This window comes from Dryobates pubescens, chromosome Z (genome assembly GCF_014839835.1).
Source record: "Dryobates pubescens isolate bDryPub1 chromosome Z, bDryPub1.pri, whole genome shotgun sequence".
NCBI classification, from domain to species: domain Eukaryota; kingdom Metazoa; phylum Chordata; class Aves; order Piciformes; family Picidae; genus Dryobates; species Dryobates pubescens.
Genome location: NC_071657.1, coordinates 74,239,950 through 74,312,038, shown reverse-complemented (window position 1 = coordinate 74,312,038; position 72,089 = coordinate 74,239,950).

The window sequence follows — 72,089 nt, the reverse complement described above, 5'->3', positions numbered from 1 at the left end:
TCATTGGATGTTTAATGAAAGACTCACGTCTAAGCACTTAGACCACATTTCTGCTTCATTCAGGGTCTGACTAACTTTTTTGGCTGAGTGTTTGCTGGTTTTGGAGCCACTGAAAAACATGCCCACCAAGCAGTTGGGTGTCTAGCTACTTCAGGCTGAACAGCTTGAAATGTCTAGTGCAAAAATATTGGACTAATTTATCCAGGAGATGGGGGTGATCCAAGCTGGGTTTTCTATGCTCAGTATTATAGATTCCTTTTCAATGTGGGACCTATTTTTGCATAACTTGGTTTATCCAGCTTTGTGAATCACAGGGTTCTGAGAAGACCCCTGGTCCTTGTGGAATTAAAAAGTAATTATGCCATTCCTCTGATGGGACAGGAAGAGACAGGACTGGTGATTCATTTCCTGTACTCTTCACTGTTTTTACTCTTTAGAGGCAAGGACAGAACCACTCCTTCACCTCTGTGCAAGGATCCATCACAGTCTAAGAAACATTCATCAGCAATCACCTCCTGAAGAAGTGGTCTCCAGGAGATTTCTCCCTTTGCAGGAAGCCCACATGTTCTCATTAAAGCATTAGATATGATACATCCTTTGGATTCCTTTTCCCAGTGAATCAAATTCAACATCTGTAAAGCCTTAAAGTGTTAGTTCACTAACCACATATAAGTGCAGACCAACACTATAGATAAATTTTTGATTGCTCATAAGGAATCGTAGAAAACCGAGCATTACATCAGAAATAGCCATGGGATTAATTATCCATGACTGTCCAAGTCTTACACCTCCTTAACTTAATGTATAGGTATATTTTCCAACAAATATCAGACTGCTTTGATTTCTAGCATTAGTTTTAGAAATTTCCAAACATAAGGTATGATTGTGCTGGAGACATAAAGAAGAGGAATTGAATAGGCCTTTAAGGAATTTGAAATTATTGGAATGATCCCTGTCTACAAGGATGAGAGAAAAATACAGCTTCTCTGCAGTGCAAGTTACATATTTAGTGGCTCCTCTGCACAGAAAGTATCATGTCAGAATACCTCATTTAGTGTAGGCTTTCGTGTCTAAGTAAGCCTTTTAGTTTAAGCAAAAGATCTGTAATCATCCTCTATATATTTGAAGGAATGCTGTGTTTTCATGTCAGAAAAAATCATGGCATGTTTTTTAAAAAAAAGAGACAAAAAACAAACAAAAAAACCCCTCAACTTAATCTTGAATTAAAGGAAAGCCTAAAACCTTTTTTCTTTTATTTTTTTTTTCCAAATTGAAATTCCACAATATTCCCTTTAAAAATAGGAAATAGTAGAAACCATTTGGTGTTTTTGAAAGGAAATATGTTCCTTAGGCTCGGTAGGCTCTGTGGTTTCCCACAGGATGACCTGGCAAGACACTGAAGAGCCTGGGATCTGGGAGGAACTGGAAACTTGGTGAATGTCCTTGGGATTCAAGAGCCAGAACTTCAGAGATCATTTTCAGACAGGCTCTTAGGGAGTGTATAAAAGCCATCAGTCTTCAAGATGAAGGGTTTGGTGGGTTGAAAGAAGTCCAGAATCTATTAACTCTCAGAACTGCACAGTTAAATTAACCACATTGCCAAGGAGGAAAAACAATGTGTTGATAGGGAATATGGGAGAAGGAAGATGTGATCAGTCTCCATAGATAGAAGTGGAGTAAGGTCATGAGGTAAAGTAGATCTGCTGAAGACAACAGAAGATTTTGGAGGAAGAGCAGGTCTGCTTAAGCCAAAAGATTTTGGCACATGTGTAAATAGGTGTGAGTATATAATTAATTAATTTTGGTGGCAGATGATTTCTAGCTATCAGAGCAGTGAAGATCTAAAAAGAGACTTCCAATTAGACACAGAGGGGCCAAAAAAAACTCCTCATAAGTTGCAGTGCTCTGGTTCAAAGCATTTAATGGAATTGTGTTGTGGCAGCAGAGTATGCACTTGATGAACTACAATGGTCTCAATGAACCTTGCCACCCAGTGTTCAACAAACTACTTCAGTTTCTCCAAATTAGCATTTTCCCACAATGTCATTGTTAGATTTCCAGTTTGCTGTACTTAATGCCAATAGGGAGGACGAGACTACATGGGGTGCTGACACCAGTTGTGGAGGTGGGTCAGTAGATGGTACTGTTTTTTACACTATAGGAGGAGAAACCAGTTGCAAAGTTAGTAACCTTGATGAAATCTTTCAGGTATGACAATGGTCTTTATAAAGACTTCTGTGTCCAGTCAGATGGAAAGTGGTAGGGCTGGAAATCTGAATACCATTGCAAGTGGGTGCATAGAAAAGGTAGATTTGTCAAAATTCTCCCTCAAAAAGGGCAAGCTTGAACCATTCCAAAAATTTCATCAGCATGACCTCTGTGTGCACAAATTGTGGTTCCTCTGCATCATGCAGTCTTGGAGACATGATGAAAACAGTCATGCCTTTCTGTCCAGGTGTTTTAGTTTGCTTCAAATGAAAATAGGTATGTCGGAAGTGGAAAGGAGGCATGGAGGCATTCTGACTTGGCTGGAGGTACAGCCTGGATGGAGACCGAGACTGAGAATTTGGAAAACACTCCACAAATCCCCACAATTTATATGTACCCAGTGGGAATTTTGCATTCATTTTAGTAGGACATAGATTTCACCCTGATATTTATGAAATTGCAATGTACTAAATCTCTTCCCTCACAGGGAGATTTAAAGGACAATCATGGTATCTCCAACCTTTCATTCAAAACATTGCATCATCAGTTGCATAATAACATTCCTTGAAAGGGTTTATAACTCCTGTGGAAAAAATAAGATCTTTCTTACTGATGCTTTACTGGCAAGAATATGTTTAATTTATTGAGTTTTCTTTGTCTTTGATAGTGTCAGGCAATGAAATTTATCTTATTTATTTGGCCATAATGTCAACTGGAATTTTTTACTATTAATTGAGGATTTCTAAGATGTCAAAGTCTTTCAGTTTGTGAACATAAGAAAATAACAATGACAACAAGAACCCAACAATAATAACAACATATAAGAGCCCCCCAAAGCCCAAACAACTCCTCCCTCAAAACCCTAACCACCAACCAACCAAAAAAAAAAACCAACCCAAACCAACAACAGCAAAAAAAAAAAAAGCAAAAAATCAAACCACCCAAAGACAAACCCCAAAATAAAAAAATTCATAAAACCCGTGAAAACAGAAAAAAAAAATCTCACTAAATTAATTTGAAAATAAAGCCTGGGTTTATTTATAATATAGGCCCAGATCTAATAATTATGTTCAAGCTTTCAGAGGAGGAAATCTTCCAATGCTGAGATGTTCTAGTTCATCCATCAAGCCCAGAGTGGATGTTTCTCTTGAAATTATAAGCCTAACAACATTGGAAATGCTGGAAGTGCCTTAACAATAACCCACCTAAATTGCTGTTACATTCTCTGAAGTGTATTTCATTATTTTAGAGCCTCTGTATGAGGGACAGTAGTGGAAAGAACTTTTCTATCATTTTATTTCCCTGTCCTCAATGCTTCATCCTTCTCTGGAGTGCTCTGAAAGGACTGGTCTTAAATGGAAAGGCGCAGCAGAGTGTCCCATTAATCTTTGTGTTGTCCATTATTTTTCTATTATGCCTTTTCTTCTCATCAGATTATTCTGAAATTTGACAAGCAACATTATTCAGGACTACCTGATGTTCTGTGGATATGCCTCTATTTGGAGTAACTCATACAAATTAAAGTTCCTCTGGGATTATGATCAAATATTCAATGATGATAAGCAGCATCTCCTGCTGGAATGGCTCCACTGCAACAAAGCCCAGCTATGATAGCAGAAATGCTGATTATTGCATATTATTTGTAAACTAATGAAAAGCTTATTTTACAGAAGAAAATCAAGATTGCGGTGTGGAATTGTTTACAACAAAGAGATATCTGTTTGTGTTGTGTAGACAATGCCCTACTTTACAAACATGAGCACTGACTGCAGCGTTAAACTTTTGCCCAAAAAGCAAAGTTGGGACAGCTCCAACTGAGTCAGTGAAACTGATTGTATGGAGTGAAATGAATGCTTAAATGTTTGTTGGACACAGAACTTGAATGAGATTTGTACTGGGATTGTTTAATTTTTATTACCTTCCTCATAGATGCTTTTTTGTTCTTTAGGCTCTTAATCTGACAATGACCACTGTGTAATATATCATGCAACAGTCGCATCTCTGATACAGAAAAAGTCTAAACAGCAGTGAAAAGCAGAGATTAGCATAAATGCTAGTATGGTGCTGTTTTGTCCCTGCACATGTCTTGATGACAGATGAAAAGCAAAGTGTTCCAATGATGAGAGCATTCAGGAACATGTCCATCTGTGTGTAGAGCAAAACAGAAAAAGTACAGAGAGTGCCCCTTAGGTGATGGTCTGTGGAAGTACATGACCACCTTGGCTGTTTACATAAATACTAGTGAATGGGAAGGACTTCAGCTCTTAATGACCAAAACCACCAAATAATTTGTAATCTGCTGAATGTGCAAGGTGAACAAGGAAAAACTCTGTTTACCATTAGATGCCTTTGGGTGTTTCTTTTTTTCTCATTTTGTCTGCCCCCTTTTATTCTTTATTCTAGCCTGGTAATATATGAGAAATCTGAAAATAAAACTATTTACAGAAAGAATACCTCAAGCCTGACCTGATGACACTTTCGTTTCTCTGAAGACAACATGAAAGTGCTATGCACTGTCCTAAATTAACTGATGTGTTGTTTGGGGCAACGCCACCCATTATTTGCTAAGAACTAGACATATCTGATGTTTCAGTAACCTAAAAGATGAAATAATAATATAATAATAATATGTTAGTCATGTTATGAAATCTTTTGTTGGTTTTGGTCTAGACCAAATCTTTAGCTGTAGCATGTGCAGTTGAGATGAGTAGGAATGATAGCTGTAGATTTGATGAATCCATTTTCTCTTTGTTTAGAAGAAATCCACACTCTTGGACACCTTAATGCAGATTTGAGTCCTTAGATTATACTTTGAAGACCTTAAATGTGCTATCTGTCAATGTGTGGTCACTGAGTCTTCCTGAGCGTAATGATGCCCATGGATCAGAATGCAACTGTCACATTTTTTTTTCCCAAATATTTACCTGGTGATTTTATTGGCAGAGGATGTTGTTTTCACTGTATTTAAACATTTTAAAAAGTATCCAGTGGGATGAAAGAGAGGATTATGATAGTTAACCATTCTGCTTTTACTGTCCCACAATTATTGGATATTGAATATTTTGATCTTTCATTTAGAAGTGGTTTTATTTTAATACAATGTTTAATGAGGGCTGAAATAATGAAAGTCATAACAAAAGGTTAAAAAAAAAAAACCAACAACAAAGCACTTTTAGTGGTCCCAAGTATTATTTGAAAATAAATGTTCCTGAAAGATCTCTTAGAAATCTTGTTGGTCAGCTAGGCTGATAGAGGGCTAGTTTCTGAAAGCAACGGTACAGGGGAGAATGATGTAGATGATGTTTTACTCCCATTCATAGAACAGGTCAAGTGACCTGAGCATGGCGGTAAGCATGGATGAAACAGTAAGCTGCAGAGGTCAGGAAGCCGCTGAGGTCAGGAACCATTTGTGTAGCCATAAAATGGATATGTTCCTGCAGGTGGCATAAAATATTGAGCTGATTTCTTTTGCCACTGCTTGAGATGGAGCCAATATGTTGCTACCGTTTCCTCTTCCATGCCACCAGTAATTCCAAGAGCAGCAGACCAAATCCTCCCACTGTCTTTTCTGTGTGTTTGACATCCTCAACAGAACAACCCTGCCCTGTGTTTGGCTTCTTATTTGACAGCGGCCAAATGCAGGACTCTGATGCTGAAGACCAACATGTTGACTCGGGGATCGTTCACCTTTAACCTTGTATCTCAGTCAAGCAGCTGTTCTTCCATGTTTAGCACACACCCAGAGCTCACATCCTTGGATTTAAAGCAAGATGCTTCATTCAGCTGTGCTGCTTCTGCACTGTTTGTGACTTTTGGGGAAAATTTTGCTTTGTGCTGGACTCAAAAGATTTTGAAATCACAGGGATATGAGTAAAATTGCAATTCCAAAGCCCAGCATTGTAGCAGTTTCAATTGCAAGTGTTAGGCTAGCCCTCTATGTCTTGATGGTTCTCACTTCTGATTCCAAACAATAACTCCAGATAGAAAAAAACACAGAATCACAGAATGTTAGAGTCTGGAAGGGACCTTGAGAGATCACCCGGGCCAACCCCCCTGGCAGAGCAGGGTCACCTATACCAGGTCACACAGGAACTCATCCAGGTGGGTCTTGAGTATCTCCAGAGAAGGAGACGCCACAACCTCCCAGGCAGCCTGCTCCAGTGTTCTGTTACCCTCATAGTGAAATAATTCTTCCTCTATTGAATAGCGATTTATCTGATTAGTTTCATGGTGGTCAATATTTTACTGTCCACTTAATTTTCATTTGTGATCTTTGCCAAATTGATTAGACAAACTACCACATATTCACACAGATAGCCTGCTATATGTATGTTAAAAAAACACAAACAGCCTGAAGATAATGTGCATGCATTTAGTACACAGAGAACTTTAAACTGACTTCTGGATGTTCTGCTATGCTGAATCAAACAGGGCAGTGAGATAAGCATCTCATTCAGTACCACTGTGATATATAATTTACAATAAGGTGTTTATCATTGCTCCTAGCCCTTTGCTGAGCCTCATGGTTGTTTCAATGTCCAAGCTTTTCTCATCTTCACATCTCCAAGTCTTGCTCTCCAATTTCCTGCTACTTTCTCCTTATCGATGTGAGAAGAGAAGCATCTGGCAGGGGAAAAAGAAAAAATCAAACAAACCAAATAAGAAGTGAGCTCGGTAGTCTAGCTATAATTCTTTGGAAATACATAAAAATGCCTTGGCAGCATGTGTATGTTATGTACCCTCAGATGATATGCCAGTTAGGTTAAGTCTTATTTTGCAGAGTAACAGTTGCAAAGGGCTGCTTATAATATGGAGCTGAAGTACCATTTGTGAGAATACCATGACTTGTACTTAAACAACTGGAAAGTTAGAGGAAACTTTCTGTGCTGCAGTTTCTACTTTGGTAGAATTGTGATTGGCTTATTCTTTATTGTTGCACACTATTATACTGAGAATCAATGCCCCCCCCCCCCCCCTTTTTTTTTTTTTTGGCTTGTTTGTTTTATTTTATTGTGGTTGGTTTTATTTTTTTTCTTTACCCGGTAAATTAAAGGTAAAGTTTTTGCTTGTTTGCAAACATCTTGATACACAATCTCAGATTTGAGAGATAACAGCCTTTAGATCCAAAACTGCTTAGACATCAGGATGAAAGGCACCTTCAGTACAAGATTTTTGAGATAATGCAGTCTGCATTTTTTTTTCCAGAGGATGAACTTGTATTTCCTGTTTCACAACACTATGGTTTGGAAACTGCCAGCTAGACAGACAGATTTATGTTGCTATTAGGTGTTTTAGTTTTTTGTGGCTTAATGGTATTCTTTTTATTTATTTTTTTTTCTTTAGGGAAGCTCTTTATTGTTTTCTCTTGCACTTCCCATAAATGTGTATACAAGTATTGAATCAAGGGGGAAAAAAAAATCAAGGACTTTAGGACATGTTTGGTTTTTGTTAGCTCCTTCTCTTTCTTCTCTCTTGTTATTTAAATAAAATGTAAAAACTTGCATAAGGAGGTATTCTTTCCCTAAGAACAAATACTACCCCCTTTCAAAGTGATAGAAAAAAGGTATGCAGAGCAAAATGCCTCCCCTCACTTGAGCTGCAAATTCCACTGCCATCAGACAGATTGTAGCCAAAATTAAATATGGATTTCTCTTTTCTGAAAAGCTTAAATATTTTACCATACTAGCTTGAAAAGAAAGATGCTTAAATGTCTCTCTCTGTTATGTTAACCACTTTTGAGTTTTTACCGGATTATACTCAAAGCAGAAAATGGTGGGTGTTTTTAACTCTACTTTCCATGACCTTAGTAAATTTTAGGTTGTCCTTATATACCACTGATGTGTGAGGATTGTACATTTGCTGGGAGAGCCTGTGCAGTCCCTGGAAGTCATGCCCACATCTCAGGACTATCAAATTAAATCTGTTTGTGAACTGAGAAAAAACAGTTAAGAATGTTAAAAATGCGTAAATTGCATAAGTCATGCTATGTAGTGGAAGAATAAAGTCTTTGCTTCTGTATTCACTGAACATGTCCATTTTTTTGGTTTACTTGTGCCACCTTGGAGGTCAGATTAGTACCTAGGAAGCATTAATGCAATGACAAAGCAGATCATATTCTGTAGATCACCCCATGCTACTTCAGCCTTTTGAACACAAACCCGTCTGTTTCTGGCTAATGTTAGGTTTGCAATTAGTGACACAAATGAGGACGCACAAGCACAACATCTGCAGGAGGAGGGCTTTATTATCTTTTTTTGGTGATCCTTCTGGATGCAGAAGAGGTAGGTGTTGGGGCAGAGGCAGGAGGAGGGGTGTGGTAGCATGTGGTGGCATTCCTGCAAACATCAAGCCACACCAAAGTAAACAGCCTGATTCCTAATCTAACTGGTGCTCCACCATCAGAACATTTGCCCAGCGCTGGATCTGCAGAGGAGCTTGCCAGTTTGGTTGGACTGCTCAGAAAGCTCTCATCCCTTGTTTCATTTTTCCGCACATCCCCCCCCCCCCACCCCCACCAGTTTTTCACCCTCTGCAGCAATATGATTAATATTCCAGGCAGCATTTCATAAAATCTTTTTTTGCAGCTTCTTTGTGCCTTATGACTGACATCTCTTCACTTCAAGGGTGATTTTCCTATTGGCAAGATGAGGACGTGCCACACCAAGTATCACCTTCAGGAACAAGCAATATAAGTACTATAATGAGATGGGTCTTTGCAGAGCCTGTAATTGGTGACAAGGCATGGCAGCTTCATATCAGACACAGATGTACAACACTGGGCTTATTAATGAGGCTGGAACATCACAGTCAAGAGCCTTCCAGTCACTACTAGACAGAAGAATGTAATATATTCTGCATGTTGTTGCTATGCCCAGTGCCTCAAATTTGCATCACAAAACCTTTAGGTAGGCCAATTCAAGCTAATCCAGGGTGGGATCCCGCTTCTTCTTAGATGGATTATCAGTGCCATGGCCTGCAATCCATCATTCTTGATCCCAGCTCTCATAGACAGCGGCAACAATCATCTCAACTTGCAGATATGCTCACCTTAATTGTGTTAGGTTAGTACTAAAGTCAGTATTGTATTAAAGTCAGATTGGAAAGAGGTGTAATATTTTCATTTATGAGGACCCAGAAACTGTCCATAGATCAAAAAATAAAATCTGCATCATGCTAAGAAATCTTCATAAGAAGTATAAGGGGAACTAATAATGAAATAATATGATTAACAAAGAATTCTGCAGATATCCCACAAAGATATCCACAAAGCAATAAGGAATCTGCTTGACAATTGGTTGCACGAGTTGTTCTCTTTGGAAGAAGGACATTGGTGATCATTAGGCTGGGTATTCTGTCCATATTTTGTGTGCTTTTAGTATTAGAGAAGCACATTCCTTTGGGAAACAACACAAACAACCAACAGCAAACCAACATGCAGATGAGTGGAATTTTGGTTAGACAAATAAGATTTTTTTCCTACTTTTAAATAATAATGGACAACTATTGAAATACTGTGGGTTTTGTTGTTGTTTGGGGGTTGGTTTTTTTTGGTTTCTGTTTTTTTTTTTTTTTTAATCCCTTGGGATGTTTTAAGGAGAAAAAACTCATGTAAAAAGGTGGATCCACCCTAATCATGCTAACATTGAGAGTTACATTGCTTTTCTTTTCCAGAAACAGCCTTCTGCATGTTACTGGCATAAGCAAACTTCTGTGTAAACTGTATTAGCATCATGAGATTTGGTTAGAAAAAATGGCAAAAGAAAGAAAGTCTGATTCCAAAAATACCTTTTGGTGTCAGTCATTAAAATCTTTGTTGAAGATCTGTCCCTGCCTCAATATAAACATTCAAAGAACAGGCTTCATAAGAAGTCTATCTCCAGAGTGTTGTCAGTTCAATTAAAAAAAAAAAGGTAAATATATGTTTTGATTGAAAACACTGGGATTTTTTGTTTTCTTTTGTCTTCAAGAACTAATGTTGCTGAAGTGACACCACTTATACCACAAGCAGGAGAGGAATGTGCTAGACAGCAAGCCACTGCAAGGAATTCCTAATAGTGATTAAATAACTCTACAGGTTTAGCCCCCAGATTTCTTTTCTTTTGCAGGCACTGACCTTTCAGTTACAGCTGATGCCAATGTCATTTGTTTGTGGACAGTTTCATGGAGGAAGTACCTGAATATCTTATTTTTCCTAAAAAGTAGATTCACTCAAAGAAGTAGATCTACCTTTCCTTCCAGTTTATCTTACGCCTTCCACTTTTCTTTAAGGCTTTTGTACATTAACGATTAAAGTAATGACCAGGGAACTCACAGAGCTTTGAGAGGCCATATGCATTATGGAAAATCCACATAATAAAATTCTCTTGGTTCTTCTGCAAGAAGCCAAAATTTTTTTTTTCTGTTATGATTTTAGGGTTTTGCTTTATTCTGATCATGGCTGTGTTTTTGCTGTCTAACTTCTTTAAAGATTTTAGCTAATGCATGGTCCTTATGCACTGTAAACTGATTTTAATCTCCCACTCATGGCAGAAGTGCATACTCAAGTGATCTAATGTTGCTTGGAATTTCTCATAAATTTTAGAGGAAAACCTGATTATTTTAAATTTAAGTTCTCATTAAATGATTTCTCAGTATTTTAATGAATTCCAATAGAACTGTATCACTATCCCTTACAGGGAATGACAAACTGTTCTCACATATCAGAAGCAGCAGAAATTTATCTGTTGAGTCTAAGGGACTTTGACCCAAAAATGTGGTTGTTTTTTTTTTTTTTTCAGGCCTGAACACACACTGCATGACTTTGAAGGAAATGTTTAAGGATTTGTAGTTTGTGTGTGAATGCTTGTTGAAGTAAAGAGGCTACATGTAGCCTTTTAATTGTGATCATCACTTTTACCTCTTTGAGCAGAGGTAAGACAATACTCAGGTACTAAGAAGAGGGGAAATGCAAGCTCATCATGTTGTAACAGATGCTGTAGCTAACACTTCACAAAATTTTAAGTTATTCATTACAGCATGGGGGTTTTTTTGCCTTTTTTATTATTCCTGGAGGTCTTTGAAGGTCGAGTTCTTCTCCATCGTGTCGTATGGATGCTATGTGAACAAAATGCAGATGCCTGCCAGCTCCACAAAGAAATGAGAAGAAAACTGTCAAGCCATCTGGTGTGAATACCTGCATGTAGTGTCACAGGACAGAGAAGAGCTACTGAGCCCCAAAGAGAGAAGCAGAAGGAAGAATTCCTTTGGGGAAAACTGATCCAGCTACTCCTCAGACCAACCTGTTAAACACTGCAGGAAAAAAAAAAAGCAGCAATGTAGCTATAAGATGAAATAACTGTGGCTTTTCTGGTGGGTTCTAAATTGACCCATTCTAATATTTTAACACTATGGCAAAAAAGTCTTGTAATGAGACTTTTAACTTCTTGGCAGACCAGAGTGGAACTTGATTATCAACAGCAATCTTAGCTTTGTTAAATAAGGGCCACATTTATGAACGTGTTCAGAACTGCGCAGTTTCCATGATGAAATCACTGGCCAGGTTTTCAAAGCCTATTAGCCCCCACTGTATGCCCAACAGGCTTAACTGTTTTCTGAAAACCTGGCAGCCATTGCTGCCCTTTAATTCTTCTGAAAATCAGTGCTATGATTAAACAGCCATCCATCTTTTCTCTTTCCATTCAGTTCTCATTTGGAGTGGATTTTATTATCGTCTTGATTTTGTTCTCTTTCTGGCATACCAATAAGAGAACTGAGGCTTTGTTTTAGAACAGGATAAAACAGCCGATGACTTTTAGCTTTTCTTAGTCTGCTAGCACACTGTTGTTCACCTATAAAGGGTGAATATTTTTCTTTGCTAAACAGCTACTTAATAACATGGGGCAATCCCCAAGTGTGATCTTGTGGTCTGTTTTGTAAGCATGATCCTTTGGATTTCATCTGAGGCTCACTGAAGGTCAGCAGGGCTCTTATGAGTATTCACTTTAAGTGTGCCAGGGAAAATCATGCAACCATGAGGGTGAAAAAAGCCAGCAATATAAGGAGTATACTAGTACAACTTTTATAGGTTGCAAGAATGCCTCCAGTGATGTATTCTGAATAGTTTATGTTTCGGGGTTTTTTTCTCGTTGTTTGTGCTATTCAGTAAACTTTCAATGGGACAACCAGACATTTTACTAGTCATGATTGTTCTTTTAGGTGCCACTTATTTCTCTTATCTGAGGGGTCAGGTATGTAGCATGAGAAACAACTGCAGTACCTCAACAGAAAATGTTACTGTCAATATGAATTTATTACTGACAGACTTGAAATGGAGAGGGTATTCAGTACCTTATTCATTGTAAATTTGATACTTGGAGGAGATTTAAAACAAAATACTGAACCAATTTTCCCCTCCAAGCTTGGTGTTTTTTAATTCTTTCTCTCTGTTCACTTTACAGTTGCACTCCTGGTCTTATGAACTCATGCAAAGGCTACCCACAGAGTATTTAACTCACTACAATTCTGTTAAAAGAAGATGTCTTCTTCATTCATTTGGATCACGACTTTCCTCTCTCAGCCACATCATCCATCAACTACCATTTAGTCTGGACTATCCTTTGCGTAAAGAACCCACTTCCCCAGCACTGAAGAAATGGACACAAAATCAAATTTTCTTTTTCTTATTTTTCCTATTTTTGCCCCCACACCTGTTTCTTCTGCGACAATAGAAAATACACCATCATAATCCACAGACAAGAGAGGAAGAACTGTATGAACCAGACTATTTTGCTCCTTTTCTTTTTTTGCTCCTGTTTGCTCCTTTTCTTTATTTCTGTTATAGATAAACAGGAACAAATTCAATAAAAAGATGCCACTTTCATAGCTTTGTAGTTCTGTTCATGTCAAATTATGTCTGTGCAATTCTACCCAGTGCCTGCAAAAGTCTAAAATACAAAATACATAGCTTTGGCAACTAAGAGAGGCAGAGACCTGCTGAAGAGAATCCAGCAGAGAGCCACGAGGATGATCCGGGAGCTTGAGCATCTCCCCTATGAAGAGAGACCGAGAGCTGTGAGGCAGTTTAGTCTTGAGAAGACTGAGTGGGGATCTGATCAATGTCTAAAATATCTGAGGGGTGGGTGTCAGGTACAGTGGGCCAAGCTCTGTTAGGCGGTGAGCACTAACAAGACAAGGAACAACAGGTGCAAGCCTGAGCACAGAAGATTTCACCTCAGTATGAGAAGAAACTTCTTTACAGTGAGGGTGATGGAGCACTGGAAGAGGCTGCCCAGAGAGGTTGTGGAGTGTCCTTCTCTGGAGATTTTCAAAACCCACCTAGGTGCATTCCTGTGGGTGGTTTCTACCTGTTTCCTGTCCTAGTAGCAGGAGCGACAGACCAAGTAGGACCTATCTCTCTCACTGTGGACTCTTCTGGCTTTCTCCATGCGACAGTGGAGATGTGATTGGCAAGAGAAAATGACCCTGATAACTGCCCTGAACTGAGGAAAGGGCTTTAACTGCTGGACAGCTGTGTAATGGGCTTAAATTTCTTGAAGGGAAAGGAATATGTTTCCTGGTAGCTATTCAATATTAAAACCAGAAAGTATTCAGGGGAGTGGGCTCCCAAACATTACAGGATCATTAGAATGATGAGATCATTTTACATGCAAGGCTGTCTTTTCCCAGTACTACTTTTTTATGTATGATGTATCCCCTTTAACGTCACCTAAGCCTTCTAGTCCTCCTCGGGAACTTAGCTATATAATATTCAACCTGCAGAATCTTCCTTTGAGGCAAGAAACTAGATATTACAATACTGAGACATTTGCATATGGGGGAGGGAATGGGTGATATCTTTTTGGTTGCTTTTGAAAAATAAAGCACAACCAAAAAGAAGCCTTATATCACATAGCCACTACTTGAAAGCAGATGAACCAAATCTTGTGAAATTCTCAGCTCTTGACAGTTATATTAGGTTCTGAGATTTGATATAGAGGGTCTTCTGTCAACAAATTTATCACATCCATCATGGAGTGTATCCAGGGGATTAGAACTTTGAAATAAAAGTTTTCCCACCCCCTAGCCTTCTTCTATGCAAAGACACATTCTTGTGCCTTTTAAGGAATACAAATAAGATCAAGATAAGCAGCAGGAGGCAAAGTCATGATGGAGCTTTGTCCATTTACATGAGATAAAATTCTAATATCAGTGTTTGGTCTGGCATTTACTGGAATTTAGGTGGAAGTTTCCCCATCTTTGAAAAAAAAAAAATCTCAGATAGCTATACAGCTGTAAAGCTTTTAGATAAATTACAAATAATGTAAAAAGAACTCAGGTTTCAAACTCTTATTGAATTGAGCAGGGGCTAATTAATGCTGGTTTCCTGGATACACTCTCGTTCCTTTAAATTCTTCTTTCTATTCCCAGTGCCTTAATCAAAATCTGTTGGCACTCAAAACAAAGGCGTCTGTGCAGACCTTCTGGTTCAGATGAACTATTTGTCCATGTAGTGGGCTGTCCACATGAACTATCTGTCCACATGGTGGACCTGGGTTACTGTCTGTCTTTGCCCTTGTTAAGTCCCACAACGTGCTTCTCAGAGTGGGAAAGGAAGCAGGTAGCAGGTAAGGAGATTTTGGAGAGATTCGTCTGCAAAAAAAGGAGGAGTGAACACAGAAGCAGCAGAGGGGAAATATACATAGAAAAAAACAAGCAAAAAAGAAATCTTATTTTCTATGCGTGCAGAAAAAAAATGGAAAAGAAAAAAAAAAGTATGAAAACTAATAAAATTCAGAGCTCTTCATAAGAATCAGCAATTGATAGCAATCTCCCTCAACTAATCAAAGCTCCTGAAGATATTTGCCTTTCCTGCTTAACTTCACTTACTGCTCCTCCCTTTTTTAATGCTCTGATTCTTCTTTTCTCTTGGAAACTTCAGATCCCTTTAGATAGCAGCTGTGTTGTGCTTTGTGGAGCAATGTTATTTTGCTTACTGTTCTTATCTCTTCTTGGATTTTGTGTAATGTGGAAAGTCTGCTGCGACACTTTTTTTCAGAAATGAACAACAGTGAGACCACTCAGCCCTAAAGAGCTTCAAGGTGAAGGTGGAGAGCCATTCTGCTCTGATTTCTCAGAGCACTCCGCAACAGGTATTGAAAGGCAGTTCTAAGGGCCCCCCAGAGTCTTCTCCAGGCTGAACAGCTACAGCTCCCTCAGCCTATCCTCACAGCAGAGGTGCTCTAGCCTCTGGATCATCCTTGTGGCCCTCCTCTGGATCTGCTCCAACAGCTCTGTGTCCTTATGATGGGGACACCAGAGTGGAGGCAGTGTTTGATGTGGGATGTCACAGAAGCAAAGTAAAGGGGCAGAATCAACTCCCTTGCCCTGCTGGCCACACTCCTTTTGATGCAGATTTCTGTGTTTGAGCACTGTCTTTTGATAACCACAAACCTGTTTAAAAGGCTATTTATTTCATTCCCATCTGCTAACAGATTTCTGCAAGAAGATCATGCGATGGGGGGGAAAAAAAGACAAATATGAGAGAAAAACAAAAGTTTGCTGGATACACACTAAAGAATAAAGAAAAATTCATATTTCATCCACATAGGAAAAGAGTTTTGACAAATGTTGAATAAAGACTGAGGTGTTCTTACTTGTTTCTAAACAAATGGGGGTGTGTGTGGAAATTTGCTGGTTTAAGGTCAGACTTTCTCATGACTAGTTGAAGACAAGCCCAGGCAACATTAATTTACCTTTTGTTACCCCTGACAGGATTACTGTTGGAAACCATCCTGTCTTTTCATTATGATTGGAAACCTACACTTGAGATTACTTAATTTTTTTCTGACACTGCAATGAGCATATCCAACCTTCCTCAAGTCTATTTTTATGATTTTAAAATCAACAAGGACTACACAGGGTAACCTACCACAGATTGCCATGACTTGGTGAGAAAGTCGTGTTGCTTTCTCTTACAAATGCCTATAAAATATTCTGAAATAAAATTTGGGGAAAAAAAAAAATAAAGGAGTCTAGGGGATTCACAAAGCGAAGACACACCTTCAAACATAATTTAGCAGTTGTAAAACAACCAACCAACCAAACAAACCCCGAGAAATCTGCCTTCCCTGTCTTCATACCTAGCCCCATCCTGAAGAAGAAACCTACAGATAATTTGAATTAATAAGTAAAGGATCTAGTAAATGAACAGAGGTAAGGTCCTACTGAATCTTGCCTCACATAGGCAAAGGAGGTTCAATCGGTCAAGCACACAGCTAGAGAAGGACACAGTTTAACCAGGCTTTGCACAGCTTAGTACTGTTTCTTAGATCTATCAGAAAAAAAAAAAAACCACCACAACCCTCTACAGGTATTTTTGTAGACTCTGCCACCCTATGAAGCTGATCTAAGTGCAGTGTTCTGGAGGACAGATTTACACTACAAACTTCACCTCATTACATGTGCCAAGGTATGGAGACCCCCCTCCGCCACAGCCTCTTGTGTTCGTGGCTGGCATTTAGGGGGCAGCTCCCAGCACTGACAAAAAAAGAGACTTTTTAAACCGTTGGTAGTAAAATTTCTTGTCAGTATATTCTGTATTTGGTCTGAAAGCTTCTTGTGTATTTGCTTATTGTGGCACAGTTATAGCAATAGAAACTTTGCAGGTTTGTGTTTAACATGGGGACTGTGGAGGTTTTGTGTTTTTTGAAATGTGCTGTAATGTTTTCATTCTGGTTGTACCAAAGAGTAGGATTTTCTTCTGACTTTTGTGGCAAGAAATAACCACCTTGAAGATTGCCTTTTGTTCCTTTAGCTTCCCATGTCATTGCTCTGTAATATCTTAACCTGCCCCTTCCATGCACAGTTCAGCACTGTTTAAGAGTCTTACTCCATGTAATTTGGGGGGAGAACACTAACTCAATCAGTTCCTGGCACCTAAGGAAGTTCACAGTTAATACTGGAAACTGTCTTTCTCTGATCTTCTTTCCTCCACTAGCTTCTATTTTAATCTCATGTGTTAGAGGAGCTACAGGCAAAATGTGGGCACTTGCAAGTTGTATGCTCAGGACCTGGAAGAAGAGGGAGAGCACAAAAAAGGAGTTTTACCAAGACCATAACCAGAGGTGACTCCTACCTTGGAATAGTGAACACAGAGCTGGAGAGGGGCATTAGGTGCTGGAGAGGGGCACCTTCTAGTGCCTGGAATGGAACAGCCCATCTAAGAGACCACCACACAGATCACATAATCACTCAATATCTTTGGCTGGAAGAAACCTTTAAGATTGTATAGACCAACCTTCAACCCAGCACTGTAAGGTCACCACTACACCACATCCCTAAGTACAAGGTCTTCACACTGTCTAAACACCTCCAGGGATTGTGTCTCCACGACTGCCCTGGGCAGACCATTCCAAGGGTTGATAACCCTTTCAGTGAAGAAATATTTTCTAACATCCAGCCTAAACCTCCCCTGGCTGGCACAGCTTGCATCCATTTCCTCTAGTCTTGTTGCATGCCACTAGGGAGAAGAAGCTCTAAGTACTGAAAAGCCACAAGGTCTCCCTGGAGGCTTCTCTTCTCCAGGCTGAACAACCCTGACTCTCTCAGCCTTTCTTTACAGAAGATGTGTTCCAGATGCCTGATCATTTTTGTTTATTAACAATAGTAATTAGCTATAGCTTATCTAAAATAAATCAGATGGGGGTTTGTCACTTTTTGTCTTCAAATGTTGCAAGCACAGTAATTCCCAAATGTATTTAATTGCAAAGATAAGAAACTCTTTTCGAGCTGAGCAAACACAGAGGAGAAGCATTGGTCAAGAATTCAGAATCATGTTATAGTTGTAAGAATCTGCCACTCAGCAAGGATCTACACTGTAGAAAGCTTTCCTTTCCTTCTCTGGTAATTTGCAAGGCACTGTGGTTTCCTAAATCAACATTTATGGCCCTGGGCTTAGAAATGAAGCTCTTTGAGAAATCTGGTTAACTATGGACACACTGCTGCTTATCCATCATCTATGATAGCTTCAGAATTGTCGCTACATGAATATTCTGAATATGAAGACACATATTTTATTATGCTTTGCAAAACAGATAATTACTACCATACTTAGGAATGAAAGGCGAAGGAACAGCTATTAATGGTGTAATGATTTACAGCCCAGCTTTGCTTCCAGACAAGAAGACTCCAAAATCGCATGACTATTCATTAAAACTTGCAAGTTCATTAAAGACATGGTAAGATTTCTGAAAGTCTCATTGAAAGCCAGCAACTCCTAAAGCCCAAATTTCAGTGGGAATTAGGTATATGGAGTACTTAGGCACTTTGGGAAATCCCACAAGGGCCTGTATAGAAAACAGATAAATACTTTGGGCAACAAAATGCTTTTAAACAAACAAAAGCCCGTGGCTCATAGCTGCTTAATGTCACTGTGGGTTTCCCAAGTTAAAACTGATTTTTTTTTCAGGCCAAGTATTTCTGGATTTAGTGCCTAGATGGGACCTGCCAGGTCTCTGAGAGGCTGAGGAGTCTACCTAGGTGACGACTATTTTGCAGCAAGTTAGAAAAACAATGAAAAACAAGTGAGAGATGGGAACAGAATTAGGAAGACCTATCCTGTCTAATAGTTTCTTACCTTTTGTTTTCTGTGTACATAATCCTCAAAAAGAGGACTTTAAGATCTTCCTTATATGGTTCAGGGACTGAGGATTTGAACACCATGAACAGAGGGGAAACAGGAAAAATGATGATATCACTGTGAGTTCTTCATTTAGAGACAAGATTCTTACAGCCAGACTCTGGTCTGAGGAGGAGGCAGCATCACCCATTGACTGCTGTGTCTTGGAAGAACAAATGATATTCAATTTTTCCAAACACAAATATGGATTCTCTTGGCCTTCTTTCTTTGGCTGGGTCTTGTGGCATTCCTTTAGTGTGCAGAGATTTCATACTGGTTTTTGAGTAGCTGAGTCTAGTTGAGAGGTGTCCCTGCCCATGGCAGGGAGGTTGGAGTAGATGATCTCTAAGGTCCCTTCTAGCCAAAGCCATTCTGTGCTTTCAGACAGAATAAGGCACCTTGCCACTATGGAATACCTCTTTCTGTATGGACATTTACTTCTGTCTTGTTTAAACAAATCCAGCTCTAAATATCTTAGGTGATGACTATAAAGGAAGGTGACGCAGGACTGACCAGCTGAAGTTTAAGATCTATAGTAGTCCCTATCCTCCTGTTGTGACAGCAGTGTTGTACAGTTGGATTTGAAGGTGATGTAGCATATCTGCCCAGCATTTTGGTTTGCCACAGTTGCACACTACCTCTCTAAGAGCTAGCCTAGAACATTTTGCACAGCACTCTGCTGTGGGTGTGCTCTGCGGTGTCTTGAGTGTTGTTGCACATGTAACCAATTGTATTAAGTATTTCAATTAGATGTTGCTTTAGCAAGATATGGAAGGTACTTGTTAAAAGAAAACTTTACCAGGTAAATATACATGTGTGTTTATTAATTTTGTAGGAAGAAATGGGAAAATGGGTGAGCTACAAATCAGGCTGTGCTTCTATCTAAATCAATTTTACTGGAGTCATGTAAACTTGAACTCAGAAGGTCTCCTCCAAACCCACCAACCTGGGGTTCTTGATGCAGCTCATGAGCCCTAGTTACATCTCTATTACTGCAGACCTAATCTGTGGTATACCATATTTTTAAATCCAGTGGCATGGGAGCTTTCCTTGGAGCTTCTGCAGGATCTCTCTCATCTTTGATGTTCTGTCATTCTTCCCCTGTTATTTTACATATGTGCTAGAGCAGAACTGGTAAGTCCAACACATTTATGCCATTAGCAGAGGGTTTGGTTTTTATGATGAGTGATACCATGTAATTTAATTGCTGGATTTCATAAGTAGGGTTAGTGATCTCTCCCTAATCCAGATCAGTAGAGATACCACAAGGATTCCTATCATATGGTGCACTTAATTATGATAAATAAGCAGGGATAAATTAAGCCTATAAAAGGCCCAGATGGATATTATATTTGCATCGTGAATGCATGCTATGATAAAAATATGGCAGTTGGAGGGCCCTTTGAAGCAGAGCTCTGGATCCACACTTAATCTGTATTGTAAAAAAGATGTGAACAGTAAATTCAGCAGTTCATGACAAGCATATTGGAAGATTTTGGCTTCAGCAAAGAACCTCATTTTAATTTGTGTAGAAGAGAATGGGGGCAGAAAGATCAAGCATGAGAGGTCTGATAGGTTTAGCTGGTGTGTAATTTTTTGGTCAATTGCAATTGAGGCATGGGTCTGAATAAGACCAGATACACTGTTAGCGTTCCAAAGTTCCAGGAAACCTACCTGATTTACAAGTGTATTTGTATTTGGACCAATTATGGAGTGTAGCCTCTACAATTGCTATGCAAGGTCAGGAAAGATGTGGTTCATGTTAACAATATGACTCCACTGGGAAACCAGTGGTTTTACTCACTTCTGCTCATGAATAAATTACATATTTTAAAAATTCATAGGAGACAACAAAATCATAGGAAAAATAGCTCTTGCATTTAGGAAGATAGCTTAGCAGTGGGAGCTGAACATAGCTAAACTTCTCTAAATCAAGTACAAAAATATCTTTTCACATCATTTTTATTTATATAGAAAAACAAAAATAGGCAGACAGTAAGAAGTCAAATTTAGCATTTACACAGCAACTCTGAGATAACAGAAGTTAGTTTCTTGTGCATTTAAGCCAATAGCATCCAATATTATGGGGAAAAAATGGAACAGAATGGGACAAATACTTCTGGCATGTATGGCTTTAAAGAACTAAATTATTTGAGCTTCATTTCTTTCTTAATTTTGCAATTTGCCTTGTAGTCCTGCGATATTAATTGCGTTCTGATATATTATCATCATTGCTATGTATCGTTGCCCTTACTGGGAAGATTATGTGCCTTTAGGTCACAAAAGATTAAATTATAATTTTGGAGGCTTGTTATATTTAAAAACATTTGGAGGCACCATCTCTGAGAGCGTTCAAGCAGCCTGTGGATCTGGCACTTAGGGACATGGTTTAGCATTGACGTTTCAGTGCTGCATTGAGAGTTGGACTGCATGATCTTTGAAATCTCTTAACCAGACACATTCTGTGATTGTACCATTTCCTAAATCAATGATTCGCCTTGCATTACCCCAGCCTCTTTTTCCCAGGACAGTTTGTGTTGACTTCAGCTTTTTCATCTGTTCTATAGATGGGGGAGAGAGTATATCTCTGCTCTACAGCCTAATGGATTTTGTGTGAAATCTGGTTCAATAACTACAGTGACTGATAGTGTGGTGAATTTTGAGACACAGAAGGATTGCAGAGAGTTTATACAAATGCAAAGTAAATTTTGAAATGTCACTGCAAGGTTTATTTGGCTTGTACAGCTCCAAGGGTTCTCATAGCAGAGTATGTTCTCAGGTTTTAAAAAAAAAAAAAAAAAAGTTAAAAAAAAAGAAAGACAGAAAGAAGGAAAGAAGGAAAGAAAGAAGAAAAAGAAAGAAAGAAAGAAGGAAAAGAAAGAAAGAAAGGAAGAAAGAAATAAAGGAAGAAAGAAAGAAAGAAAGGAAGGAAGAAAAAGAAAGAAAGAAGGAAAGAAGGAAGGAAAGAAAGAAAGAAAGAGAAAGAAAGAAAGAAAGAAAGCGAAAGAAAGAAAGAAAGAAAGAAAGAAAGAAAGAAAGAAAGAAAGAAAGAAAGAAAGAAAGAAAGAAAGAAAGAGAGAAAGAAAGAAAGAAAGAAAGAAAGAAAGAAAGAAAGAAAGAAAGAAAGAAAGAAAGAAAGAAAGAAAGAAAGAAAGAAAGAAAGAAAGAGAAAGCGTTAAAAAAACCAAAACAAACACCTTTTAATTCTTGTCTACTAAAAGAGAATCCAATAAAAACTGAGACCATGGGTAGGCTTGTGTTCTTGGAGTTAACTGGGGCTTGACTATGAAAATTTCATCAGATTAGATAAAGAGGTCAACAAGATAAGGGTCTATATAACCCTATATGGGATACTCACTTCAAAGACCCATATGCAAATTCTTTTCCCCATTTATGGTAAAATGGACAGACAAAGAATAGTCAGAGGGTTTGGGTTTTGTTTTGTTTTTTCTCTAGATATCTAGCACCTTGTTATCACAAGCTGTTTATTGGGATTTTTTTTATATATATATGGCAGTGTTTTTATTCAAAGAGTGTAGGAAAGGCTATACCATAACTTCCTATAATGCTATTTTTCTGCAGAAACAGAGTAGGAATTTGAGCCAAATGGTACTGATGAATGAGCAGCAAAAGTGACACCCAGACCCTCTGACAGGCAAGGTTACACTCTGGTCCTTGTTCAGCACTTCTTCATAAAAATTTAAGATGATTTTCAGTTTTGGATGATGGGCTGTTTGTCTTATATTTAAACTCTTTCTTATGCATCTTATGGTGCAGGTGGGATTCCAGCTGGCTCCTGTGTAATCTGAGAGGTGGCAAGTTTCTAAGGTTTTGAGGTTTACTACATTTAAGTCCACCTCATCTGCAAAATCAACCCTATGTATTTTGTGATGGTCAGTTTCTAAACTTGCAGAAACCATTCCTAAATTTATATCTACTGAGAATCCATCTCTACCACATCTATCTATACTGAGGGCTTATTTTGGTTTGTTTTCTCTCCATGAAATCTAAATTTTCCCACTGTCTCCTGATCTTGAAGAAAGAAGATGGGTCACTTGCTGCTCTCAAATTTAGGTGACATTTAACTAGTGATTTTATTGAGCAGCTCCTGCTGTTTTATCCAGATTTAAAAGAGATCTGAAGAGTTGTGGCTAATTTAAGGACTATAGCAGATGTATGTGCCACCTTTACATGTACATATGTTTTCTGACTGTTGGTCTATTTGGTTTTGGTTACTAATATTATTATTTCACGAGACCCTTCTTACTTAGGTGCTTTCATGATTTCAGCACCTAACAGCATGCTTTAACACAGCTAAAATCAGTGTGGCTTCATCAGTAAGTTTCCCGCTGATCTGGGTAGTGCAAAAATTATGATAAATTTTGCTGCAGTAGTGATCTCCAGACTGGAGTTTAGAGGCAAAACCTGAGCATGGCATTTGCTATATCTGTACCTGTTGGTTTAGGATGAGGAATCAGGCTGTTGATTCTGGGCAGCCACACCCAAGGGCAAATAGATAAGAACCCCATTCTTAGATGTTACATGTTTTTTAAGAGGACATGAAAGGATGTTTCAATGTTTGCTACTTTTAAGCACTGTAGATTGGTTCTGTTTCATGAATAAACTATATTTGGCTTGTACCTGAATTTTTCATTAATTGTTAGCGTATCTCAGCAAGCTGTTGAGAGTATTGCTTCCACCACTTCTGTATCTGTTCTGCAAAACAAGGTAAATAATTGATCTTTTTTTAATTCCTTACTCTCAAAAAAAAAAAAAAAAAAAAAAAAAAAGAAGATTGTGCAATGCTAACATGAGCAAACAAAAAATAACCAAACTTTTCAGAACTGGCATCACCAAAGAAAGAAATACAAACTCCTGCCTGCAGATCATGTCACTACACCAGGAATATCTCCTAGTAGATACAAAATGTACAAGGAAAAAAATTGTACTCTGGTCTTGCTTCTATCAGCTCAAATGAAACAGCTACACCAACAAAAGCACTTTCTTGCTCATAAAATCTTGTCTAGAGACGTTGCCAGAAAAGAAATATTATAAAAGAGAAGAAAGAAGGAGAAGGAGAAGGAGAAGGAGAAGGAGAAGGAGAAGGAGAAGGAGAAGGAGAAGGAGAAGGAGAAGGAGAAGGAGAAGGAGAAGGAGAAGGAGAAGGAGAAGGAGAAGGAGAAGGAGAAGGAGAAGGAGAAGGAGAAGGAGAAGGAGAAGGAGAAGGAGAAGGAGAAGGAGAAGGAGAAGGAGGAGAAGGAGAAGAAGAAGGAGAAGGTGAAGGAGGAGAAGGAGGAGAAGGAGGAGAAGAAGGAGAAGGAGAAGAAGGAAGAAGAAGAAGAAGAAGGAGAAGAAGAAGAAGAAGAAGAAGAAGAAGAAGAAGAAGAATAAGAAGAAGAAGAAGAAGAAGAATAATAATAAGAAGAAGAAGAAGAAGAATAAGAAGAAGAAGAAGAATAATAATAAAGAAGAAGAAGAAGAAATAAGAAGAAGAAAGAAGAAGAAGAAGAAGAAGAAGAAGAAGAAGAAGAAGAAGAAGAAGAAGACCCAACCAAAAAAAAAACCCAAAACAAGAATCACACTCTTAACTGATATGTCTATATGAGCAAAAGTTTGCAGCGACTCCGGGCTCTTATTTGTCGTAACTCCTTAGGAAGCCTGAGGTCTTATGCTGGAAGATAACCCAGAGAACTGTTAATGACTCCAATTAAGAGGTGTGAATATAATTTACACCTATCTGTTCCTTTTTAGCAAGAAGGACTACAGCCAGAAACACACAGCTCAGAATCCTACAGAAAGCATTTCAAACAGAAAAGGTTGAATTTATTTGAATTATACGACTCCTTCATCTGAAAAGGAAAAACATGAAGGGAAAAAAAAAAAGATATGTAGAATATTTTAGAGGGACAAAAATAATAGTTCTCCTGCTGTGTGTTCTCGCTTTGAAACAAATGGAAAATAACAAGACAATGATTAAATAAAGCTCCAGAATATTGAAAATATTCTTTAGAAAAAAAAATGTAAATACAAACAATATGTGATTTAGAAATGTGAGCCAACAACACTCTTAAAAAGTAGACTTACAGACTTTCCATTGATTGATAGCAGGCACTGACTACAGATTTTCAAATGAAGAAATTCTGCTTTAAGTTTTCACCTGCAAATGACAATATTTCTTTTCTATGGCCACTCATTTTCTTGCAGAGTAGAGGATAAGTACAAACGAATCATTTTTTCCGACATACTAGCATTTCTTCTAGGACCTTTTCAAAGTTCTTCTAATTAAACTTAGGGCTGTGTTGAGATTCCAATTACCCTTAATGCCAGTTGTCTAAATTTGAAGTATATTTCCCATAGATGTTACCTATCCCATGGATTGTGGTGTCTAGTCTGCATCACTCTGACCAGCATCTCATCACCTTTTCAGTCCTTCTGGCCCTCTCTTAACTTTTTGTGAAGCTCTATGAGGAGGCAGCAGTTCCCTTTCAGTTCATTCTTGGTGCAGAAGGTATCCAAGGGATGTTGATCCACAAGCAAGTTCCTGGGCACCGAGGAGACCAGAGTAAGTTAAGGATAGAATACAGTAGAATTAACCAGGTTGGAAGAGACCTTTGAGATCATTGAGTCCAACCTATCATCCAACACAATCTAATCAACTAAACCATGGCACCAAGCACCCTATCAAGTCGCCTCCTAAATACCTCCAGTGATGGTGACTCCACCACCTCCCGGCAGCCCATTCCAATGGCTAATCACTCTTTCTATGAAGAACTTCTTCCTAACATCCAGCCTAAACCTCCCCTGGTGCAGCCTGAGACTGTGTCCTCTTGTTCTGGTGCTGGTTGCCTGTGAGAAGAGACCAACCCCCACCTGGATACAACCTCCTTTCAGGTAGTTGTAGAGAGCAATAAGGTCTCCCCTGGGCTTCCTCTTCTCCAGGCTAAGCAACCCCAGCTCCCTCAGCCTCTCCTCATAGGGCTTGTGCTCCAAAGCCCTCCCCAGCTTTGTTGCCCTTCTCTGGACATGTTCCAACAAGTCAACATCTTGCCTAAACTGAGGGGCCCAGAACTAGACACAGGACTCAAGGTGCAGCCTAATCAGTGATGAGCTCATGTTCAGCCTACTATCAACCAGCACCCCCAGGTCCCTTTCTTCCTGGCTGCTCTCCTGCCACTCCAGCAGTGTTGCCTGCAAATTTACTGATGACGGTCTCAATCCCCTCATCGAGATCATCAATAAAGATATTGAATAGGTTGAGGTCCAGAACTGATTCCCGGAGGACACCACTAGTGACTGGCTGGATGTGGCACCATTCACCACCACTCTCTGATCTCAGCCCTCCAGCCAGTTCCTAACCCAGCACCAAGTGCTGCTGTCCAAGCCAGGGTCTGACAGCCTGGCCAGGAGTTTGCTGTGGGGAATGGTATCAAAGGTCTTGCTGAAGTCCAGGTAGACTACATCCACAGCCTTCCCCACATTCACCAAGTGTTCACCTGGTCACAGAAGGAGATCAGGTTGGTGAGGCAGGACCTGCTCTTCCTGAATCTGGCTGAGCCTGATCCCTTGGCCATCCTGCAAGTGCTGTGTGATTGCAAGTTATTACACAGCTCCTGTCTTAACAGATGTCTTCAGATTATTCCCCAATGCATCCCTGGCTGGTGCACTTTTATTAGGAGACAGGTTCCATATGTCAGCCAACTCAATCACTCTGAGGATGTTTCATGCTGAATATACCATCGAAGACTGGGGAACACAGGGAACTAACTAGGACATGAGAAATAACTGGGAAAAACAGGAATGTGGCTGTGGTCATTTACCAAGAAGCTTGTGTTTCTTTCTGGCTTCCTTGTTCTGATCGCTTAGTAAATGATTCTTAGGTTGGTGGCCAGTGCATCTTTTGGGTTTCGTAAGTATGCCATACTCAGAGATGATTCCTCTCAAAACAAAGGACACATCTCGTTTAAACACTTCACTGAAATTATATCAGTGCATATCTATTGAAACATTTTTATCAAGGAAAAACCCCAAATCAAACAACAACAACAATAACAGCAACAACAACAAGAACAACAATAATAATAACAACAACAATGGTACCAAATCAAACCACCACCAAGAAAAAAACCCAAAAGCAAGCAACCAGCCAACAATAAAATACACAAACCACAAACAAAAAATTACCCCAAAGAACCACTCTGTTTTGCTTTATAATAGATATATTTTAAATTCAGGTGAAAACATTACCAACTTGATATATAAGAAGCAAAATTACTTGGAAGAAGGATATTTTCCTGACACACTTCTTGGGGCAACACACTTGCAAACTGTTTGCCAGTGTGTAAGTGTGTGGAAGAAAGAAGTAAATGGCAGCAAGAACTGGTTCTATATCCACCCTTGCTTAGGGTGAAAGTCCATTAGAAGTGTTGTACAACAGTCCACTTGCCTTGCAGTCTGCTGTAATTCTCTATTTTGGAGAGTCTGTGTTACTGATGAAATATCTTTAAACAAACAAACAGTAATTTTTAAAGGCTGATTCTCAAGTACTTTGCTTTTGTATTTGAGGCAGAGACAGTCTTGACTCCATTTGTACTACCCTGTATTTAAATTCTCTACCCTCTTCTTTAAATTAAAGCAACCTGAAGGCTGCTCTAAACAATCTTTCCCTTTCCACAGCATTTGAGCTCCTGTAGCAGACTAGCTCTAAGCCTGATCTCATCTGCCCACTGGCAAGCCTGAGAAGAGGGCAGATAAAGCACTTATTCCCTAGCTCTGCAGGAGTTGCCCACACCAGTGTCAGTGAGGGATGAGTGTGTTTCTGCCCACAAACCTTGACATCTTGTAAGTGAGCCTTAAAAGCATTTTGGTGAAACTGAGATTCAGCAACATTGTTCATTAGAAAACACAATCATACCTCTTGTTTTTGTTATATATGAGTAAGAACATTTCCTATTTCCACTCAGGCTACCAAAGGAAATGACTCATAGTGGTATTATTTCTGTTTAGGAAGTCCCTATATAGTGTTTGTCACTGGCACATTGCTTTAAATGACTAGATTGGTAGTATCACTCTCATTTAAAAAAACCAACAACCAACAACAAACAAACAACAAACAACAAAACAAAACAAAACAAAAACCAAACCTGCAGCATGGGCATATCAAATTACTTATCCAAGGTCATGCAGTATTTTAGTGTGAGTACAGAGAGATTAATATTTCTTCTGCTTACAAGGCATTTAATATTTAAGGCTTGAGTGTGTCCTGTACCACATATCTGCAAAAGAAGCATAAGACAAAACGCTTCCACAGCAAGGAAGAGAATGCTTCCAGGAGAGCTCACCAGTGTTTAACAGACATGCTGTCACTGCCTTTTGTGGATGCAGTGAATTACCTCCTCATTTTCTGATGCTTGCTCAGTGATGGAACAGGGGAATGCATGGAGCTCCCAGCAAAGGAGTAGGCAGATCGCAGCTGCCATACCTTATGTTTTCTTGGGAATCCTGGGAAAATGGTACATGTGCTCCTCAGAGGACAGAGACCTCCAGTCTGCCCCTTCTATAACCACCTGAGATTTTGGGGAGAAACCTCTGTGACATTTTATGACTTGGATGGCTCTGATTTGGAGCCTACAATGTGTAGAAAACTGCTGTTCCAAAGAATTTTGTTTAAGATTTTTGTTTCCCCCCCAACATTTGTGTGAAGAGCTGGGCACTTGTGAAGAACAAACTTAAAAAAATCCACCTGATGAATAGAAAACCATGTAAGCAAAAACTCTTATCTTGTATAAATACCCTAACTGGAAAGGTACACAGTTGCATCTCTTCCTGTTCCTCTGGTACCATCACTCCTGTGTTCCCAGTTGCACATATTTCCTCACTTAAATATAAAAGAGTTTAAATGTTTGAGTGTAGTTTTTATTTTAGTTTTGTTGTTGTTGCTTTTTGGTTTAGTTTGGTTTTTAATGCAGACTGTTCTAAATATCTGCTGTTCAGGTTATATTATCGTCTGTCAATGAGGAAGGTGAGGTGGCATTTTCTCAGCCTGATAAAAGCCTACATTTCAGATGTTTTATTTAGGTCATGACTGTTCTAAACATGATTCCTTTAGCAAAAACCATGTCAAAACATCTTTCCATGTGCTCCATTTACATACTGAAATCAGCCTGGATGTTGTTTTATCCAGTCTGGATTCTTTTTATGTTTAGTGTATAGTACACACATGACCCCATGTCTGGCAAACTGGGGCATTTAAGCTGATTTTAACCACCTTTCTGCATGGGTCCTGTTGAAAACAGGTCTTTGTGAGAGTTTAGTCCCCAGACTGGAGCACTTTGTATAAAGAAGGGATAATGAAGATTCTGCAATGTGGGAGCTTGTAAAGAAACTAAAATAAATAAATAAAAGATTAAAAAGGAGCGATAATCTTCTGCAATATGTGAATGTTCTTTTGAATAGATATGGTTTAAGATAATTTTCTAGGTTTTTGCATTCATGGCTGAGTCCCTCTCTGATTTTCTTGTGTTGGAAATAATGCATTTTGGCAGAGTAGATGAGACTAGCAATTAGAAAGCAGTTTTCTTTTAGAAGGATGTCTGTCAGAGTGCAAAGCAGTAGAAAATAATAATGCTTGAAAATGTACAAATAAATAAAATGAAGACTACTCTCCCTTGGGTGTCATTCACACTGTGCTTTTCACTTAATAAAAAAATCTCTTAGCATGATTTTTTCCAGTCTAAGCAGTTGGTGTTAAGGTGTTGATGGTCATTAGCAGGATCTAGAGCCAGCCAATTAGATTTATTTTTGCACCAAATTAAGCCACAAGACTTTAGAGCCTGTGCTTAGCAGAGTCTGCTTCTGACAGGATTTTGGACAACCATGTTTCCTAACAAGTAGCAAAACACCAGAAAGAAAGGGTGTGGAAAGCCTTGGCCTGAGTGCAAGACAAGTACCTCCTAACCCTACAGAAATAGCCTGAAATGCTGATGGCATGGCAGATGAGTACGTGCCAACACAGTGAGACTCCAAGGCTGATGAGATGAGCTATTATTAATGGGATCTGAGTCAGGAGATTGATATGGACACTTTTTACATCAGAGGATTGCCAGAAGGGGTGTTGTTTTTCTTTTTCTGATGGAAGGAAACAGATGCCTGAGGTGCCTGGTCAGTGCTTTGGAGTCCTGCTAATCCTACAAGATCACAGAAGAGTTAAGGAGGGGAGGAAACTCTGGACATTGTTTAGTCCAATGCCCTTACTTCAGTGGGACCAGACAGAGCTGGTTGCCCTGGATTATGTGTAGCTGAATTTTGTCTCCAAAGAGGTCAGCCTGGGCCAATGTTTCACAGTAAAAAAGTTTTTCCTTTTGATGAAGGAATACTTCAGTGTGTGTCCACTGCTTCTTGTCATAGAATCACAGTATCACAGAATGTTTTAGGTTGGAAGGGACTATTCAATGTCATCTAGTCCAAATTTCCCTACAGTTAGCAGGGACATTTTCAACTAGAGCAGATTGCTCAGAGCCCCAAACAACCTGACATGGAATATTGGCAAGCCTGGGGCTTCTATTGCCTCTCTGGAAAACCTGTGACACTGTGAAAAGTTTCTCCCTTGTATCTAGCCTAAACCTTTCCTTTTCTTTAGTTTAAAATTGTCACCCCTTTTCCTGTCACAACAAGACCCTTTAAAAAAAGATTGTTCTCATCTTTCTTATTAACCAGCTTAAGTACTGGAGGGCTTTAATAAAGTGTCCCCAGAGCCTCCTCTTCTTGAGGCCAAATAACTCCAACTTCACTAGAGAAGTCCTGGTACTGGACTTCACTAAGAAAAATCAGTCCAACATTTTGCTAACTCTACACTGGACTCTCCCCAATAGGTCCATCTACCTAAGTACACCTCACTAGAGTTGAGCAGCTGAGAATGACCACTTCTCTTGACCTTGTTCTGCTTTATGGAATCCAAAATCCAATGACAAGAAAATACCCAATGGTATCTCCAGGCTGCATTGTTCAAAGCTTCAGCAAGGACTGATACAGACACAAAGAAAAGCATATTTCCTAGGTAGCCAAGCACAGCAGAGATGTCCTGCATCTATGTGAGAATGGATACTCTACACTGAAATAACATTTAATGACATATTTAACTGTCAATATAACTTTTTTTCCCCTTCTTCCCTCCCTTTCCCCAAATAATCACAAAAGTGTCCTGTGTTTCTGCTACATTGAAACACATGAAAGGAGTTCAAACTCTATTATAGTCCTTGTCTCATGACACTACTCACAAAAAATTACCATTTGAATACACCTACACCACTTTTGGGGTTGGACTCTACTGCACCCTATGCTGGAGTGAGGGGACTGATAGATCCTATTATGTCCTTATGTGAAGCAAAAGGTCAGCAAAGCATTTCTTCAGAGAAATGGAGTAAATTAGGACCTGAGAGTAGGAGATATGAATCTCAGCATTTCACAGAGTAACAGAATTGTTTTTATTGGAGGAGACCTTTAACATCATCAAGTCCAAACGTTCACCGAACATTGCTAGGTCACCATAAAAGTACTTTTGGGATGGAGCAACATGTGCCTTGTCACAGTTGTGCCTGAAGGCATGGTCTGGCTTTTATGAAAGACTGTTATCCCCTGATTCATAGGTTGTGGGAGAAATGATAGACTCTGCCCAGCTAGAAATGATGTTTTGCTAATCTGTCAAAACCAGGCAAGATGGAAAAATTAAACAACGGATGACTGTTACAGGAAGGGTTTTGTTTTGTTTGTTTGCTTATTTTTGTTTGTGTGGTTTTAGTTTATTGATGGTGATGGTACCATTTTGAGAATTTTGGATAATCCGTCTCAGACACCACATAATATCCTATTTAATTTTGTGAGATTATTACCTTCTGCAGTATACATGAGATTGCTTTAAGAAATTCATTGTTTTGTTGCTCACAAATATTCCATGGCATATAAACTCTAAGAAATATTTATAAAATTTTGGTAATATGAAATCTTCAGGACTGTGATTTATGCCTACTCAAATATAATTTACTTAACATATGGAAAGAAGCTTGGACCCATGGTGAAGGTTTGGAAAAAAAACAGCTCATTTTTTACCAGTAGAAAACCAATGACTCCTTAGAATTCTCTGTGGTGTGTGTTCTGCCAGAGGAATAATACCCATTTACCTCTACTTTCTTTAAGTAATTGAACGCATTATGTAGTTCTTCAGAAATATGGGAGAATGTCTTCCAGAGAGAGTGTGTCATCTTTGAGGACATCTCTGGAGGACATTTCATCTAATCCCAGTTAACACAGAAGAAGCTGTGAAGTTTCTGTTTCTGTTTCTGAAGTTTTGGATGATGGGTTGGACATTATGATCTTGAAGGTCTCTTCCAACCTGATCTATTCTATTCTATTCTATTCTATTCTATTCTATTCTATTCTATTCTATTCTATTCTATTCTATTCTATTCTATTCTAGTCCAGTCCAGTCCAGTCCAGTCCAGTCCAGTCTAGTCTAGTCTATTTTTTTCTCTCACTCTGGATAGGAACCTCAAATGTCTTCAGGATGTTTCTGGTGTTTCACCTGGCCACTGATGCCCAGAAAATTTGTTTGTGTGAAACACAACATACAAACTAATAGCAAAGATCTTAACATTTATTTTGGATGGTCTCTGATTCCTGTCACAATTATTAAGTAAAGATTCTAAACATTTCTTCTGGAACATTTCCTTTATAGCTCCTTGTTCATCTCACACTTCTTCACCTGTACATTCCAGATTTCTCTCAATCAGACTTCAGCTGAACACTGAATGTTTTAGATCCTGTGACTTCTACCACACTTAACTGGACTGTGCATCATGTTTGCAGAGCAAAGCATTTTTGCAGACTGCTTTCTGAATGATTTAACTTTCTTTGTAGGCCTGCCTCTGTGTAAGTGCATTATGGAGGAAAATTTGGTGACACAGCCAGGAACAGTGAATTGTGAGATTATAAATCCGGATAAAACCAGATACATGCCAAACATATGGGGGAAAAAAAAAATAATAAAAAAGAGAGAATTTTTAAGCCAATTGGGTCAGACCCACACCTACAGTTATAGCAACACTTCCAGAGCTGGATGGGATACCAGCAAATGTTCAATAAATGGGTAAAGATAATACAGCAGTATGGTCTTTTGGAAAACCCTAAGGCCAACCCCAACATTTCAGGAATTATTTAAGAGTTAAGCTTGTCAGTTTCTAGAGCTGTAAAAATGCTTAGCTGCCTTGTGCTTTCTGATGACCAAGATATTATCCATTTGGCATAGAAATCCATCAGGCTTTTCAGAGTAATGACCTGGAAGATTCTGTGATCCAAGAAGATGCGAGACAGAGAAATCATTGCCAAATTACAGATTGGGCATGCAGTTATGAGAACATTTTTACATCTTCTGAAAAGTCCTAAAGTGCTTGGATCTACATGCTGCTTCCTGCAGACGAACTCATAAAGCTTGGCAAAAAGAACACTGCAAAAAAATCTGATATTCCAGACTGAGTGTTTTGGAGACAAAGTCATGTTTGGTAACTAGTGCTCAGGGGGGTTTGACTCAGGAAATTATATTCCCTTTTTCCATTTTGTAAATCTCTCCTTTCCCTCCAGGTTGCAATGAAAAAAAACAACAAAACAAAACAAAATGAAAACCACAAACACCCCAAGAAAACCCAAAACAAAACAAAACAAAATATCATGACATTGACACTATAGACTGTTTCACATCAGATTTTAGATTTCCACCAAACACTCCCTTGTTAATTCTCTTTTTTGTTCTTGTAATATTTTCAGGTAGAGTTTTATAATCTCAGATTATAAAAATTAAGGGAACTATCCCATCAAGTCAAATCCCTTCTTTAATCTCTGATACCTTGATTTGTAAACCCCATATCTATCTTGCTTTGCTGCAGATTTTTTTGACATCAGTTGAAGTAACTTTCAGCTGGAAGCTTTATTCATTTTTTTCCTTCAGATAATTAGAAGAAGAGCTTTGAGAACATCATTTTGAAATAAATCCTTTATAATTTTAGTTGTGACCTTTCCTTAAAACTCTAAAAAACACATTCACAATCAAGAAAGCATGGTTTGGAGAATATTGTCATTATTGAGACTACGCGATCACAATCGCAAACTCGAAGAAAAATAAATAATTTGTAGCTTGTTTTCTTTCAAACAATAAATACTGAAGGATCATGATCTAAAAGTAGATGATGTTGTACTGAAATAGCATCATACTTTGCTGTCAGTGAGTCATGTGGTGAAGTCAATGCATGCTTCTCCCTGACATGATGTATTACTCCTGATTGCAAAAGCAGGAATATTATATACATTATCACTGGGTCTGTATTACCAATGTTATCATTTGGTCAGTCTGAAATTCATTTCACCACAAGTCAGTGTTCACAATCTCTGAAATCTGAACAGTGCTGTTATTTATTTGATTTATTTATTTTCTATTATTTATTTATTTGCTATTATGAATGTTACAGGGGTGAATCAAGCATAGCATTGCATTATGCTCATTCTCTGCACATATGCCCTTCATAATTAGAGTCTTGTAAATTCTTTCTGTAAAACACTGCATTATTTTAGAGACCACCATTCCTATTTCCAAAGTTCAGAAGTAGTTCCTTTACTGACCGTTTTACTCACACTGAAGCAAAGAAGTACTTGATCCACATTTTGAGCAAGTATCTTTCTAACCTATTTAAAATAAATAGTATATGCACTTATTCTTGGGAAATGCTCATTTTAGTGCATTTACACAGCACTGTGGGGGAAAGAGAATTGATTTGAGCATGATAACAGATTCCAGCATGCTCCAATGAAAAGCAGTTGCTCTTCATACAACGTTGTACATCCTTAGCTGGTTTTATGTACATGATCCAAGTAATTTCAGGGGTGGGAATAAGAACATGGAAATAACAGCAAATTCTTTTGGTGTCAATAGATAGATGGATCTCTTCAGCTCGCCTCTCTGCTTAGAAGAGTTCATCCCATGTAACACTTGCTATACTTAAGAAAAAAATTCTAAATTGTATTTTTGTGTGCTCCTCTCAGATGAAATCTGGAAGTACTTCTAGTTCTAACAGGTATAAAGCTCTCCAGCACAGTACTGGCCTAGTGTGCTGTGTGATCCTCAAAGAGCCTGCTCTGCACATCATGGGCGGAGAATTCAGCAGTGAGCTCTGGGAATGCAATCTGGTGGAGGTCCAATTTCCATCCGTTGTTAAGGTGAAGGGATTACAGGACCTCTTTTGCTAAAACATGAATGTATCCAAAGCTCTGTTCTGAAGCTCAGCATTGACAATCCACCACTGGCTAACAAATTCTGGAGCTCCATCCAAACTAGAATTGCCAGCTCATTAGCTGTAAAATATTGGACAGACATTCAGCTGTAAAAGGAGACCCTGAAGAATATCCTTAAGGAATCTGGGAGCAGCATTTGGAAGTTTTGCTTTGCCATTGCCAAAGTACTTAGATCCTGTCCTCTGATCATAACAAGAGTTTGGAAGCTGAAAGTCTGCTCAGGTCTCGTGAATGAGGATTACAAACAGCACACAAGGCTACTTTTGGCAGGGAAATTCCATCTTTAAAAAAAAAAAATGTTGTCATAATATCATTTCAGTTCTGTTTGATTAAAGGCTGAACTGGTAGTTAACCTTGAAATTTTTGCATGGGTATTCTGGGATCACCAGTAGCCCTGTAGTCCTCTTTTTTCCCCCTCTTTTTTTTTTTTTTTTTTTCCCTTTGTCTTGTCCTGGCACATTTTGAGGCAATCTGTAATGAATTATTGCTGGTAATTTTGATCAGAGAGTATGGTCATTACTCCTGAGAACAACAGTAAGGAAATGAGGTTCTTAACTTTTGGTTGTGAAGGCACACTCAGTCCAAATGCCAAAATAATGTTAGTTGAGGTAACTATTGATCGGTTTTCCAGAAAACCAGTGTTGAAGTTAAGTTTTTCTCCTACTTGCAGTAAAAAGTGTGTATCTCCATACCTTATTCTAAACCACCACATGTGTTTAACTGTAGTGCCAGTGTTTACCTGGAATAAATTTAGAGAGCAGCTATGAAAAGACCTAACTAAAAGCACCTATTAAAAACAAAATAGTTCCAGTTATCCAATACCTAAAGAGGTCCTAAGGCAGTACTGACTGATTTATCCGCCTCTTCCACTTTTTTTCAGTAATGGTATCATGCATCCCTTCAGCAATGCAGGGACCAGCAGATTAGCTCATTTCTTGCTGATCTACAGTGGGTTTTCTGCATACTTATCAGTTTTGTTAAAGTAACTCACTTTGAATGTTTACATATCTGCTTTAGCTGGAAGTAACAATCTTTGTGCAACTTTGAAGTGTGATATTCTGTACCACAAGGCGGATTTGCAGTGAAATAAAGTGGCTGGCTCATTGCAGTTGAAATTACTAAAGCTTTCTGTCTTTCTTTAGAGAAAAAAAATGCATTTGGGACTGCATGTTTTGTAGAGATTTCTATCAGAGAGCTGCCATTTGATCCACTGCTGTTGTAACCAAGCATAATGTTGTTTGAAACAATGAATATGGATACAAAGCACTTCACAGGTACTGTAGCTTACCTTCAGGCTTTTAACCCTGTCCAAGTTAAGAAATATCTTTTAATTGGCATGGGAGCCTTAAACTTGTCATATTCTCCTAAGCCTTTTATAGTCACCTATGCAGCAAAAAAGATGGGTTATTTTGTGTTCCTTTAGTCATTTTTGCTTGCATCAAAGATGGCAATTATTGAAGGTCAAACACAAAAGGTACTTTTAATTTTATAAAGTTCAAAATTGTGTATATGTCTGTGATCATGAACTCATGTTTTGTAGCAGCAACCATTAATTATTAACTCTTATTTAAGATTTGGTCACCTCCTGCTTAATTATGGGTTCAGACCCAGCAATTAAAAATTATTAAATTTGTACAGGCAGTTACTTTATTTGGGGAAGAATGGGAACAGTATTAATTGCTAAGGTGAAAAATGATCCAAATGTGTTCAGTAACAGACCTTGCCATCGTGTGTAGAAATAAAATATGATTGAAATTAAGTTATTATTATTATTATTATTATTATTATTATTATTATTATTATTATTATTATTATTATTATTATTATTATTATTATTATCAAGAAGGTCAAACATTGTCATCAGGCATATATTTACTATCACTATCATTGTGCTTCACTTTATTTTCTGGAGGGGTGGGAATGCCAGATGTAGAACGACTTCAGTGTAAAACAGGTCATCATGTGATACAAACAGAATGAACATTGTAAACCATTTAAATATTACTTTTCAAGTCAGTATCAAGTCTGTCATTTGCTGGCATAGATAATTTTTCAACATCTCCAAGCAGCCTGCACACAGTAGCAAAAGCATTCAGTTGGTGTGATCCTTTCTCATTAGGAACAATTCAGCAAGGGCACAGGATTTGAACAGAAATCAAAGAGCGTAGCTCAAAATCAAAGCAATGGTTTTGTCTAGTGCCACTGTTCTTGATGACTAGATGCTCTGATGCTTTGAGAGGTGGTGAGTCTTTCCCACAAAATGTTGTGTTGTTGCAGCACACACATAAAATAAATCACTCACAGTTCTTTAAAAGAATTTGGTCTTAACTGTTACTTCCTATCTCCAGGGGGTAGGAATAGATAATTCTAGCACTGGCAGGAAAAGTTTGATTTCCCTTGGTCCATATAATTTTTTGAAAAGTTCAGAGGGAAAAACTCAACCTTCCCAAACTTTTTTGTTTTATTTCCCAGGAAATTAAAAAGGAAGGAGAAAAAAAATTTCTCTAAATGAGTCACCTCTGGTTTTGTAACCCAGTCTGGACATCAGTGAGGACAATATGAAAGTCCCACATGGACAACTACTGAGATCATTGAACTTCTGTCAGAAGAAAGAATGGCTACATAGAGTGCCATGAATGGGGGCAATAAAAGCTGAAATCGGATCATCAGTGTTGAAGTGGTTCAATTTCTCTAGGTACACCAATTTACCTCTGAAGGAATTCCAGTCTAGTCTTTAGTAAAGACCTGCTGCAAGACTGGACTTACTAAAGGGAGATGAGTTTTCCTTAGACTGTATCACCAAGATAAAGACATGAGATTGTTAAAGGATGGCACATATAGGTGAGAAGGGAATATCCAAACTTTATCTCTCAAATTAACTTATCTCTTAAATTAATTTATCTTTTTTTTTTTTTCAGTTGTAAAGGAAGAATCTTTTTCAGCATGTGTTCTAACTCTGAAGCCTAACTTGGTTTATTACCTGATTATTTTACAGTCTTTTGTTCTTTTATAGGTAGATTTAGGGATTTATTATTACTATCAGTAGTAGTAGTCATCATAGTATTTTTCTCTACAGATATCTCTCTTTCATAGACAGAACCTTTTGTCCTTGGGTTTCACCATGTTTCAGTGAAGATGGTGAAACAATTTTCAACACAATCAAAATAACTGTTAGCACGTCTCCTTCATGTAGGTCTGGATTCAAGCTGTATTTGAATGATTTTTGCTGCATTTTGCACACTTAAATGAAACATTCCCACATATTGTAATGAAATGTTTTATCTTGATGGTATACTTGAGTAATTTTTGTCAGAGGATTTTGAAAATGCCTCTATCTTCCAATGTTTTGGTCTTTTTTTGTCACATCAGCAGTTAGTTATGGAAAAAAAAATGTCACCAGAATATTTTGTTGCGCTTATTAGTCAAAATTGTGAAAGATGAGTCTTAGCTTGTGACAATATACTTGTGTCATTCAGAGGAAATTGAGCTGTCTGTTTTTCACCGAAAAAAAACCCCAGTCATAGAATACTCCATTAATTTTATTCTATTCACTTTTTGTTGTTGTTTGGGGTTTTTTTCTTTGTTTTTATTATCAAGTGCTTAGTCCTTGTGAAAGGAAAGAAAAAAGGGAGAGAATATGTCTGAGAGCACTGGAAAAAGCAAAAGCTCTTTATGCAGCCTTCAAACATAACTCAAGCTTTCCTGAGCTGTCATTCACAGGGGACTAATTCAATCTGAGACATATAGGGAATGTATAGAATGATATATCTTTAATGTGAGCACATTTGTGAAATACACCAGACCAGATTTTTCCAATGTAGCATTTAAAAATTTGCTGTGGATCTCTGCAAATGCAAAGACAATGCAATAAAAAAGAAGAAGAAGAAAGGGGCTGAAGATTCTTTAAAGCTACAAAACTTTGACTGCCTAATGGTGATTTCCCACTTCTGCTACAACCTACTCTATGCTTACCCCGCCTCGTCTTTGTGGTCACCACCAGTTCCGCTACCTCTGCACACACTGCATAGTTTGAGAATGAAAGGGTCAGGCAATACTGAAAAAACAGTTACACCCAGGACTCAGTGCAAATTTGGAGGATCTAAACCAGTTTATTCTACGTGAATTATGAGTATCTAGCTCCCAGTACATATAGTGGCTGTTGCATTTCAGTTACACAAACACGCAGGAATTTGATTATCATCTTCAAAAGTTTCTGTCTACAACTACTTGAAAGGCAGTTGTAGCCAGGTGGGGTTTGGTCTCTTCTCACAGGTGGCCAGCACTAGAACAGGAGGACATGGTCATGGGCTGCACCGGGGGAGGTTTGGGCTGGATGTTAGGAAGTTCTTCATAGAAATGGGCCCATTGGAATGGGCTGCCCAGGGAGGTGGTGGAGTCACCATCACTGGAGGAGTTTAAGAAGAGACCAAATGGGGCATTTGGTGCCATGGTTTAGTTGATTAGATAGTGTTTTCCAGCCTGGTTAATTCTATTCTATTCTATCCTATTCTATCCTATTCTATTCTATTCTATTCTATTCTATTCTATTCTATTCTATTCTATTCTATAGAAAAACAGCAAAAATATAGGGTCTACTTAATACCAGTTGCACACATTCAAATCTGTAGGGTCAGCTGGGACTCACTGTGGTGAATGAAGGAGGTTCTTAATGGCTGGAAACAAGGTTAATGTCACTTCCTGCTGGAAGCCTTGTTACAGCAGGAAAGTTATGATGTAGTCACCATCATAGAGACATGGTGGGATGACTTGCATGACTGGAGCACTGCAATTGATGGCTACAGGCTCTTCAGGAGAGACAGGCGAGGGAGAAGGGGTAGAGGGGTGGCCCTGTACAGCATGGAGGCACTAGATGCCATTGAGCTGGAGATCAGGGACAATTGGGTTGAGTGTTTGTGGGTGAGAATTACAGGGAAAACCAGCAGGGCAGACATCCTGGTTAGAGTCTGTTATAGACCACCCAACCAGGATGAAGATGTTGATGAAGCATTCTATAGGCAGCTTAAGGCTGTCTCAAGATCTCCTGACCTTGTTCTCATGGGCGACTTCAACCTGCCTGATATCTGCTGGGATCTCAACACAGCAGAGAAGAGGCAGTCTAGGAGGTTCTTAGAGTGCATGGAGAACAGCTTCTTATCCCAGGTGCTGCACGAGCCTACCAGGGGTAAGGCTCTGCTTGACCTCCTCTTCACCAATAGGGAAGGGCTGGTGGGTGGTGTGGTGGTCGGGGGGTGTTTAGGGACCAGTGACCATGAGATAATTGAATTTTCAGTACTCAGTCAAGATAAGAGGGGCAGCAAGAAGACCTCCACTCTGGACTTCTGGAGGGCGGACTTCAGTTTACTAACTAACCTGGAACTAACTAGGATGGTTCCTTGGGAAACAGCCCTTAAAAACAAAGGGGTCCAGGAGACCTGCTTCAAGAAGGAACTCTTCTATTCTATTCTATTCTATTCTATTCTATTCTATTCTATTCTATTCTATTCTATTCTATTCTATTCTATTCTATTCTATTCTATCTATAAACTGTGGAGCTGAAGAGGACCTCACCTCCGCCCCGAGTAAGGAACCATGACCCCTTAAAATCAACTTCTAAGAATGTGATATAAAAGAAAACTAATCAGGGATAGTAAGGAGGTAAATTGTGCTCATTCAATCCAATTGCTTTCTGCAGCTAAGCAATCATACAAACAAGAGGGAGAGAATTCGATGCTCTCTGCTTGGATATCACCTCCCACAGCATTTGTTTTTAAGAAGAGAATGAAGGAGTAGGCTAAGTGGGCTAAACATTTGCTAGACTGCCAGCCATGTAGGGCAGCATGTTGATGTCCAGCTGGCAGCCAGTAACAGAGGGTACTCAAAAAGTCTGTTCAAGAGTGATTAATTGCAATTGATGGGATGACAAAGAGTGCACCTTCAGTGGGTTTGGAGACCATACAGAATTAAAGGCAGTGGTGGACCCAAAGGTAGAGAGCCTCCATCCTCAGTTGCTAGGACAATGATTATGTGAGGTGCTGAGCTAGGCTTGGTTAGTCTGGGTAAGAGAGGAAAAGGGATGGTCTAATACCAACAGAAAACTATTGATGTGAAATGCTATTCCAAAGACAGTAGAGCTGAAATTCAGGTAGTGCTAGACTATCTCTTGGAGAGGACAACAAATCGTGGCTTGAGGTAATCATATTGGACATTAGGAAGACTTTCTTTACTAGGAGGTAGTGAAGGCTGGAAAGAGTGATCCAGAGAGTGTAAGCAACCTTTATGCTTGGAGATTTTCAAGATTAAGGTAGTAAAATCCAGAAGGAACCTGATGCACTGTTGATAATAATAGTACATTGAGCAGGAGATGAGAGTAAAGACCTCCAAATCTACCTTCAAACTGAAACAGTCACACCCAGGACACAATGCAGAATGGGAGGATCTAAAGCAGTTTATTCCATGTGAATTATGTGTATCTAGGTCCTGGTACATATAGTGACTGTTGCATTTCAGTAAAACAAACATGCAGAAATTTGTTTGTCATCTTCAAAATGTTGTCTCTAATGACATTTGCAGTGTATTGTCCTCCTCCTTATAGCATATTGCTACAAAGCTCTTCCTGGTTGCTTTGTCTTGTTTGTTACCCCAGAGTAAAGCTGAAAGCATTTCTTTCTTTAACAAATTAGATATTAATTAAAGTAAGCAGAGGACTGGAGCAGATAATTGCTATTAGGAAGTGTGATAGCAATGATATATTCCTTAAAGAAAAAAAAAAGCTCTGTGGGCTTTTTGTGGCAAGGCATTGAGAGACGAGAGTGGTGGTGCAAGAAATCAGCTAAGAGGATAATATTTTATCTTCTTTATTTACATTAGGGTGGAAATTATTTTGTGTAAAAAACACTGTGAATGCAGCTTGGTGTACGTTATTTTCTAGGACACATTTTCTAAGACAAATAAAAGGAGTGTACTAGACTTGACTGTATAATTTTCAGTGCCAACAGTAGGAATCATGCCACTTCTACCTAAATTTCAGGAACAAAATATATTCTTTGGAATTTAAGATTAAGGAAATTGGGATTAGCCTCAAATCCATTGCTGGCAGAGTACTGTTTACAACTACACTTGGAACAAATTTTCAGATATCAAATCTTAGGGATACAGAATATTTTGCTTAAATTCACTTCAGTTGGATTCTTCCTACATAAAGTTTGCATCATTGTTTGCTACCTTGTGATTCAGGGTTCATGATCAACAGTGTTCCCATCATAATTTCATGGCTGAGTCATGAGAGATCACCACTCTAAACCACACTGAGTCATTTCTTTTGTGTGATAACACATCATGATTCATTGTTGTTAGACAACTTAAAAGCAGGAATTTTGCCTTTTTAATTTATGCTTTGTTTACTGCATCCCTACAACTTTTACCCTGCTCCTTTGCAAAGCTTTTGTTGTTTTCCTTTTTTAATTTTCATTTTGTTATTATTTCAGTCCTCTTTCAGCAAACATTCACTGGTAAAATAAATAGATGTGTGGAACTCAAATAATTGAAGAGGGGTCATATTTGGGTGAGTTGGAACACGCAGAAAACTATACCTGTGTAAGCTAGTGACGATGTACAGACTTATTTCAAGTAATCACAGTTTGAACAAACAAGTAGTTATCTGATTTACATCAATAAACATTTATTTAGTAACTCAAGTTCATAATTTTACTAGGATATATTGATCAGTGTGCATCCTTGTTCAAGAGATGTACGTTTGGCTGGTGATTATGATCAACCAGTGAAACAAATGACCCTTTTCAATCTAGATCCCCCACTTTGTGGCACTCAGGAACTCAACAGTAATCACTTTTACTAGCATTTAGCGTACCTTTGTAGGCCAGTTGTCTGTGCACAGACATTTTCCTTACTTAACTCATCAAAAGAGGACAGCTGTCTGTCTTCTTGAGAGGCAGACATCAGCGAGTGGGATATCTGCGACACATAAGAGGCTTGTTAGAACACCTATCTTTTGATGCTAATAAGGGATGAGCATACAACAGAATTTAGGTCTTGTTTAGTCTAGTCAATAACATATGAAATACATCCCCAGGCTTCAGAGAAATGATGCACACTTTGTCTGGATGGAACTTTGTAATAACACTTGGGATTCTCAGATGCTCTAAATATGCCATACCCACTAGAAATAGAGAATTATCTTAGAACGGATATCTCTGTTCAAGGAAACAAGAATAAATGAAACATTTCTGCCTACAAAAAAGTCTGTTTAACAAACTGCAATAAGGCTAGGCTAATTAACCCTTCCTCTCAAATAGAGGATGTGAATCAATTTATGTGCTGATAACTACTAGTAGTCTGTGATGGCTTAGTAAGAGGAAGGTTTTCATAATACAGCTAATCACTCTTACAGCTCCATCCTTTCTATAACAGGATTGTAGCAATCCCATTGCAAATGTGCATGATTGATAAGTTTACCTTGTATGAATGCCATAAGTAATTTTTTTAGACTTGATTTTTTTATGTATTTTATTGACAGAGTCTCACTATTTCAGTGCAAAGGTTTTGTTAACAGGAGCTATATATCATATCAATATACTAAAAAACTCCTACCACCAAGCAGATTTCTTTGATGTTTTCCAAAAGCCTCATCAAAAAACATTTTGGACACAGTTACTATAACCTCCTTAGAAAGAAGAAACAATTATGCTCTATTTGGCATTTCTGTGCCATTTACATTATTTGCAGGAGTCCCACGCAAAGCTATGCAGTTAATCTAAAACCATCAGAGTATTTTTTCTCTCTCTTCTTCCATTTTTTTTTCTTTTTACCAGTGCTTACTCTGCTGTAGGATATGATAAATATTACTACATAAACAGAATTCTATTTTTTAAGAGAGGAAATTTTTCTGTTGGAAATAAGTTTCATCGACAAAGTCTTCAAAAATATGTGCATCTATACACACTAACATATCACAGTATCACAGTATTGTCAAGGTTGGAAGAGACCTTGAGGATCATCGAGTCCAACCTGTCACCACAAACCCCATGAATAGACTATGGCACTAAGTGCCATGTCCAATCTCCTCTTGAACACCTCCAGGGATGGTGACTCCACCACCTCCCCGGGCAGCCCATTCCAATGACTAATGACTCGGTGAAGAACTTTCTCCTCACCTCGAGCCTAAACTTCCCCTGGCACAGCTTGAGACTGTGTCCCCTTGTTCTGGTGCTGGTTGCCTGGGAGAAGAGACCAACCAACACCTGGCTACAACCACCTTTCAGGTAGTTGTAGAGGGCAATGAGGTTACCCCTGAGCTGCCTCTTCTCCAGGCTAAACAATCCCAGCTCCCTCAGCCTCTCCTCATAGGGCTTGTGCTCAAGGCCTCTCACCAGCCTTGTTGCCCTTCTCTGGACATGTTCAAGTGTCTCAATGTCCTTCTTAAACTGAGGGGCCCAGAACTGGACAGAGTACTCAAGGTGTGGCCTAACCATTGCAGAGTACAGGGGCGCAATGACCTCCCTGCTCCTGCTGGCCACACTATTCCTAATGCAGGCCATACATATATATATTTAACACCTGTCACTCCTGCACAACTTCTACTTTGATAATAGGGACATTTTCAGTGGAAGAATGTTTATAATGGGGGGGGAAAAAAAGCATGGTTTAGTTACCATTTTATCTTCCCGTCCTCCTCCCAGTGCATCCCAAATTAGTGAAATCTCGCCTCTAATGTATTTGTGCGTTCAGTCCACAGGATGCCTGCTAATGATCGTCTTCATTAATTTTGTTTCCTTTGGTTCATTAATTTTACGTTGTGACTACAAAGATGACACTATAGCAACCACTGTGCTTCCAGCCAGCTGATACAACACAGTCATTTACAGTTCTTTTCATTAATGCAGTGGACCAAAATCAGTGGACACTTAATAAGTGCTACAAATTGCCCATTAGTGAAATCAGCTCTAGCTTGAGTGGTGAAGACGGAGGGTGGGATGCTGAGCAAAAAGGCACACAGAGGTGTGTGTTGACTTGCATTACACAAAATCCCAGCATGGTAGAGTTTGGAAGGAACCTCTGGGGATCATCTAGTCTAACCCTCGTGTTAAAGCAGGGTCATCCAGAGCAGTTTTCACAGGATGGTATACAGGTTGGTTTTGAAGGGCTCCAGAGGAGACTCCACAACCTCTCTGAACAGACTGCCCCAGGGCTCTGGCACTTTCAAAGAATTTTTACCCTCATGGAACCTCCTGGGTTCCAGTTTGTAGCTGTTGTCCCTTGTGCTGTCACTGAGCACCACTGAAAAGTCTCTGGCTCCATCCTTTTGTACCTTGTTCCTTAGCTGTTGATGAGCACTGGGAACACCCCCTCAAAATATTTTCTTCTCCAGGCTAAACTGCCCCAAGTACCTCAGTCTTTTCTTGCTCAGATGTTCCAGGCTTTTCATCATCTTTGCAGCTACTGTTGGACTCTCAAGTATTTTCCTCTCTCAAGCTGGGGAGCCCAGAACTGGACCCAGTACTCTATGTGTGGCCTGATTTGGGCAGAGTAGATGGAGGGTAGAGCAAAATCTCCCTCAACCTGTGACACACACTCTTCTTAATGCACCCAAAAGATGCCTTAATGCTGTCTAACTGAAGAGGGACAGTACAACAACCTGTCCACACTAACTTTCATGTAACAATTTGGTTCTGGTGATGGGGTGTTAGCCTCCAGGAGAAGGATTGCAAAACTATCTGGAGCTATCAACTTCCTCATTTCTTCCTATTTTGTCCATTGTGGCATGTGAATCAATGCTCCAAAGGGCAGGTGTCTTTATCATCTTGAGTTGGTTGTTTTGTTTGCAGCCTTTCTCTCTCTTCAACATGTAAATCACTGCCATGTATTCACGTCTCAGCTTTACCCCCATGGATATCATCCTTAAATTTAACCAAACACCTCCAAGTTTCATTAGTGTTAGGATTATGTGTTAGAAGCACACATAACACTAATGAACTCTTCATTTGCAAATTTATTTTAATATTTTATCATAGTTATTGACAGGCATGCAGCAGCTCTATAACCTTATAATATGAAAACAAAGATGTATTAGAAAGCTTTCTGGGAGGAAGGACTTTCTATCTTCCTGATGAAGCCAGGATTCCTCTGAGTAGCTGTTCACTTTGACAACAATTGCATTAAGATCAAAGGGGATATGAAAACCATGACAATATGACTGTATTTCATGCACCATGAGGCAGGGTTAGTGTAGATTAGACATATCATTAGTCAAGGGGATCTTTTTCCACTGAGAACTCTTGGCTGCTCAGGGTCTTTTCCTTCCCCTTTCCTTTCCAAGCTGGTATCTGTTTAAGCAGAAAACAGATTCCTTCCCCATAAGACTATGACAGAAATAGGCTACGGATTTGAGGCTATGTCCAATCAGTGGCAATATGCATAGTAATATGTGGCACAGCTTGTGTAATGAAGTTCCCAGCATGCAGCCTGGAAAGGTATCCTCAAGTGTGCAGGGTGATTTATTTCCTCTGTCAAGAGGCAGGACAGGCAGGACTTGTCCTTCCCCACAGTCCCTTCAAGAATACTCTGTCACCCCGGGAAGCTGTAATAGCTTCTGGAAGCTCAGCCTTTGTTATACAGTTAGGAACCCTGTTTTCACAAGGTTACTACTTCCCTGGTTCTTTTTATCATCTGTTCCTGCTTTTAAAGAGTTGAATTGTAAGGAAGAATACCCACTTTTCACCTTCTATTTACATTGGACATCACATTAGCATGTCAAATGATCGATGAGACGGTATGTGAACCTTGTCTGAAATGAAGAACCTGCCTGCAATTGGTGTCATACATTTAATTCCTGCTTTTTAATGTAGCTACAGCATGGGGGAAGATCACACAACATCTGCACTGAGCTGTGGAACGTGCTCAGCCTAAAACACTTTCAAAATGCTTTCTTTTTTTGCTCAGAGGGGTTATGCCATAGCAGAAGTCTATTGATAGGGCTACCAAATTAATTTGTTATTTTATTTTATTTTTTTCACCCCCTGTAAAACTGATTTCCTCACTTAACATATTTTAAAAGCTACACTCTGATTTTAGACTTACTGCATTGGAAAGACTCTACTGTGGTTCATCCACTCTACAGAAGTTCACAAAGTGCTACTGCACCACAATAACTTTGCTGTCTAATATGAATAGTTCCAAATGCTTCTATCAGAACTCAGAAATGATTAATGAGATATATTATCACATGGGAAGATTGAGCAATGTCTAATCATTTCTCTGTGTATAGATTTAATACCTTCTCTCTGTTCAAAACTAATTCCCCAGAGACTCCACTGGTGTGGACAAAGGGCTATGAGGATTAGGAGACTAGAGCACCTCTCTTGTGATTAAAGACTGAGAGACCTGGGGCTTTTTAGTCTAGAGAAGGCTGAGGGGGGATCTTGGCAATACTTATAAACATTTAAAGGGTGTGTGTCAGAAGGATGAGCCCAGTCTTTTTTTCACTGGTGCCCAGTGACAGGACAAGAAGTAACAGCTACAAATCTGATTGTAGGAAGTTCCATCTAAAAAGAAGGATGAACTTCTTTACTTTCAGGGTGGTGAAGCACTGGAACAGGCTGACCAGAGAGGTGGTGAAGTCTCCATGTCTGGACTCATTCAAAACCTGCCTGGATGCCATCCTGTGAAACATTTTCTATGTGAACCTGCTCTGACAGGAGTGTCGCACTAGATAATTTCCAGAGGTCCCTTCCAACCCTTATTCTTCTGTGATTCTGTGTATACATGCAGTACAACTACATCACCCTACATAAAACTGCTAGCAACCCTCCTGCCCAGGCAGAAGCATGTAAATTGACTCCTAAGGATGTTAAACAAAAAGATCATGGTTTTGGAATCTCTGTGGAGTTCTTGTAGAAAATCCCTCTTTAGGCTCAGTTGCATAACATCCTATCTTAAGTTGTAGGGATTCATAAAGTTGTCACTATAGTCTCTAAACAGCTAGCACAGTAATTAAGATTTGTGGAATGCTGCTGTCTCCAAAGATGTTTCTGTCTGTCGCCAATGTTTGTTGGTTTTTTTGTGTTGGTTTTTTTTTTTTTTGTTTTTTTTTTTTTTTTGTTTGGTTTTTGTTTGGTTTTTTGTTTGTTTTTAATGAAGATATCTGGGAAAGAGTATAATATTTATGATTTATGAAATTTACAGCTGGCTTTTCAAACAGCTAGTTGAAATTGTCACTGAGCTGCTGGCACAGTTGTCCCTAGTGTTCTCTGCTACAAGGCTGAAGCTCTTTCTGCTACAAGTTGGAAGCTCTTCCTGCAATCACCATTGTAGTCTGCCTTTTGTTTCCACAGCATCAGCAGGTTCCTTGGGATCAGTGTCAGAGGACCTCATCCTTTTTGATGGTTCTCAATTCCATGGGATCTATTTTCTGGGCATTAAATGACAGCACTATATATGGGCTCATGCTTTTTGGAGCAGGGAGAGTGTTTCTGGTACCATATTGAGTTCCTTCCTACCCTGAAACCTAGCCAGCTTTCTCCATTTCCATCTACCAGACTATATAAAGAACCAGAACTGTACTGGCTGAAGTTCTGGATGAAGAGGAGCTAAATGAATTTCAACAAGGGCAAGTGTAGAGTCCTGTACTAGTACACGTTAGGGGTTGACCTGCTGGAAAGCAGCTCTGCGGAGAAGGACCTGGGAGTGCTTGGGAACAAGTTCCCATGTGTCCCCATAGCAATGAAAAGCTAAAGGTATTCTGAGGTACATTAAGAAGAATGTGGCCAGCAGTTCAAGAGAGATGCTTTTCTCTCTCTATTCTGTCCCAGTCAAGCCACAAATGGAGTACTGGATCCAGTTCTGGTGTCCACAGTTCAAAAGGGTCAGGGAACAACTGGAGGGAATCCAGCAGTTGTTACAAAGATGATGAAGGCGTACAATGAATGATGGCATAGATCACACAATAACATCTGGTACAATGCTGATTGGTACTTGTCTTTATATACAGTGTTTTTGTCATTGTTTGTCATGTGTATAATTTATCGTCAACTTCCTTGGAAACCTATGGTGATTCCCATATCCTTTAGAAAAGGATCAAGGTGATCTAAATGAAAAACAAGGAAATATTTGAATTAGTAAGTAGCATATAAAGTTCTGAGATATTGATTTATTCAGCTTTTATCAAAAAAACTTCAGTTAATGGGACACCTTAATGTAATTTTGAAAAATATCTGTTCCTAGGCATCTAAGAAAGACTTTGCCTTATACTTCCCTGAATTAGTGATACTAGACTGAGATATTTCTCTCTTACAGGAGCTGAGAGTTATCTGCATCCTTCACAGTAGATAAAAGAAGTCTGTTGGTTCTTTTTGTCCCAAAAGGGGCAAAGGAGTACAGGACATATGAAAAATTATTAGAAAGGATTCTCAAGAAACTCAGTTTGCAAAGTTCCATCATACTGAGAAAGAGCTATTTAACACCTAATTAGTTAGGGATAACTGGATTCACTCTGTGACGCTGTTACCAGAAAGCCCCAGGGATGCATTTTAAATGAGGATGAAATTTGGCCCTAGAAATGGGTGACATTTGTATCCATTCCTGAAAAAGCAGTTTTCACGGAAACCAATGGACCTTGAAGAAGACAGAGCAGCCTAAACGTTCTCCCTTATATCGGAAATGTGGAGAGACTGTGACTTCTATAATTTACAAATCCTTCACAAGTTCCTCTTGGGGAATGTGATTCCATAGAAGGTAATGAAGGGATGTATCTTAAAGTCATAATCTAATTTTCAAACTCCAGTCAGCCCAATTTCCAGGCCTAATGAGATGCTGAAAGTCTGAAAATCTGTTGAGGATTACAGAGTGAGATGGAATTACTCAATCTGACCATTCTCACCCCAAACATATCTAATTTGATTTTTGCTTTAGAATTCTTACAAGCTTTGAATAGGTTAAATCACCTTAAAAAAATGAAGTTAAAAGGCATAACTATAATAACTGTAGTAGTAGTCTTCTGAAGGTTTTCACCAGAATATATGTTCCAAACTTCTTGGCTACAGATGCTCTAATATATCATGTAACTGTAAGATTTTTAAGTAAAAATTGGTTGTTGACTGAAATAGAAAGTTACTGTGGGAAACAGCAAAGGATTGTGTGATTCAGCCTCCTCTTCTTACTAGGAAAAAAATATTTTGACTATCTAGTTACCTACTTTTGAGGAATGATTACCCCTTTCTTTTATTTTTTTTTCCCAAGTTCTGTGCAAAACCAGACATGGTATTTTTTTGAGCACATCACAAAAGTATAAGAATGTAAACACTATTTTGTTTGTTTGTTTGTTTGTTTCAATGTTGGATTGAGAAAGAAGTATGTTGTACTCTCAATATATTGATTCCACATTGAATTCCTTTTCCTCTTTGTTCACTCCAACACAAGGTAAATCGTCAAGACGAATTTCATGTAATAAAGAGAGCCCTTTGTCCGCCAGGATTTTAGCACTTAGGTACTTCTAATACAGATTCAAAAGATGCTAATAAAGTCAGAAATTTCCCACTGGGGGAGTAATGGAATGCTTTTAAAACTTACTTTCAGTTAATGACTAAGGCATTTTTGCTAACAGCAATTTGGCTTCTTATCCCAGGTAGGGGAAAAATGCATTAAATAGTAGATGAAAGTGTCCTTTCAGCTATCTGGTAAAGCCAGCTGCTGCTGGAAAGTGACATGGTATTTACTTGATGGCCCTGGGTTTTGGGGAGGATAGTGGGCAAAGAAAAGCCCTCCTTGGAAGAGGGCCCTTTAAGCATGAATATGAATCAATAGGAAATGTAGGAGCCAGGCTGATGTAGTACACTGTACAATCTGTTCACTGCATTTGGGCTGCTAATTAAAAAGTGATCTAGACAGTACTGTATGAATGCACCATAACCTGTTGAAGGTCTGTCAGACTTTATCTTCGCTTTCACATATTGGAATATTGTTTAATAAGAGGTCTTAACAGAAAGCAGAATATATCCCTGTAAAAAGCAGAGAACAGATATATCAGCTTAAAATTCTTACTGCATTATGTGTGTATATGTGTGTTCATGACTTCCAGCTCCCTTGAGCATTTCTAAGACAGCTATCTTAATTCATAAGCACAATGTGTAAATTCCAAGTGTATTGTGGTTGGTATATTTTTTTTGGGGGGGGGACATGAGGGGATTGTGGTATTTTTGTTGGTTTGTGGGGTGTTTTTTGGTGTGGGGGGGTGTTTTTTCTTTTTTTTTTTTTTCTTTTTCCCCCCTTCTTGCTTCAGGGAACTGAGCTAGACTGGAAAGTTGGAAATACAGCACCTAAACATAAACGTGAACCTAGCAATGAATTGCACATCTACACGGAAAGAATAACCTTTTTTGTTGCCAACAAATACTGTTTTTATGAGGCACACATTAAGGAAGAGAGAGGAAAATGCATAGTTACTTTTAACAATGTGCTCTGTGCATGTCCTTCCATAACACATGGTATGCCTTTTCCTCATTTTTCCCTTCATCTTACCTGGCAGTTTCTAGATCTCAGAAAGCCAGCTTCCCCTGTTACTTAGTTGCACCCCCACTCTGCACAGAGGCAGGATTAATGGAACATTTCTTACATTAACTGGATTACATTACATTAGCTGACACTGTTAAATATGAAACCTGTTTTAATAATACCGGTGATTAGCAAACCTCTGAAAGTTTGGAGATTAATACTGGAAGCTTATCTAAATTTCCAAGTCCTAAGAATGGAAAAAAAGAAGAAAAATAAAAGAAGAAGAAAAAAAACTCAAGAAACTGTTTTCCTTTCGGGTTGGGGAAGTTTGGAAAACTTCTCTGACGGTGAAAAGGAGATGATTGGATAGCGACTCCACATAGAGGACAGATTATAAACTCAGGAGAGAGAGGAACAGATTGTCCTTTTCTTTTCTTTTTCTTTTAAAAGTTTTTCTGGTCATTTTCCTCTAAAGAATAACCCAGCCATTCCAGATAGAAGAAAAATGGTTTGATTCTGGAAGCTGTTGATGGGGAGACATGCTATCCACACTCCTGAGGCAATGACAGAGGTGTGAGAAAGCTGTAAAAATTACACAATATCTGTCCAATGATCAGAAACTGCGACCCTGAAGTAGACATTCCTGTCTTTGCAGAGATAGCTTTGAGAACAAAGAGTTTCATTAAATAGTAGATATTATCAGAGGGATTACAGCCAGACAGAGTGGAAGGAGAGACTGTGCTTTTATGCTACATTAAGAAGTATTTCCTTGGGGAAGGGAGATGTTTCAGGGTATTCATGGTGTTCCTTCTGCCTGAAGCAAAACTAACTCCTGATCTCCCTGTTATCCCCTGTACTGAGAGCATAGAGAGAGGTCACCTACAGCAAAACTGGACATAGCAGAAGCTGTTTGAGCATCGGTGTCCATCAGCTCTTCTAAATGCAGCCTTTTCAGAAAGCACTGGTGTTTTACAAAAATCCTTGAGTTAGGACTATGGAATACTATTGGTATCCTTATAAATTCCCCTATCAACTGACAGCAAAAACTTCCTGAATCCAGTCTACAAAGTTTGTTTCATCAGATGCCTGCTTGAAAATACAGAGTTTTGAGTATTATAGTCTGAGTAGCATTTATAATCTCATTATCTAGAAGCATTTAGATCTTTATATCTTTACACCATAAAAAGTGGTGCAAAGAGTTAATCACAGTCCTCTTTTCCAGCCTTTCTTCTGCCACTCATTGTCTGCGTAGCCATGACCAGCTCACTTCCCACTGTCTATTTCTGAATTTTACAGAAACAGTCTAAGAATTACTTAGCCAATACTTACAAAGCATTTTTAATATGGAGTAAATTGCCTAAGTGGTTTTAGGCTTTTCTCTATGTTGACAAGGCAAGTGACAAGAAATGCATATTGGACAATTAAACAAGATGGAAGAATGGGCTAAACAAACAAAAAACACAAGCAAGATACCTAACAAAATAAGGCTGTGGTACAGTAAGCAAATACCTATAAAAGTTGATAGAAAGTGCTCATAGCCCATAAAAGTAGACTAGATATCTTTAAAAATGTTTTTAAGGAAGATTGAATAGATAATTAGTATCCTTCTAGACAGACAGGAATGGACTACGTTTCTGTCTTGAAGAGTGTGTAAGCAGATTAAAATGACAGTGAGAGAAAAGCTAGAAGCAGATTTAGTCATACTAAAGGGGCAGATTAGAAAAAACCAATGCTCCCAGAATGAGAGTGAAGAACAGAAATCAAGATCCCTTCCTTTTGCAGTACACAGAGCAGAAGAAAGTGATTATCACATAAAATGGAAGTGGAGGAAAGGTTAAGGCAAAGCTGTTTGTCTTTAGTGTCTGACTTAGAAGGTCCTTCTGTAGGAAAAAAAAAAAAAAAAAAAAAAAAAAGGAAAAAGCAGAGTTAATGACATAATGCCATTACAGCATTCTGAGAAGCAGCTCCAGAGACAATGTTATCATCAATATGGGTGTCAATGTTCTAGACAAGGATGCAAGTCTGAACACAGGAAGCTGAAAGGAGGAAAGATTTGAAAGATATGGCTATCACATCCCATGTGAGGATGCTGCATGTGTGAGTCAATCTCTCCTTTGACAAAGAAAGCACAAAACTGCTAGATACTAAGACAGGAGGAATACTGAGAGAACTCAGGTGTTAATCAAAAGATGAAGAGTCCTGAAAATAAGATGGAAGCAAACTGGAGACCAAACTTTTAGCTTACAGTGGCTACTGATCTTCTTGGTATAGAAAATCAATATCTTTATAGCCACAACACAAGTTGGCAACAATTTCAGTGTAGAAAAATGCCATGAATTACGTGACCAGAAGGAATTACTTTTTCTTGTCTGTTGAGAAAGTCATTACTAAGATGAATACACATTGGTGTTTTTTTTTTTTTAATTTCTGTTTTTATTCCTATCCACTTCAAGATAAAACAATCTTAGTGTCTAAGACTGTATGGCTAACCCTGTTCACAACTGCTATTTTTATTTACATGCAAATGTTGCATAAAAACAGGTTCTCTAAGGGCTAAATTAGTTAGACCTCGTCTGCTCCATGCTGCAGTCTTCTCAGAACAAAGGTTAGGATAACAACAGAATGCTATTTCTGCAAAGTCTGTCAATAATCAAAGGCTTATAATTTAGAGAGTGAATAGAAGTACAGTAAAAATGTTCCCACTTGGAAGTGTGAATGTAGATTATTACTATCTCATGCTGCCATAATTATTACCACCGGCTGCAAAAGTTATCTGCAATAATAAAACTACACAGGAAACAGCACAGCCTGAGCTTCTTTGCTTGTTCAGGATGAGATAGGAGATATGTTGTTAGTGTATTTCTGGAAATAAACAGGTTGATTTTTTTTTTTTCTTTCCTTCCTCAGTGTTGCCCATAGCTACTAAGAAGTACTGCACACAGGGGCAGGAAATATTATGTCAGACCTTTTCCACACCCAGGAGAAAATCAGTGTATTTGAAACAATCAATCTCAGCCTGTTTGCAGCTGGCAGATTCTCATGTGTACATGAGATAACTGATTTTTAGAAATATGGTGAACACTGAAGAGCAATATTTTGGGGTTTTATTCCATGCATCTAAATATAAAGACACAATACTAACCTGGTGAAAAGACAATGGTTATTTCTCCTTAGCACTGTTTCATATGTAGCTCTGTGTCAGCTACATAGTACTTGGTAATTATACTTAGAAGTATACTTAGAAGAATCTTTCTATATAACCTGCATTCTGGTTTGTGAAACAGAAATAACGATTTTACCCTATAATTACATCCATATCGGTAAAGTTTTATGCAGATCTGCAGATTCTGTTTTCACATCAGAAAGACCTACTAAAGTGACTGCCTTTTTAAGAGAAAATTAAAAATTGTCACCCAATAACACCTGCACAAAACTCATAGGTGTTCTGTCATTGTATTGCCAGGATCCTTGCACAATCTCCACATAGTCTGGTATTTCTTTTTTAAATTAAAAGGTCAGCAGACATCATGGAATTCAGAGGTATTTACTTGATATTCATAGTCTAAATCCTCTGTCAAAACTTTATTAAAATAGTGTATAGAAAGGTTGCTAGTGCATTATTATGTAAACTTCGTAATCCAATCTAAATGTCAAACCCAAACATGAATTTCTTGTTTTGTTTTGTTTTGCTTTGTTTTTCTTTTGCTATTTCATGAAATAGGCCTAAAAAAGCCACGTTCACACCTAATGGGAGATGTGTGCTGTAGTGGAATATTTTGTTTTGGTAGGGTTTTGGTATTCTTTCTCTTTTATTTTTTTTTCCTTTCTTCCTTAATTAGAGCCCTTTAATTGCTTTGTGTATAAAGGGAAGAAAACATGTCTCAAAGACCATTTCTGTGGTCATGACAGAGTTACCATTGTTGTCAGTAACATTTTTTCTGCAAAATTTATCTGTAGCAGAACCATTGATTTTTGGGGTACAGTTGTCAATTCTATCCTTTGTCTAAGAAAGTCCATCACAGGAGGTTGGGTCTCAAGTGCAGAAGGACACATAGCTTGCAAATCACTTGATAAAACACACATTTTAACAGGGAGAGGCTGGGCACTATCTGATATAGTCCATATGATAGATGATTAATACCTCCACACCCTACCATCCTCCCTGACATGGTGACAAAATTATTGACAAACAAACAGTACAGTAAACAGCTAGGAACAACACAGAAGGATCCAAGAATATATTTGGCCCATCAAGTTTGACCTTGATTGTCTCCAGGGATGGGGTCTCCACCACACCTCTAGACAACCTGTTCCAGTATTTCCCTACCTTCATTGTGAACTCCGTACATCTAACCTAAATCTACCTTCTCTAGTTTAAAATACATATGTTAAAATACATGTCTTTTCCTTGCTTATGTAATCATGTGGTTGCTAAAAGGTTTTATTCCTTTTAATGTTATTCATCTACTTCAAAACTTCTATTTTCAAGAATGGATGAAATTATACTATATTTCCACTTTTCTGTCATTTCCCTTTTCTCTGTGAGTTCTCAATACCAACTGTCAGAGTTCAGATGACTAATATCAAATTCCCTTGGCCCTCTGAGATTAATTTAATTCAAATTCACTAATTTGTAGAAATTATCTTTTTCCATATCTGCCTATATTTTTCTTCTTCTCTCTCTCTTTTTTTTTTTCCCTCACATTAGTATTTCTCTGCCATAAATGCAAATACACCTGCTCAGCTCTTTCATCAGCTTCATGGTCTATATAATAGTTTATGATAATTTTTTTTGCAGAACTAAAGAATTTGGTACTGGCCTTATTTCATCTTGATTCTCTGTATCTTACTTTCTCAAGTGAGCAGTTGTGACACGGGTACTACTTGTTATGTGTCTTGAACTGCTGTTCTCTGCTCCAGAAACCTATGGCTATTTTGCAATAAAATATTCAATGCTTATCACACTGGTTTTATACATTTCATGCTTTTGGACTAGTTATCAGTTGCATTCCTAAATGTTTACTCTAAAGTGTGATTCCAACACAAACTGAAAGAAGGGGGAAAAAAAAGAATTAATCAAAATTCTGTTTTAATAAACATAGAAATACTCTGATTTAAATATCACTGTTTTCCTGTTGAGGGAGATGCATACTGAGTGACTTGACCTGGTTTTCAGCAGGCACTGTACAGCAGAAGCCCTCTTTGGCTAAAGAGGCTTCACACAGGAAAGGATAGGTAGAAGCCTGAGCATCACAAGCAGCTCCCTGAGAATGGGTCTGGTGTCCTGGCTCACTGGAGACATCCCAGAAGACTGGGAGCTGGCCAGCGTGGTGCCCATTCACAAGAAGGGCCAGTTGGATGAGCCTGTCAGCCTGACCTCAGTGCCAGGCAACATTATGGAACAGGTCATCTTGAGTGCAATCACACAGCACTTCCAGGATCACCAAGGGATCAGGCCTAGCCAGAATGGATTTAGGAAGGGCAGGTCCTGCCTGACCAACCTGATCTCCTTCTATGATCAGGTGACCCGCCTGGTGGATGTGGGGAGGTGTGTGGATGTGGTCTACCTGGACTTCACCAAGGCCTTTGGCACCGTCCCCCATAGCAAACTCCTGGCCAAGCTGTCAGCCCATGGCTTGGATGGGAGCACACTGCGATGGGTTAGGAACTGGCTGGAGGGCCGAGCCCAGAGAGTGGTGGTGAATGGTGCCACATCCAGCTGGTGGCCAGTCACTAGTGGTGTGCCCCAAGGATCAGTGCTGGGCCCTGTGCTCTTTAACATCTTTATTGATGATCTGGATGAGGGCATTGAGTCCATCATCAGTAAATTTGCTGAGGACACCAAGCTGGGGGCAGGAGTTGATCTGCTGGAGGGTGGAGAGGCTCTGCAGAGGGACCTCAACAGGCTGGACAGATGGGCAGAGTCCAAGGGCATGAGATTGAACACATCCAAGGGCCAGGTTCTGCACATTGGCCACAACAACCCCATGCAGAGCTACAGGCTGGGGTCAGAGTGGCTGGAGAGCAGCCAGGTAGAGAGGGACCTGGGGGTGCTGGTCGATGGTAGGCTGAACATGAGCCTGCAGTGTGCCCAGGCAGCCAAGAGGGCCAATGGCATCCTGGCCTGCATCAGGAACAGTGTGGCCAGCAGGAGCAGGGAGGTCATTCTGCCCCTGTACACTGCACTGGTTAGGCCGCACCTCGAGTACTGTGTCCAGTTCTGGGCTCCTCAGTTTAGGAAGGATGTTGACTTGCTGGAACGAGTCCAGAGAAGGGCAACAAAGTTGGTGAGGGGTTTGGAACACAAGCCCTATGAGGAGAGACTGAGGGAGCTGGGGTTGCTTAGCCTGGAGAAGAGGAGACTCAGGGGTGACCTTATTGCTCTCTACAGCTACCTCAAGGGGGGTTGTAGACAGGCAGAGGTTGGTCTCTTCTCCCAGGCAACCAGTACTAGAACAAGAGGACACAGTCTCAGGCTGCACCAGGGGAGGTTTAGGCTGGAGGTTAGGAGGGAGTTTTACACAGAGAGAGTGACTGCGCATTGGAATGGGCTGCCCAAGGAGGTGGTGGATTCACCATCACTGGAGGTGTTCTGGAGGAGACTTGACAGGGTGCTTGGTTGCATAGTTTAGTTGGTTGGGTGGTGTTGGATGATAGGTTGGATGCGATGATCTTGAAGGTCTCTTCCAACCTGGTCTATTCTATTCTATTCTGTTCTATTCTATTCTATTCTATTCTATTCTAATTCACCAACGGGTGATTGTAAGAAACAGCCATTTCTGATATCCCAAATGTCCAATAACACCATTCCACAGATTGCTTTTATCTCCTGCTCAGTGCACCACTTTGTTTGCTACAATCTCAGCAATTTGTGTATTACCCAGTCCCTTTGGAGGAGCACGTGAAATATTTATGAATGTCAAGAAAAATTTAGATGATATATTTTGCAACTACCACAATATGATCTGTACAGTAGAAACTTAGCTTTTTCATTAGGATTGTGCAAAATATCATTCTTTAAATGCAATCAGTGGTGAGGAAATTTCCATTTCTGCTGTCAGAACCTACACAGGAAAATGTTATTTATGCCTCAGAGACTGTAATTTTATCAATGCCACAGAAATCTTACTGAGATATATGTATATTTTTCAGATGTTTCTGCATTTTTTACAGTGAGGTTGATTGCCCAGCAGGTGAAAAGCACCAGACTGGAAGAGGAAGAAACTGTATTCCTCTCCATATAAACCTTTTGTGACACCAGCAGGAGCCAGGCAAGTCTCTTTAAGCTACTCTGTCAAATTACCCTGTTACTGAAGGGCCATGTTGTGGGGACAGGTGAGTACTGTAGATTTATTTATACTCGTAGATTAAAAACTTCTGAGACTAATCTCCACTACTGAAGCAAATAAGCCCAGAAATATCCCTATCCATACTGTTAAATTCTCCAGCCCTCCAAATCAGGTAGACCTCATAAAAATTGCCTCCTAGAAATTTTCTTTGCCCATGCTAAGTCCACAACTGTATACCCAGTTACCGTTTAGGAGGGGATAGACATGTTGCTGCTTTTACAGTACAGATGATTGAGAGTCATTGCCCAGGAGCATTTCCTGATGTTGTCTGGTTAGCAGAGATGAAGGTGCTCTCCAGGAGCAGAGAGTAGAGGCCAAATCTTGCAGCAGCAGTAGGAACTGAGATGGCACTTGCTGTGAGGGATGAGGTTGTTGTAAATTGTCTTCTCTCTTCCTAGTGCAGGCAATGTTACAACTCTGCCCATTAAAAGTGCAATAAAAACCTTCTTAGGAATGATAATCACAAATGAAATAAAATGGTGCCTTACCAATATTTATGATTTTAAAATATAATACACATTTTCAATAATTCTTATTGAATTCTGTTTATTTTTTTTTTAATCTTGAGATTTTTATGTCTTCACAGTGAAAGGATTATATTTGGAGAGTTAAAACTTTTCAAAGACTTTTAAATGCTAGGGGGAAAACAACAACAACAGCAAAACAACAACAACCACAACAACCAAAAAGCCCAGTTCCATCACGTAGCCAAACAGGATTTATGCCTCACTGCATATTATTTTCATAATGGACATCCATATAAACTGGAACAAAACACATGATCAACGTATCCTGAAAACTACTCTAAACACAGTATCAAGTCATAATGACTCCCACACAGATGAAAACTACTACATGGAAAATATGACAGCAGCTAAGGAGATCCAGGCTTCTTCTGCTGGACTGAAACACCAATTTTTGTTTAACCTATAGCCCGGAAGAGAAAACGTTCTTCTGCAACTCTACAAAAGACTTTTGTACAACTTTGTTTGTCAAGCTAAACTCACCACTTGCAGCTAGGACAGGAAACACAATGAAAATAACATTTTTGAAAGAACTTCTATTCCATTATCTTTCTGTTGGAAACACAAAATCCCCAACAGATTTCTGCTTTGTGTAATGCCTCATTCTGGCAAAGTGCTCCTAAATCCACATGCACCTGTGTTTTTCTGTACTTTATTATGTCTATTTCTCTACTTAAGTATTTGGTTGTTGTATGTACCCAACCCAGGAGAAAATAAGAAATCCAAATATGTACCTAGCATTCTCAGAGCACAGGTTGATTTGACCTCATCTCTGAAGTGGGTGTAGAGAGCTGTTCCTATCAGTACCAAGGGAAGCCTTAATGGCTTTAGAAATTGGTATCAGATGTGTGGGTGGGAATGCAGCCCTTCTCAAGACAGCAGTTTGTTTCCAGCAAAGAAAAGTAATAGTATCAAAAGATTAGTAAATCCAACTCTGACCCCTAACTAAACTGCTTCCACCTCCCAGTCATTGGTACAGACATGGAGATGCCATAGAATCACAGAACTATAGAATGCTTGAGGTTGGAAGGAACATTTAAATGTTATTTAGTCCAGGCTCCTTCAGTGAGTAGGGGCATCATTAACTATGTCAGATAGCTCAGAGCCCCAGACAAAGTGACCTTGGGTGTTTCCAATGATGGGGCATTTACCTCCTCTCTGGCAGCCTGGTCCACTGTATCTCCACCCTCAGTGTAAAATAATTCTTCCTTGTAGAAAGAAGAATCATAATTACCTATGCTCTACCTGTAAACATTTGCAGTGCATTGTATCCTCAGGCAAAAGACCTCTTGTGTCCTGCTCAGATGTCAATCCACACAGCATCTGCCTCTCTTTTGCACAGACCCTACCTGCAAGGGTGAAGGTATTGCTCCTTTTAGACTACATGGTGCCTGTTGACTTGATTATAGAAAATCTGCTGTCTGGTAATTATTTAATTTTGTTTAATGCTAGTATTACATATTCACATTGCATCCAGGTAATTAAGTGAGGCTGAAAGCCCAGTTTCAGTGAGATTAAAGAGGGAAGGGTTAAATGCCCTCTGAAAAAGCAAGCAGGGTGCCAAATTTATGGATGAAGTTTACCCACTGTATATCCTACCAACAGGCTCAGTGCTGGGACCACTCCTGTTTAACATCTTTATTGATGACTTTGATGAAGACATAGAGTGTGTCATCAGTAAGTTTGCAGATGACCCCAGGTTAGGTGGAGTGTTGATCTGCATGGGGTTAGGGAGGCTCTACAGAGGGACTTGAATGGATTGGATCCACGGCCCACATTAATAGAATGAACTTCAACAAGGCCAAATACCAGGTCCTGCACTTGGGTCACAACAACCCCAAGCAACACTACAGGCTTGGGGCACTGTAACTGGAAAGTTGCCTGGGAAAAAAGGGATCTGGAAGTTCTAATAAACAACTGAATATGAGCAAGCAGTGTGCCCAGGTGGCCAAGAAAGCCAATGGCATCCTGGCTTGTATCAGAAATACAGTGTCCAGCAGGAGTAGGGAGGTGATTGTCCCCTTGTACTCAGCTCTGGTGAGTCCACACCTTGAGTATTGTATTCAGTCTTGGTCACTTCAATACAAGAGAGATGTGGAGGTGCTGGAGCCAGTGCAGAGGAGGGCAAGGAAGCTGTGAAGGGCCTGGAGAATAAATCTTATGAAGAGTGACTGAAGAAGCCAGGGCTCTTTAGTTGGGAAAAGAGGGAAGACCTCATTGCTCTCTACAACTACCTGAAAGGACATTGTAGAGAAGCTGGTGCTGGTCTTTTCTCCCAAGTAATTAGTGATAGAAGAAGAGGGAAGGGCCTCAAGCTGCAACTGGGTAGGTTTAGCCTGGACATTAAGAAACATTTTTTTCATGGCAAGAGTATTCAGGCATTGGAATGTGCTGCCCTCTGAGGTGTTTGAGTCACCAAGCCTAGATGTGTTTAAAAGTGGTTTTGATGGGTTGCTTGTGGATGTGATTTAGGTGTGAACCTTGTAGAGTAGGGTTATTGATTGGACTTGGTGATCGTGAGGGTCTTTTCCATCTGAATATTTCTGTGGTTCTGTGAACAACAGTTGCCTGGTAAGCCTGCCTGTGTTATGATTGCTGCCTGCCCAGCAACCTCTTCACTTCATGCTGACCATTGCTTGCCTATGACAGATGTCATAAGAAAAAGGATGGAACTGATATTGTAATAACAGAGAGAATAAGTTTTTATGCAACAAATCTTCACTGGTTTTGTTGCCCATGAACAGCTTATTTTAATAATGTTCAACATTGTCCTCTAGAGAAATATATTTTGCTGTAATATTATCCCTATTCCATCTCTTCAAGACATTTTTGTTTAATGTTTATATGCAGTAAATAAATATATATTTTTTCAAGCTGAGACAGACCTTGAAACATAATGTATCTTTTTATAGCATTATTCACCCACTCAGAAGAAAACAATTCATGAACATGGAGTTTAAAATACATTGTAAAATTCATGCTTCTTGCAGCACCGATTTAACTCAATACATCCCCTGCATTAATAGCAGTAACACAAGGAAGTAGATCTGAAAGAATTGGAGAATACACAGTCCAAATATGTGTGTACTTAACCCTGATGTGATGAAGATCAAATAAAATCTTTAACAGGTCTGGGAATGGATTTTGTTAGCCGGTTGATGATGAACAAATTTTGCTTTCTTGTCAAGTAAATAGATCTTTTATCCATAGGTCCTCATGTCAGTAGCATGTCAAAGCCATCTACTCCTCTTACTAAGAGACAGAGTAACACATCAGTTCCTCACTGAAAAGTTGAGTGTTTTTGTGCACTGTCTTTACCAAGACACATGTTTTCTGAAGTCACAGAAGTCTAAATTGAAAGTCTCTTCTTGCTCATCTTCATCTCTATGTGGTTACAGGTGTCCATTGCACTGGCCATGGTTGCGCTTGTCCAGCACCTACCTTGAGCAAAAAACTCTACCAAAATGCTCCTGGACAGGAATGGAAACTGGAGTTTTGATCCCAAGGATTTTCCTGAAGAGATATCCTGGGCAGAGGTGCACTGTTACGGGCCAGTAAAGGTACTTAGGCTTTTAAATCCTACTTTTCCGAAGGCTACACTTTTCTGTAGCTGGTTGCTACAAGCTGGCTGCTTGTAACTGCCTCTATTTACCAGGCAATTTTAACAAGGTTTTAATCTATCAAAATCCTGAAATCTGTGACAGAGTATCTCAATGTCTGCACCATGTAAAAATGCTGAGAACAAATTCCTTCCTCATATAATGAAGTAAATACACTCAATCAAAAGAGGAAACAACTTCCAATACTTGTCAAGTTGTCTCTGTACAGGTCTCAGTTCTGAAAATACTGGCTTGTAGGAAGGAGCCATAGTCCTTAGCGAGCTGTGTATCCCCAGTGGAGCAGGCAAGGTAGGAAACATTTGCTGAAGGAACAGTTCTCCATAAGCATGTAGCAGTGAAAGGGTGGCCATAGGCTATGGCTGTACTCATGAATTCACACTTATTAGTGGTTTTATTGGGCTATGACACATAAACATGGAACTGTGCTCACTGGCAGAACCTCTCTGGAACCATCATTTTTAGGAGATTATGAATTATTTTTTCTTCTTCTTTTACTTTAAATTATTCTGATCCAGCAATGCTCTCTATTCCATCAACAGCTAAAGGCAGGACACTCAACTCCAGTATGAGAGATCCTCTGGTTCTAAATGATGTTCCTGACCCTGCCTCTCATAGTGGAAATAAAGGGGAAAAAAAAAAAAAAAAAAAGACACTACTCTTTCCCTCCCAGGTTGAAAATGACTGGTATTTCACTTTTGTTGTCTTAATCTACAAGCAATTTAAGACTGGTTCACTCAACAGTATAGATACACTCAAGTGCAGTTATTTTTTTCTTCATTTATTTTTCCTCCTTTTTTTTTTTTTTTTTTTAATGTATTTTGAATGTCACTTGATTTTTGAGAAGAAAACACGAATCTTGCCAAACCTTCAGGTAATCTCCAACAGTCACATCATATGCAGTCACGTTAATCATAAATATCACATTGCTAACAGCTGCAGATCCCTTACCTGATAGATGTACAACCAGACAACAAAACCCCAACCAAACGCTGAACAAGGAGTCCCTATGCTTTATTATAGGTCTCAGTGGTGAGGTCATTTATTGGAATTTCTTCCAAGGCCAGATTGAAGCATGAATAAAATAACATTCTTTTCTTTTGTATGTTTGAATCAGGATGTGTATGCATTTTTTACTAAGAATGAGTCCAGTGAACAGATAATTAACCTCCGAGTAGATATGATTCATGGCTATTATTCAAGAAGAGGTCATCCTTCCCAGGAACACATACAAACATATTTCAACAAAAATCCAGAGAACAGACCTTTTGTCTGGAAAAGAATTATAGTGGTTGCTTTTTTTTCCCTTTTTTTTTTTTTTTTCTTTTTTTTTTTTTTTTCTTTTTTCCCCAGACAGGTTGTACTGTATGGGAACTGATCAGTGAGCAAAAGGAACAGGGGGAGTGTAGGAGGTTCCTGAAGAGCTGGTGAAGGAGAAAAGGCAGCAGCCAAGTCATCCCCCATATGACCTGCATGCAGACGTTGGGAGAAATAGGATATGGGAGGGGGATGACTCCTTGTAAAGTGCTCTACCTCCCGGAGCATTGAGCCTATGTTCTGGGAGAGAGAGGGAAAGTGAGTTTAAACCCATAATCTGCTTCAAAGATCATCAGTAATGTAATTAAAAAGAGGCAACATAAACATCATACAGGGAAAAAAATGTCCAGGTAAAGCCTACAAGTGTTAGATCTTTAAATGGCTTGTTGTTTGTAAAAGATTGGAGACAAAGGAAACAAGAATTATGCATACATAGAGTACGTATGATCATGAAGAATAAGAAGACATAGTACTCTTAATCTGGCCTGTTGGTTTTTTTCAATTGGAAAAGAAACTTTCAAGTTTTTAAGGGTGAAGAGATGACAGAATTTTGGGGGAAAAAACAAAACAGAACAGAACAAAACAAAAACAAACCAACAAAAAAAACCCAAAACCACAACAAAGCAAAAACAAAAAAGGACTGAATTGCTCACAATCTCTGACATGAGTGCTGGGAATCCAGTGTTCAGTTTTATAGGCTTTGGTGAAATATTGATCCATTTGCAGTTAACCTTCATCTATGGGTCAGATTATTAAATATCTCTCTAGACAGTGTTCATAAAGTTAAGCACCTAAATAGTCAAATATTTAAATTTTCAGAGTATTGGCACCGAGTGATTAGAATTGCAAAACACTGTCCTTTTCTGTCAAGGAATCAGACTTAAAAACATTTTATCCAGGGAGGTAATTATACACAAGGGTTTTATCATATTTAATTTAATGCTGTGTTCAGTTCAGAGGCATTATGGTGCCATGTGGTTCCTTCTAAAATTCATGTTAGTCAAAGAGTAGAAATAACCTGAACACAGTAAAACACATGCCTTCTGCACCAAAGTAGAACACAGGTCAGATTTTGCTCTCAGATAAATTTGATCTTGCATGCCATCAATAAATGTGAAATATGCATTTATAAATCAGTACTATGTAATAAATTTTTCAATTTCATTTTTTCTTTTGTGCTACTGCATAGGTAAAATTTTCTTGGTTTAGATGTATTCCATGTCTTCAGTTAGCTGAAAATGATATTGTTGCCTAAAATTTATCTGTCAAAGAATTCGTCTTCAACTATATTTTCTATCTGTTCTCTGGAGTAAAGATCATCCACATTTGGGGAAACACCAGGCAGGAATATCAGGATAGGTGAGTGGTATGCACTTGAGAATAAAAGAAAGTTTGAGAAGAAACATCTCTCATCTCCAGGTAGCTGCACAAAACTGGACACTTGCAAAGGCATATGAAATTCCCAGTTCTCCTGCTATCAAAGGTACTAGGCTAAGATGAGAAAGGAGAAAATAGATATATCTGTTGTTTACAGACCTGAATATAGACTTCTCATAGCCTTTTGGTGCATAATATATTAAGTAAATCCCTGTCCCTACAATAAGGGTAGAAATTAAGTCCTTTCTTGGATAAGAGGTAATTTTTCTTACTAATGTACCTACAGAACTCAAAGGTATTTAGTACCTTCTATTTACTTGGGGGAAAAAAAAAAAATTTAAAAAAAATCATCTTAAAAAAAGGTGATATTCTTCCTGCTCCTCTGCCAAGGAAACTAAAGAAACCATTATTATCCTCAATATTGCAGAGTATTAAAATGCTTAATTCCCACAAAATTTGAGGAATCAGTTATTGTACTATGCTAATTTTGCTCACTATCTTCAAATATCATTTCTACAATACAATCCATTTAAAATGTTAAATTAACTTCATACATGTTCTTTTAACTGATCAAGTTGTGTCATTTTTTTATACTCCAATTACAGAAGCCAATCAAGGCAGATGGGAACTTCTGGAACCCACTCTGCAAACTCCAGCCTCTGTTCAGAGATATTCCAGGATGTGCTTTGCAATGGGAGCATGACAAATGCAGTGAACCAGAATACCTGATTTTTATGTGCTCCAGCTAGTCCTCCCTTTTTAAACAAAGTGCCTCCTTTTCTTTTCCCCATCCCTCTTTCTTTTTCGATAGCTGGACCTCTCCACTTTGCTCAGGTAAATCTTTGAAGTTCAAAGTCTGTCACATTCTGTGTGTCAGATATATGATGGGTGGGAGAAGAGGGGTTTTTAACTTCAAAGACCAGTCCAAGGAAAGTCTGGCTGGGGCAGAACAACAGGCATCCAGAAGAAAACAGCTCATTCCCCCACAGGGAGACAGAAAACTTTTCTAAGGAGCACTTTTTTTTTTTTTTTTTTTTCATCTCTTTTTAATTCATGGGCATAAGAGTTACATCCAAAGAAGTATCAATGAAAACAAAGGTTCAGACAAAACTCTGTGGTAAGTGATGCTGTTTCAGCTGTAATTTTGTACAACCTTACCAATTTTTTCAGATTCTGTAGCTTTTATTTATACACAACTAAACAGAAAATAAAAAGAAATGAAAAATTAGAGGAAAAATCGTAAGGCCGGATCTGGTTATCTCAGAAATGAAAGCTGTGCATCTTTCTTTGGGAATCAGGAACACTGTATTGATCTTTGAAGTAATATATGTAATCTGATGCTCACAGAGAGACAAATAAATAAAGAGTTGGTATAAACCTACAAACAGAATGTGACAGGCACCACTTATGTTGATATGCTTATTGTTTTTTGTCTCTCAATTCAGCTATGGTAGGCTGCAATAACCATTTGAGATTGCCAGACTAGTTTTATATATTTGATCCACATGCCAACAAGTGAGAAGCTAGTGTTCTTCCTCTAAACTTTGATTCATCTTTTCTCAAAAGCTTCATAACCAACAAGCCTGTGATAAGCTTCTAAAGCCTAAGCCTATTTACCTGTTTTGTTCTAACAGGGCAAGTGTGGTTGGCTTCTCAATGCAAAGAATCTGACAATAACTTGAACACAGCGTCATTTGTCGTTAAGAATTCATATACCTTCTCACCTCTTTTTATGGACAGTTTCACACTTTATAGTAAGGTCATAATACCATAGGATGTTAGAGGTTGGAAGGGACCTTCGAAGATCATTGAGTCCAACCCCCCTGCCAGAGCAGGACAATAGAATCTAGCACAGGTCACACAGGAACACATCCAGATGGCTCTTGAAAGTCTCTAGAGAAGGAGACTCCACAACCTCTCTGGGCAGCCTGTTCCACTGTTCTGAGACCCTCACAGTGTCTCCTCAACATGAGGAGGAACCTCCTGTGCTGTAATTTGTATCCATTACCCTTCGTCCTATCACAGGGTGCAATGGAGAAGAGCTTGTCCCCTCCCCCTTGATCCCCAGCCCTCAGATATTTACAAACATTTATTAAATCCCCTCTCAGACTAAAAAGCCCCAGAGCTCTCAGCCTCTCCTCATAGGGCACATGCTCCAGTCCCTTAATCATCCTGGTAGCTCTCCACTGGACTCTCTCCAGCAGATCCTTGTCTCTCTTGAACTGCAGATCCCAAAGCTGGATACAATATTCCAGGTGAGGTCTCACCAGAGCAGAGTAGAGGGGGAGGAGAACCTCCCTCAATCTGCTGGACACACTCCTCTTAATGCAGCCCAAGATACGGGGTCCAGGTGAATGTCCTGTCAGCTACACTGGCCTCCAGGAGTTGATACCTGAAATTCTCTTGGAAGTGCAGTAGGTCTGTATTCTTTACTTGCATCCTTTGGCAAAGTCACTATGCAAGAGCACCAGTGTTCACTTTGGCTGAACTGAAATGCTGAAAGTTATGCTCACGTTTTCTCAAATTCATCTAGTTTCCACGTCATTCGTCCTCCTTTTTTTGGGGGGGCTACCACTTAGAAATGAGGCTCAAGCAAACAGCTGGCTTGACATTGGTTATTGGGTAGTATGACATTTCACATGTAGTTCTTGCATCTGTTCAGTCTCCATTCTCTGTTGCTATTGACATGCTTCAGTTTGTGTTTTTTGTAGCTCATGAGGACTGTCAGTACCAGACTATCACTCACATAGACATGTGACACACATGGTAGCCATAGCATCTGCACATCTGCAAATGTTCTGGGGCCAGTCAAAATATTTTGTTGTCTTGAGTAGAGACTTGCTGACTTTCAAAAAGTCAATCCTAAGAGTCAGATAGCAGTTCAGAGCTTGAAGTCAAGATTAAATTAAATATATCCTGATTTCTAATTGCAACTGATGCTAATGAAGAGAGAGTTTGGTGAGATTCAGATCACGCTCTACTTCTAACTTTATACTGGGTGATCTCAAACATTTTCTCCATGTTATCAAACTCTTTCCTTTCCTTCTTCTTCTTTTTTTTTCTTCTTTGGTTACATCAGTGCCATTCTCAGAAACAGCATCAAAATTGACTGTGATTGTAGTTTGCTTCACTTCCACCTACCTTCTGTCCATCTCATCGGATAAATAAATAATAAACTCAGTCTACTGAGTTTATTGACCCAGTGTTTTAACCCAGATGCCTTGGATGTGCAGGTTCCTAAGTGCTTTAGAAGTTTCTTCAGTTGTGCTTGGGGCAGACTGTATAACCTTGTCTGCAAGGCTGACATGTATTTTTAAAGTGTCCCAAGGACTGCATTAGCATGGATTAATCCCTGTATCTAGCCATTGTATCTCTAACTTGGAAATATCAAGTTCTAGACCAGTTGTTTACATGTCTTTACTTCCCACAGCTCCCAGTAGTGACTTACCAGTACTTCAGGTTCCTCTTAGTTGACTACGTCCATGCTTTCCATGGACTACTGCTAACTCTGTTGTATTTCTTGTTTAGAGTGTGTGTTGCCCCTATGTCCAAAGAACATTCATGCTGTCCAAAGAAGAGCTACCATGTCTAAAGAACAGCAAGGAAGATGGTGAAGTGCTTAGAGCACAAGTCTTATGTGCCTGAGAGAGCTGGGATTGTTTAGCCAGGACTAAAAAAGGCTCAGGAGAGATCTTCTTACTCTCTAGAATTACCTGAATTGGAGCCAGATGGGAGTTGGCCTCTTCTCTTAAGTAACACATGGTAGAACAAGAACAAATGGCCTCAGATTGAACCAGAGGAGGTTTAGGTTGGACGTGGAGAAGAATTTCTTCCATGAAAAGATTGTCAAGCTGTGGAACAGGCTGCCCAGGGCAGTGGTGGAGTCACTATCCCTGGAAGCGTTTAAAAAGCATGTATATGTAGTACTGAGGGACATGGTTTAGTGGCAGACTTGGTAGTGCTGAGTTAATGTTTGGATTTGGTGATCTTAAAGATCTCTTCCAACTAAAATAATTCTTTCATTTTCTGACTCTCTGGTTAAGGCCCTTGGAGAATGCGACAGCTTCATGCTTCTACATCAAGCATCTCCCATCCTGTTCAGACAGAAGTGCTGAAAACAGAGCTCAAGTTCTAGCATTTTGGTATCCTTTAAGTTGCAGTAGTTATCACAGCTTTTTTGTACTACCATGGAGTTGTTGAGCCAGCTTTGTGTATCAATGGCAAACAAAGGAAAGACAGAATCCATGCCAGAAGTTTTCAGTGCTGACACCCACCAGCACAATTGCTTTATTTCTGCACACTGGAGTGTGTACACTCAGGATTAAACCAGCAAGGTTCTAAAAAGCAAATCCACAGCATTTTGTTGTATTACTAAGGGATTTTATTTGTTTATTTATTTATTATTAAAATAAGAATTTGTAGAAACGTGTAGTGAGTCAAGTTTGTTTTGGAGGCATTTATTTCTGCAACAAACAAACAGTTGTGAATTTTCTGTGGGTAGAAGTAACCGGCTCTAAATATAAACCCTCAAGTATTCTTACCTTACTGTATTTATTATAGCTGTGTTCTTATTCTTGTTATCAGCCTTAATTTCTTGTTTCTTACAACAATTACTAGAAATGAATACGGGCACACTCAGTTAAGGTAATAGTTTCAAGAAATTGACAAAAGGATGAAAATTTAGTCATGATGCATATAGAGTCTGAGTAAGGCTGTGAACTGCACTTATTTCATGGCTTCTTTTTCCTGCTATAAATGAATTTTGAGAAATCAACTGTCTTTTAACAGTTTTAATTTTACTGTCATTGTGATTTCTGTCTGATGTAGTGCAGTAAAAAGCTATTGGATATATATGCTCAAACTCAAGAGCCTAATGTTACTTAAAAATGAGATAACCTCAAATAATTAGCTTTCAGTTGATAAGTAGTGGTCACAGTAATAGCAATAGGAGAGATGCAGCAGAGGTACTGATTCTCTGTCAGAGGTATTTGAATTTGCCTAAGTAGCATATATTATATAAAAGAAACAAACAAACCCACAAAAACTACGCTATGATTGATGGAAAATTACCCTATGATTGATGGAAAAAAATACCCTATGACTGATGGAAAAATATATATTTATTAAAAAGAATTTCGTATTTTAGATCAGCACAATCTAAACCCAGAACATCTCTGCAGTGGATGGCACTCAGGCTTTCCAGTTAGTAAGTTTGAGGGGTTTATTGAAACAGCTGGCAAGTCAGCAGGAAAATGCTGATTTTGAAAATCTATTATTTTTCCAGAAAATCAGACCTATTTAGCAGCACTGTTAGAAATGAAGACAAAAACTGCATTAAAATATCATTGAGGGTGGGGCAGAAATGGAGCAGTTCTGACTCAAATCTGGCTGCAGACAGAAGTGTACCCATTCCTACAGGATTATGTGTTGGTCCACTACAGAAGGACAGGACCCTTATCGATCTTTACAAGCACCATGCAGTGGTCTCATTTTAATTACTCTGGTGAAATTAGTTGAGAAAAAATTATCATCATTCCAGATTAGAAAAGTATCTAATTCATTTGTCAGGTTTAGCTCCCAGTATCAAGAGAGATTTTAAAAAAATCTTTATTCAACATCCTTTTTCTAGCGTACATAGCCACAATGGAGAGCAGGAAAGTTCAGAATTAACTGAAAGATTTGTATGCCTTTAAGGACAAACACAATTTAGGTGAATTTCAACAAATCCGGCAATTTTAGAGTTCTGTGGAACTTCAATGAAAGATTGAAGGTAAGGGTTATTTTCACATTATTTTCAATCTGATCCTGCTTTCTTTTTATTTGGTGCTGGCTATCAATAATGAGCCATCAGAAGTGTCAAGGAATCCTTTTATTCTTTATTTTAAATTGCTAATAAAATTTAGTGAACAGTTTTAAAAGCCCAGAGATGCAATCTAGGAATGCAATATTTTGGAACTGATAACACTATTAACATACTTTCTCTTATGATACTATAGAACCCACGCTGGGTTCATCAGTATGATTTCAAAACTCAGCAATACCTGAATTTCTGCTCCTCTGTAACAGAGTAGCTTCTCTGCTCCTCTGTAACTTCTACTATTGTTGCCATGTTATAAAGTTGTCATGCTTCAACAGGATATCTACAGATACATATTGAAATCAGTCACTGATTGTAAGGTGTTTCAATGGGTAGAGAGCTACGCCTAGAGCTACA